Source organism: Canis lupus, chromosome 26, assembly GCF_011100685.1.
Source record: "Canis lupus familiaris isolate Mischka breed German Shepherd chromosome 26, alternate assembly UU_Cfam_GSD_1.0, whole genome shotgun sequence".
In the NCBI taxonomy this organism is placed as follows: Eukaryota; Metazoa; Chordata; class Mammalia; order Carnivora; family Canidae; genus Canis; species Canis lupus.
Window position 1 is genome coordinate 37,833,976 of NC_049247.1, and position 71,843 is coordinate 37,905,818.

Genomic DNA, 71,843 nt, shown 5'->3' on the forward strand with positions numbered 1-71,843 from the left:
GAAAACAGGCATGACAAGAATCCTCTGATAGCCTATGAACAATTATTTCTTCCCTTAGGAAAAAAACACAGATCTAATTGACATCATTACTATAATGATGACTACAACTCTCCCCATAGGTGTGCTCCTGAGTCTGTAAGACTAGCTTTTTATGGTTGTGCTTGGAAGAGTTGCCTTCTTTCTGATTTTCATTTGCATTTCTTGCATAGCTTTCACACTTCACCTTGTCTGACCCAGATCACCATCACCAGATATCTCATCCCGCTCATCTACCTCCTACTCTTCCCTATGTTTCCCATGCTTCATAAACCATGATCATTCTGAGAGACTCAAGGTCAGGTCTGAGGATATGGGATCAGGTGACTCCAGCAAAATCAAGAGAGGCATGACAGGTTTAACCAAAGGGGTTAAATGAAGCTAATAATTACTTATACCAATTAGGAGACTTTCTATGGAAAATAATGAAACACTGCTTCAAACAGTAAAGATGGTTATTACCTTAGGTGACAGGAAGCCCACAGGAGGCACACTCCCAGTTTAATTCATCAGCTCAATGATATCATGAAGGACTCAGGTTCTTTCCACATTTGGCTGTGTCATCTCACTGTGTTGGCTTTGTTTTCATGCTGGCCCCTCACTGGTTGCAAGATGACTGCAGCAGGTCTAGTCATCACATTTGGACATATTAATGTCCAGGGCAGTTGCCTCTTCCTTATATGTATCATTCTCTCTCATTTTAAGAATGAAGTTTTTTTTTTTAAGATTATATTTAAAATTATCAGCATCTCTGTGCTGTCAATCTCTTTCATCTCTACAAACCATCAATCATATCTATTAAAAACAAAATGTTGTGTACAATAAAATTTTTAAAATAAATTTCATGGAATAGATGCCGAGTGAGCTGGGGATTTTTAAGAGTTGGATAAAGAGGTACATAGACTAGAAGGTGAGAATCTAGTGGGGCTTAAACCCTGTAGGAACAGAGGTTTAGAACCAGGAGAAAAAGTTTTCACCTAGGACTTCTTGGCCTCTCCATTTTTTGTTTGTTTATACCTTCTTAATTCTAAAAGAATTGTATTCTATAACTTGCCTTGGCTAAATTTTCTTACTCTTATATTCTAAACTCTCTCATTTAATCAATAACAAGTGCTCTACCATCTTTGAAATATCCATTTTAGGCATTTCATTTACTGAATATCATCTCCTTTCCTTCCAAAATATTTAACTGTGCCAACTGCAATATTTCTTTGCATCATCAGGATCTCTGATCCACTGATCCTATGAAGTTTTGACTGCTTGTTACCCCACCGTTTGTCTTTTTTAGAACCAAAAAACTTTCTCAGAAACTGCTAAGTAGACTTCCCCTTCTATCTCAGTGACTAGAATTGAGTTACATGCTCTTTCCTAAACCAAAACTGGGAAGAAAAATAGAGTTACCAGGATTGTTTTAAACCAGCCTTTTTCTTTAAGTGGGGACAGAATGATCTTCCTAAAAGATGCATGCGTACACCCTGATTCCAAGAAACAAGGGAGAATAAATGTTGAGTGGTTACCTAATATAACTGCTATAGTATCATGTGCAACATTTATTCTTTTAGTCTCATCCACAAATGTCACTTTTTGAGGTCACTGTTCATTTGTCAAGAATAGGGAGGTATCAGGAAAAAAAAATACAAAGATAGCTCGCTTTTCACTAATCATATTCTAGAACTGCTTCTACTAAGTACTTGTTAGAGGAGATGACTTTTGGCAAGGGCATCTAACCTCTCTGTTTTGATTTCCACCTCCACAACGTGATATACATACTGTTCCTCACAGGTCATGGGATACCTGGGAAGGTAAAATAATTACATTGCTTAAATACGAAGCAATATTATTTCCACCTTTTATCTTCCCACACTGTTTGTTCTATTTCATTTATTCATTCATACATACACCCTTTTAACAAATAATTGCTGACAGTCTACTTGATGTAAGGGATGAATATTTGAGTATCAAAAAGTTTTCACCATGGCTCTTATGTCTAAGGTATTAACTAGTGAATGATTTAGCAGCGGCTGCTTTGTCCCTTGGAGTGCAGAATCAGTCGAGGCAGTAGAGGATATAAGACAAGAAAGGTGGGGTAATGCAGATGTTGTTTATGGAATGTGAACTGTCCTGTTTACTAAAGTTGCTGCTCAGTGTGTGAGTCCATAGATGCCAACATTGCTTTTCTAGTTTAGGTATCGTTGGATTTTAATACTTACTGATATATGATATAGGCAAAGCAACTCAACCCAAGAAAAATAGATTCATGTTACAAGAAAATAGTGAACAAAAACTGAAAGATTGGTTCATATGTGGGCTAGTGAGAAAACATGAAATGAACATTAATGTACTAAGTAACAAACACTCTTTCTGATAAAGAACTGATGAATAACTTCTCTGAAAGTTCTCTGTTCTTGGGAATAAGGAAATAATGATGGCTTTAAAGTCAACTAACCACTTGTCTTAAAGGTCTTATCGCTCAAAGAGATTTTCCAATTTTGGAAAACTAACATTTCAGAAAAAAAACAAGATGTTTAAACTACTGTGATTATCCATACTTGTTCTTGAAAAATACAGGGAAGAAGAGAAATTTTTCCCCCAAATTTAGAACATATTATTCATCTTTGTGATGGATAACAATATATTTTGGAGGGGACTTCTGGAGGAAATTTTGCCTCTGAGCAACAGTACTGGCATGTACAGGAAAATCATTACAGAACATGACTAGAAAGTGAATAGCTCCAGTTTCCTCCTATTTTTTTTTAAATTTTTATTTATTTATGATAATCATCACACACACACAGAGAGAGAGGCAGAGACACAGGCAGAGGGAGAAGCAGGCTCCATGCACCGGGAGCCCGACGTGGGATTTGATCCCGGGTCTCCAGGATCGCGCCCTGGGCCCAAAGGCAGGCGCCAAACCGCTGCGCCACCCAGGGATCCCCAGTTTCCTCCTATTAAATGGAAGTAAGAATCCTGCCAATTTAAACATTGTATCTAGGGATCAAAGTCCTAGGCGTGTCAAGACACCACAAGAGAACCTTTTTCACCACAAAATAACCCCCTTAGCAAGGCAGGATAGAGAGTGTAAAAATAGCAAGTCCCCTCCATCACTGTGCGCAGTTCAGCAAAGTTCTACTCATCAACTGAAACACAACTTTAAACAGTTCAGCTTGGCTGGTAGATGCTGGGGAACAATGTAGGGGTTTGCTATCAGTGATTGTTTCTTTTGAGCAAAGGTATCTTATCAGTGGAGTCTGGCGATCTATGCAATCTCCACATTCAAGTGAGGTTGAAGGGACTTCTGTTGAAGCATGGGTCACCCCTGCCCTGTCCACACATGTGGACCCTTCTTCTGTTGGCTGTTTCTACTGCAATAAAAAACAAATAAGCACTAAATCTATAAGTAGGAATGGAAAGATGAAACAGCAGGGCAATAAGATACTAGAGTTAAAACTTTCTTGAAATAGGTACAAGGTTAGTTGCTTAATGTAGTTGTAAGATAACAAGTATCTATGACAAACTAGCCATTGTCTGTTTACTCGGTTAAAGGAAAAGTGTTAACAAGAAACATTTTAATTATGCTCAATAAAACTTACAAAGTGATTTGGGGCCAGAACTATAGAGAGTCTCTATGTAAACTGCCTCCTTTAATCCTATCAACAGCCATATAGCATAGGTATTATCCCCAATTTACAGAAGAAGACAAATTGAGGCAACAGTTTATTTTTTAAAATTTTTAAAAGATTTTATTTATTTATTCATAAGAGACACAGAAAGAGAGGCAGAGACACAGGCAGAGGGAGAAGCAGGCTCCATGCAAGGAGCTCGATGTGGGACTTGATCCTGGGAATCTGGGATCAGGCCCTGAACCAAAGGCAGACACTCAACCGCTGAGCCACCCAGGTGTCCCGAGGCAACAGTTTAACTGGCTCAAAATCTCACATATATTACGTGATGAAGCTGGAATTTGATAACCAGAAAGTCTAACTTCCGAAACCATGTTTTTAATCAGTATTTTCTATGCTCACATGGACAGCCTACCCTTTACCCCAAAGAATTTCGCCTTTTCCTTTATTATTTCCTCACCAGAAAGCCTCTTCTTTAGTAACCATCAGAAAAGTATTATAGATGTCTGTAACTTAAAGTACTGTATTTGACACCATGCAATCTTAAGAGTGGAACAACTATTTTAGAAGTCCTATGAATAAATTATCTGGCAAAAATAGCATATTCTTTAATATAGTGGATTGAATAGAAAAGTTCTACTTAAGACAAATTAGAATAATGTGAAACGATAGAATTCAATTTTTTCCTTTTCCACTCTGAAAGACACAACAGATAATGTCCACTTCTGGATAAAATTGCATAACCATTAGCAATTCAAGTCCTTCCCCAGAGCTGGTCATCCAACTTTTTTCTTTTTTCCTATTACGTTTGGTTGCAAATCCTTTCCCACTACTTTCCCATTTCTCTCAGTTCTAAATCCAAGCCATTTTTACATTCCAATGACCGAAATCCAATTCTCCTATCTCTTCAGACAATCTTGCCTCCTGTCACTGAAGAACCTGAGGCCATCAGGCTTAGATTCCATGAATTCCGTCCTGCTAGACCAACAAATGTATCTACATGTGCATCCACCCTGCCAGTCTTCTCTCAGAAAATAAGGTCTCCTCTGGTTCTGGTCCAGATCAAATTCTCTGTGGTCTTGGTTCCATGCTCTCATCTCTTCAAGGAATCTGAACCATTAATTTTCCATCCTACCTCTCGTGTTATGGTAGATTTGTCGAATACACTGCTATCATGCTCAGAGCCTCACAAGAGGGAACGCAATCTATCCATGGTCTTTACCAAGAGGCAACCATGTCTTATACTACACAGACTCCTGGGTACTAGCTGATTGGACAAGGTGGGCAATTATCTCAAAGGGCACCCAACTTACAGACTGGCCAGAGGATTAAGACATGGCCTGACATGAAAAGATGAGCAGGGCCTGTTGTCTATTTAAAACTTCTCAAAAGTACTCACTGCTTTAAGAATGAGAAACTCAATTTAAGTAGGATGAGTGGATTGTTATTATTAGAAAAACTATGGGATTCCTGGGGAGGGGTGGGGGAGATGGGGCTCAGTTGGTTAAGCATCTGCCTTTGGCTCAGGTCATGATCTCAGGATCCTGGGATCGAGTCCCGTGTTGGGTTCCCTGCTCAGTGGGGAGTCTGCTTCTCCCTTTCCCTCTGCCCTTCTCTGCCACTCGTTCTCTCTCTCACTTGCTCTCTAATAAATAAAATCTTTAAACAAACAAAGTCATGAAATGATCTTTGGTGCATGTCTGGCTTGTGAAAGTCAGTCCTTTGAATGGCCAGTGGAAGTTTATACCTAGTATAGCTGCTAGAGAGCTATGTGTCTAAGCACAGGAATAGCACATAATATTACTGAACTTTATTGATAAAAATACCATTCGTGGTAGCCTGTCCTATGAATTTCAAATGTCATCTGTAATTCTCACAATAATTCCACAATGTCAGTTCTAATATTCCTAATTTTCAAATAAGGAGACTTAGTTGTCTCCGAGAACTTGAGTTACCTCCCAAGGACACTCAGTGAATGATTGGAAGAGGTTGGTGTCAGGATCCAAGGCTTATTTCCTCTTTGCCCTCTTCTAACTAAGTCTGGCTTTTTCCTAATGAAAAACATGAAGAGCCCTGGGTGGCTCAGTGGTTTAGCACCTGCCTTCGGTCCAGCCTATAAAATGTAAGGGTTAGGAAGCTCATGAAGAAAAGGTAGATTTCACCAAACATCGCTTTGAGCAAGGTTCTGTAAAACTATCACGGGCCCCAAATATCCATCCTGCAAGACGGCCTATCGGGAAAAGAGCATGTCGCGGAAAGCTGGCTTCCTGCTACAGAACGTCTTAAAATTCGCGGCGTCCCAGTGGGGGACCCGGTCTCGGTTCTTCACCGTCTTGCTGGGGGGTTCACATACAGAGACGCCTGTCTGAGCCCGAGCCGCCTAAGCAAGGAGGAAAGTGGTCCAGACGGAGACGGGCTGACCCAGAGCGACCGAGTCGGCCTCTGAAGGAGAAGCTCCATCACACAGAACTGGGTCCAAACTCCCCTGAGGCCGGGGCACCAGGGGACTCCTCTCGTCTCTCCTCTTTTCCCAACGAGCCCACAGAACGGTGCTCGACGGGAGACAGGGAGGTATCGTGCGGATTTATGACGGGTCCTTCTTGTCCCTGGGGCCAAGGATTCTGAGCCATGAGCACGAACACACGAGCCCACGGGAGTGCGGAATTGCGCGGGGGCAGTTTCAGCTCGGGGGGCGCTAAGGGCACGAGCGCTCCCTGCAGCAGATCAGCTCGTGCTCCGCCGCGCACGGTGTGCGGCTCCCTGCAGGGCCAGGCGCTCGCCCGTGCTCCAGGGACCGACGGGGCGCGGAACGGGCTTCCCTGGAGGAGGGCAGGGCCCGGCGGATGCGCACTTCCTGCGAGCGGGGCGCGGGCTCGGCCTCTCCGCAAACCGCGAGCGGGGCGCGGGCTCGGCCTCTCCGCAAACCGGGAGCGGGGCGCGGGCTCGGCCTCTCCGCAAACCGGGAGCGGGGCGCGGGCTCGGCCTCTCCGCAAACCGGGAGCGGGGCGCGGGCTCGGCCTCTCCGCAAACCGCGAGCGGGGCGCGGGCTCGGCCTCTCCGCAAACCGCGAGCGGGGCGCGGGCTCGGCCTCTCCGCAAACCGCGAGCGGGGCGCGGGCTCGGCCTCTCCGCAAACCGCGAGCGGGGCGCGGGCTCGGCCTCTCCGCAAACCGGGAGCGGGGCGCGGGCTCGGCCTCTCCGCAAACCGGGAGCGGGGCGCGGGCTCGGCCTCTCCGCAAACCGGGAGCGGGGCGCGGGCTCGGCCTCTCCGCAAACCGGGAGCGGGGCGCGGGCTCGGCCTCTCCGCAAACCGCGAGCGGGGCGCGGGCTCGGCCTCTCCGCAAACCGCGAGCGGGGCGCGGGCTCGGCCTCTCCGCAAACCGCGAGCGGGGCGCGGGCTCGGCCTCTCCGCAAACCGGGAGCGGGGCGCGGGCTCGGCCTCTCCGCAAACCGGGAGCGGGGCGCGGGCTCGGCCTCTCCGCAAACCGGGAGCGGGGCGCGGGCTCGGCCTCTCCGCAAACCGGGAGCGGGGCGCGGGCTCGGCCTCTCCGCAAACCGGGAGCGGGGCGCGGGCTCGGCCTCTCCGCAAACCGCGAGCGGGGCGCGGGCTCGGCCTCTCCGCAAACCGGGAGCGGGGCGCGGGCTCGGCCTCTCCGCAAACCGCGAGCGGGCGCGGGCTCGGCCTCTCCGCAAACCGCGAGCGGGCGCGGGCTCGGCCTTTCCGCAAACTGCGAGCTGGGGTTTGGGGCCCGGCCGCCCACGCCGAGAACGCGGCCTCTGGGGCTCCGCGGGCGGCGGGTTTCATCCCCGCCGGGTGCACGGGGCGGGGCGGGTCCGGGCCCCGGAGCATCCCCAACAGCCGGCGCGGCTTGGCGGAGTCAGCCCCGCGCCCACGCGGGCTGCCGGGGGACGCCAGCGGCCCCTCCGCCTCCGCCGCCCCGAGCGCCCCGAGCGCCCCGAGGCCCGCCCCGCCCCGCCCCGCCAGAGCGCACGCGCGGCGCAGCGCCTCCTGGGGGCGCGCGGAGGCCGGAAGCGCCCTCGGGCCCGCCCCCGCCCGCCGGAGCCGGAAGTCGCGCCCGGGCCGCCCGCCCGTCGCCCTCCGCGGGCCGCGCCGCACCATGCTCCGCGGCCGCCCGCGCCTGCCCTCGGTGTCCGTGGCGCCGGTCGCGGCCCTGGCGGTGGCGCTGCTGTCGTCGCTGTCGCGCTGCTCCCTCCTGGAGCCCGACGACCCCGCGGCCTCGGCGCTCAGCCCCTACTTCGGCACCAAGACGCGCTACGAGGATGCCAACCCCGGGCTGCTGCGGGACCCCGAGGCGCCGCGGAGGGACCCCGAGCTGCTGCAGGACGCCTGCACCCCGGTGCAGCTGGTGGCGCTCATCCGCCACGGCACCCGCTACCCGACGGCCAAGCAGATCCGCAGGCTGCGGCAGCTGCACGGGCTGCTGCAGGCCCGGCGGGGCGCGGGCGGGGGCGCGGGCGGGGGCGCGGGCGGGGGCGCGGGCTCGGCGGGCGGCCGGGACCTGGGCGCCGCGCTGGCCGACTGGCCGCTGTGGTACGCGGACTGGATGGACGGGCAGCTGGTGGACAAGGGCCGGCAGGACATGCGGCGGCTGGCGCTGCGCCTGGCCGCCCTCTTCCCCGCTCTCTTCAGCCGCGAGAACTACGGCCGCCTGCAGCTGGTCACCAGCTCCAAGCACCGCTGCGTGGACAGCGGCGCCGCCTTCCTGCAGGGGCTGTGGCAGCACCTGCACCCCGGCCTGCCGCCGCCCGACGTCGCAGGTGACGCCTGACGCCGGGGCCTCGGCGCCCCCGCCCTGCCCCGAGCCCCCCGGGGGTGCGCGCTCGGCCCTAACCCAGGTGTGCCCCGGGGGTGCGCGCTCTTCCCTGCCCCAGGTGTGCCCCGGGGGTGCGCGCTCTTCCCTGCCCCAGGTGTGCCCCGGGGGTGCGCGCTCTTCCCTGCCCCAGGTGTGCCCGGGGGTGCGCGCTCTTCCCTGCCCCAGGTGTGCCCGGGGGTGCGCGCTCTTCCCTGCCCCAGGTGTGCCCCGGGGGTGCGCGCTCTTCCCTGCCCCAGGTGTGCCCCGGGGGTGCGCGCTCGGCCCTAACCCAGGTGTGCTCTGGGGCAGGATGGGGCGGGAGCCGCCGCGCGGTGGTCGCCTCTCCATCCCAGGCAGGCGCCAGCCCTGCCTTTCCTTCCGCCCTGGCAGCTGCTTCCAGGACTCTTCTTCTGCAGGCTTTGCTTCTCATGCTGTTTGGGTTTTTTTCACTTACCAACATTTTTTTTTTTTTTTTTTAAATAACATGTTGGTTCTGGAGCCACATCCTGTTTTAGGAAGCTGCTCCCAAGCTTTCTCCACTGCTGGGCTGTTTTCCCTCTGTGTTGCTGTTGTGTGTGCTGTGAACTTACCCCCCCCCTTCCCCTCCCCCGTAGCTGTGGCTCACGGTCACACGACTTTAATTTATTCCGTTACTTTTGCAGAATGGGAGAGATCATCTAGTGGGGGGGGGGGGGGGGCTCGTGTGCCACAGGTGGAGAAACAGCCCAAGAGTATACCCTCTTGACTGTCCCTGGTTACTTTGAGGAGCAGAGTCAGCCTGGAATCCATGTCCTCCCCCCACCCCATGGTGCGCCCTCCCCACCGCACAGAAAATGTGTCCTAGCCACGGATCCTAACACTAACAGACACTTAACGCCCGCTATGTGGCTTTGCGCCAGGCATGCCTAACATTTGTTTCCCTAAATCCTTGCCAAAGCCCTCTGACGTTGGTCATGTTTTCTCCCTGCCCAGCAGAGGGGATTGAGCCACAGAAACACTGGATGATCCTCCCAATTTCCTATGGCTTGGGATGGACCCAACCCTTAACTACAGCTTCTGTTCTCCTGTAATTCAGGAATAAGGATAAAAACATGTAACATGTTGGGATCCCTGGGTGGCGCAGCGGTTTGGCGCCTGCCTTTGGCCCAGGGCGCGATCCTGGAGACCCGGGATCGAATCCCACGTCGGGCTCCTGGTGCATGGAGCCTGCTTCTCCCTCTGCCTGTGTCTCTGCCTCTCTCTCTCTCTCTCTCTCTCTCTGTGTGACTATCATAAATAAATTAAAAAAAAAATGTAACATGTTTGTTCCAGAGAGAAGAGCAAGTGTTACTATTTTGTTGCCCATTTCTAAGATCAGAGATGGAGTGAGACATTGTTGAGCCTTAAACCCAAGTGAAGAGTGAATTAGAAGTAGCCTGGGTTGTCCTTTGTCCCGTAGCATCCTCACGTACCCGGTGTAGCTGCTCCAGGAGGCCTTTCTGCTGAATGTGTGTCACGTTCCTGCTACGTGGGTCATTCTCTTGGCTGACTTCTGTTTAGTCACTTGTTGTGCTTTGTAGTGATTAATAGAAGTGAAAATCTCCCGCGAGTTAAGTTACGTGACCGTTCAAAGCAAAATGCATTTCATTATAGTACAGTATGTATAGTGTAGGCCAGAAAGGGGCTACTGGCCCTCCTGGGATGAGGTCATAGAGGTTGAGCCCTTTGCCTGGCTACTTTATTATCTATAAACTGTCGTTTTGCCTCTTGTGCACCCCTGGCTTTCAAGGGAGGCCATTGAATTAGATTTTGTATTCTTCCAGCAACTCAGGACAGTACCTTTGTTTCTGTTTGAAGAGCAGCAGTAATGAGTTCACAGCAAGGATGAAAAATCCAGATCCACCTGGGAAATTGTTTTTTGAGGCCACAGAGAAATGATAAAAGTCCCTTATTTTCCAAGTCAAGGTGTTTTATAAACTATAATCCAGTTGGCAGTGACCGTGGGCAGAGTTCTCCGTTTCAGGAGATCCTGAAATGGAGACACATACGTAAATATAAATGTGTTTTTTCACCCCTACATCCAAAGCAAAATGGTGTAACTGACTTGGTTTTCTCATTTTGTATATAGAAGTAGTGTTCTTGGTGTTCTTTTCGTGGTAAATTATCAGAGAAATGATTGGAACCGATGAGTTTTGAACATGACTGAAGAAACTTAAAAAGGCCCCCTGGTAGTTGAGGCATGATTGCGGATACTTTTATAATACATATATTTGCTGCCAAGTTGGGGAAATAATAGGACTTAGTAATTCTAAATAGAAAGTGTCTGGGAGCTTTAGTTATAAATCAAAAACAGAAGCACCAACCAGCACCAAATACAGGAGACCTGAAGCGTCCATGTGTTTGTGCTGTTGTCAGTAGTTTTTGTCCAAAGCAGAGTCTTTTGTAAAGTAACACAGCATTGGAAAAGTTAAAGAGAAAATAAAACACACTGTGTAGACTTTGCTTAGAGTAGAAAAACATTTGATCTGCTGAATTAGTCTTTCACGGTGTAATGAGGAGCTTTGCTACATGGCAGAAACAGTACTTACAACACATTTCTGCACTTCTTAGGATTTTCATGCTAATTATTTTTGCCTTAAGAAACTATTTCAACCACCTTTTTTTTTTCACTGTGTAGTGTAGCAGTAACATATTATCTCCGATTCTCTGTTTCTTTAGTTTTTTTCTAGGATATAAACCCATGAATTAGTCATTACAAATGGGGAATAGCTTTGCCCTGTCTTTTGTGATCAGCGTGTGCGTATTTCAGACACACCAATAAACAGATTTTGTGTTCCTTTTCACACTTGAAGCAAAATTTTCAGTAATCTGAAATTATCAATTGTATTGATGGTATATATAATATATGTATATATATCTGTTCATATATATGTATATATAAACAAAATATTGTTCTTTTTCAGACATGGAATGTGGACCTCCAAGAATTAATGATAAACTAATGAGGTTCTTTGATCATTGTGAGAAGTTTTTAACTGAAGTGGAAAAGAATGCTACGGCTCTTTATCATGTAGAAGCTTTCAAAACTGGACCAGAAATGCAGAACATTTTAAAAAAGGTTGCTGCTACTTTGCAAGTGCCAGTCCACAGTTTAAATGCAGGTAATGTGTGCATTTGTTTTTCATTTGAACTTTGAGATAATTTAAATGGTTCTTGAACTCTGGAGAAAAAATATGGAAGTATAAAATAATTCTTTTTAAAGGTTCACAGTTGATTTTATGTTAAGAAAAGAGTATGTTCTCAGTTGAGAAAATTGTGTATCTCATGCTTACTGTTTTTAGATTCATATTCTTTGAGCTTTATGTAAATTAAGGTACAAGATTCCTTCTATATATATCATGAAATTTTTTTTGAGGGGAGAGGTATATAAATCTTCAACTCTAAGCATTATTTATATAAAAGACATTTTTTTGAATTATTACCCCATAAAATGATAAAAGTGGGAAATTACATAAAATTCTTTAGCTTTGAAGCTGATCAGAAATGTGAACCTGTTAATGTTTTGAGATGGGGTATTAGAAAGTGAAAAGCAAAGTAGTGTATTACATTTATTTGAGGCTTTTAAGCCTAGAGATACTAAAAAAAATTAGCATTTGTGTCTGTCAAAAGGTATTGCGATGGACGGGCTACCTGTTGCAATTTGTCAATCAACCCCATACACTGGAGAGTGAAAGGGGGCATTGTTAATAATTATGCTGGGATATCAGGTGGAAAAGCCAGGTCATATGCTCACCTACCAATAGGAAATTAAGAAAAAATAATGAGGGCAGCCCTGGTGGTACAGCGGTTTAGCGCCGCCTGCAGCCCAGGGCCCAATCCTGGGTCCCGGGATCAAGTACCATGTCGGGCTCCCTGCATGGAGCCTGCTTCTCCCTCTGCCTGGGTCTCTGCCTCTCTCTCTCTCTTTCTCTGTGTATCTCTCATGAATAAATAAATAAAATCTTAAAAAAAAAAGAGAGAAAGAAAAAATGAGATTTTTCTCTGATTTCTAAGAATTTATAATTTGTACAGCAAATGTTGACAAACATACATACAAATTTTGGATTTCTTATATTGAGAGTAAATTTCCAAAAGTCTAGAAGTAGGAGATGTAGGGAAAACAATAGACTAGAATCATGGATTTTGAATGCTTTATAAACATCAAAAAAGTGAAGATACCTGGACTAGCATCTAAAATTGAGGACGTCTGGGTGGCTCAGCAGTTGAGCATCTGTCTTTGGCTCTGGGTGTGATCCTGGGGTCCCTGGATTCAGTCCCACATCGGGCTCCCTGCATGGAGCCTGCTTCTCCCTCTGCCTATGTCTCTGCCTCTCTCTGTGTGTGTCTCTCATGAATAAATAAATATAAAAATCTTTAAAAAAAAGTAAATAAAATTGAATTTTTTTCTTTCCCCAAAATGGCTAAACATTGTGATCACCTACAGAGCTTTATTTTATTATTTTTATTTTTATTTTATTTTTTACCAATAAAGCTTTAAAAACTGTTTATTTTAGGGTCACCTGGCTGCTCATTTGGTAAGGCCTGTGGTTCTTGATATCAGGGTTGTGAGTCCACATTGGGTGTGGAGATGACTTAAAAATAAAATCTTTTTAAAAAGTTATTTATTTTAATGTGAAGTAATTTAAGCCTGTAGATAATAATAAAAGCTGATAATGAATGTTGATATACCCATAACTCAGTTTTATCAAATTTTCACATGCAGCAGTTAGTTGGTTTAAATGAGTTGAAGTCCCTTGGTCCCTCTCTGGGACTTATTCCTCATCTTTTCTTCCCAGCAAGTAGCCGTTGTCATGAATTGGGCATTTAAGTCATCCCATGCCACCTTTAATATTTATGTTTCTACACATAATTAGGTTATTTTGCAGGTTTTAAAACTTTTATGAAAGATGTCAAACTATGATATCAGTCTGAAATTTGATTTTAATTCAGCTTTTTATTTTTTTATTTAATGTGTGTGATTCTAGTGCTACATTTTAAACTTTATTTACAGAATTCCATTATATAGCTATATTAGTATCTGGCTATTATTTGGTTAGTGACTGGTTAGATGTTGAAAATTTTTTAAGACATAATTTTTAGTCACTGATGGGGTAGCTGAGAGTGGCTTCTTTTTGGAGGCAAAATAAGCATCGTGGTTATAATAATGTTCTGCAATTGGACTGTTTGTGTTTGAATCTTGACACTGTTGTACTACTAACTCTGTGGTCTTTACAAGTTCAGTACTATCCATAGGCCATAGTGTTTTGTTTTTTTCTGTAAAATGGGTATAGGAATAGTACCTTTCTTTTAGGATTATTGCAAGGATTATATGAGATTAATTCATGCAAAGTGTTAGGACAATGCCTGGCGGAGGAATTTCTCAAAACTATTGTAGCTATTTAAGTACTTTTTTTTTTAATGTGGAGGGATGACGATGTATGTATTTTCTATAACTCATTTTTACTCGGTAGTATATCTGTCTTACGTAGCTCTGTCTCGTTCTTTTGAAATCTATGTGATTTCATAGGATATGTGATTCTGTTTCTAAGTCAATGATAGTTAAAAATGTACTGAACCCATCGGATTTTACTGGTAGGGGGGTTGGAGCTAAAACAATGCAAATTTTTTTGTAGCAAATCATTTTCCTACTGAGGTTTTTCTTAGATTTTCACCCTTTCAAATGATGGTTCAGTGAACATTTTTATAGTCTTGATTTTTGATCTCAAGAATTTATAAGGTGAATAACTGTGGATGGAATTATTGGGCTAAGGACAATGAATATTTTACACTTTGACATGTCCTTCCAAATTCTTCTCTGAAAGTGTAGGAATTAATATAAACAATATGTGAGAATGCCTGTTTTCCCCTTCTCTTATCCAACAGTGATTGTTAGTCGTTTTGATTTTTGCCAATTTGATTAATGAAAAATGATATCCAGCTTTTGTTTGCATTTCTTTGGTTACTTGTGAAGATAAGCATGTCTCCCTATGTGTGCTAGCTACTTGCATTCCTTCTTCGGTTTGCCTCCTTCTTATCTTGTCCATTTCTTAGATTATTTTTATGTTTTTCATACTGTTCTTAGGGACTCTTTATGTGTTATATTAATTATATAACCTTTAATTTTGCTTGACAAAGTATAAATCCTTTGCTTATTGTATGTTGCTAACAGTTTTCTCTTAATTTGTTGCTCACTTTTTAAGTCTGTTTATGGTGCTGTTGATTGTACCCGTTGCGTGTTTATATGGCCACGTCTGTCATCATCGTGGCTGTTCAATGCTGTATTCTGCCTAGGAATCCTCTTACCCAAGATTTTTATATTTTCCCATGTCCTCCTTTATTTTATTTTAGTTTTTTTACACTTAAATCTCTGAAATAACTAAAATAACCAGAGGTTCTAAAAAACTGCCCAGAAAGTCAGCATGATCATAATAGACGGGTCAGGGCGGTAACTCCTCATGAGAGACCGTCTGTCCTTCCTATTTTGTAGATGGGAGGATTGAGACCCGAGAGGCTGGAGTCAGTTGCTCAGGATGATTAGTGGCAGAGTTAGGTCTCATCGCCTGTAGTCCTTACGTGTTTTTGGTGAAATTTTTCTGTCAGCTCCCATCCAGTTAAAGAATAGACCATTAGGATTGGCGTTCATAGTTTCAGAACTAGAACTTGGCGTGTGAATGAGTCAGGTTCTTTCGCAAACATACATCCATGGGGCTTGGAAGTCACTATATCCTATTAGGTATTAGGATTATCCACCCTTTTGTTTATACGAACTAAGTTTTTAAATGGCTTTTACTTGTATCCTCAAGTATTCCTGTTGTACTATATACTGCTTAGGGGAGTTCTTTAAACTCAAGCCTGGTTCCTTGGGAACGAGGCAAGACACTGACGTTAAGGAGAAAGCAAAGCACAGGAGGCAGCCCCGCAGCGACCTCGACAGTTCTGTCCGCAGCTTGCCTCTGGCCAGAGAGCGCGGCCGGCCGTGCGCCACTGCCCCGCCAGCTCCCCTAGCCCAGGCTCCTGGGGCCCCGCCCGTCTCTGCAAACCCGCGGTAGCTAAAAGCACTATAATCAGCTCATTCGCAGTGTGAAAATCCCAGGGAACTTCTGAAATCTGCTGCCTGGCTGAGCAACAAGTTTGAAAAACGGATGCTGTTAGCACGTGCTTTCCCCAGTGGGGTTTTTCCCTCTTTGTTTCTCTCCCTCTTGACCCTTGGTTTCTCCGTCTTCCTGTCCCAGCTTGACTCTGCCCCTGCCACCGGCTGCAGTCTTCTCGCGTTCCTGTGTCCCCTCTCTACTCCTTCCGCACAGTTAGAACACGAAGTGCTGTGTGGTTGAGAGAGCTGTTGGTTACTGCTCATTTTCGAGATGGGGACTGAAAGCTTCCCCACCTTTCTCTTCCCTCCTCCAGCCCTCCAAAAGGGAGAAATTCAGGTTGCGTTTAGCGAGTTCTTCGGTTGAACTTTTCGTTGGGTTTGGTAGGCAACCGTGCTCTTAACAAACACATTACTTTTGAAACCAGAACAATGGTAGTTACCAGTTAACTTAGTTTCATTGGACTGAAATCTGTGCCTCCGCATGGTTTCTTCCTGGCCGTCCTAGATCCTCCTGTTCAGGCTGTATACACAGAGTCTTCATTCTTTGGTTAGGAAAAAGCGGAATCATCTTTTCTCGGTGCTCAGCCTGCCTGGGTCCTTGGACTGTGCTGCACGTGGCATTCTGTGGGTATTTAGCCTTTGGAGGATTACAGAGAACAGTGACTCACAAACTTTACCTTTCTCTTTTCCCCCCCAGATTTAATTCAGGTAGCTTTTTTCACCTGTTCATTTGACCTGGCAATTAAAGGTGTTAAATCTCCTTGGTGTGATGTTTTTGACATAGATGACGCAAAGGTAAGTATTACTATTGCAGTTTCTTTGGTGGTTTTTTGTGGGTTTTTTTTTTTTTTTGGCATGATTTTTGTTGTTGTTATTTGAAGCAGTTTTTTAAAAAAATAACCAGAGCAGAGAACATGGACTGTCTTTGACTAACGTGTAACTCTCCTTGCATAGGGGTAAATTGTTGAGATGCGGTCAGATGGGGTGCTTCTAAATAGTTTGGGTTCAGAAAATTCTGGAAAACATTTTTCCATGGCGATTTGATTTCTAGGTCCACCCAGTCAAAACCCTATTTTCCCCATTAGATTGTATTGCTGGAAAGGATTGTAGAGCTCTTAAAATCCAAATTCTTCTTTTTATAGGAAGCCAGAGCTCAGAGAGGATGAATGGTTTCTCAGATACCTAACTTGTTTTTTTTAAATAGTTTTTGTGATAAACTGAGCCCCGTGTTCTATTCCTCTACAGTTTGTCTGCCTGCCTCATATTTCCTTTTTTCCCTCTTCAGTCATATTACTTCTTTTAGAGTCTAGACAGAGAAGGCCAGACCGGCCTCAGATGACCTTAAGGCAGGCAAATTCTGGTCATTTCCGGGATGTGGGGAGCCAGAGAGGTAGGGTCGGGGAGCGTCCATTGTCTTCCTGAGCACCGAGGATAGCAGCATTGAATAGAATCCTGGTGTCTGTAGGGAGCATTCAGGAATGTGGACTTTTGAAACTTCAGTCATCTCTTGCATACGTATGAAACGGTCAGTATTCCACATGAAAATCAATGATTAACTTCAAAACTTAACATCAAGTTCTTAAAAGAAGTGTACTTCCTGTTTGCCAGATACAGTCAGGCTTGCAGGCCGAGGGCTAATGTACTATTTGAGGGTAAACAAGTGCTTTATTTCGTTGCTCAAAGACCAAAGTGACCACAACCAGGTGGTTTGACCAAAGGTGGTTTTGTGTGTTCCTGTGCTCAGGTGGGAATGGGACTCAGCAGGTAAGCTGGAAGAAGAGGACAGGACCCTCAGTGGACAACCGCTCTCAGTCACTGAGCCCCAGGGGTAACGGTGCATGGTATTTCCTCTGTCTGCTGCTCCCCTCTGACTGCCCCAGCCCATCACTTAGAAACCTCCTGACCACAGAATTAGTAATTATGCCAGTATAGGTGTAGACTGAAACTTGGGGTCACCATCCACATGGGTCAAATTACTCACCTCCCTTGTCTCCCCACCCAGATTACTCTAGGGGAAAAAAGTTGGTAGAGTACCTTGCTGATGCGTGCTGGCAAGGGAAATTCACGTCTTAGCAGAACAACAACTTCGTTTGCCCAGGTTCCTGCCGTTGGTGGAATGTCTGGCCCGTGCTCCCCTGACCTCCGCTCTCTGCCCCGCTGTTCGGAGCAGCTCTGGCCAGGTGGTCTCTTGCAAGTACCGACAGCTTCTGATTCAAGCGCAAGCTGCTTTCCTTGTGCTGAGGACTCACCCCTCACATCCAAGCCGACTTCCCTTTGCTCGTCCTCTTTTTTTTAAATCACTCTGACCTCTGCTTCTATGGTTATAGCTCCTACTCTGACCGTCCTTCCTAACTCCTTCTTATAAGGATCTTTTTGGTTACATTAGCACATCTAAGTAACCCAGAATAATTTTTCTCATCTTACTATCCTTTTTTTTTTTTTTTTAATGAACATGTATTACTTTTTTTTTTTTTTTAATTTTTATTTGTTTATGATAGTCACAGAGAGAGAGAGAGAGAGAGAGAGCGAGGCAGAGACATAGGCAGAGGGAGAAGCAGGCTCCATGCACCAGAAGCCTGATGTGGGATTCGATCCCGGGTCTCCAGGATCGCGCCCTGGGCCAAAGGCAGGCGCCAAACCGCTGCGCCACCCAGGGATCCCTCATCTTACTATCCTTAATCACACTGGCAAATTCCCTTTTGTCATGAAAGAGAACATATTCATAGGTTCTAGAGATAAGGATGTAGACATTTGGGGGGCCATTTATTCTGTCTACCTCATGTATGTAATCTTTTTTCTTTGCAGACATGAAAGCACTTCACCCTTGTATCTAAAAAATAACATTCTGCTACATAGATAAAATATAATTATATATATATGTAATAGTACAGTAATTGTCTAGTATATAGCCACTACTGAAGCTTTCACATTTGTCTTATTTAGAGGTTTTTTTTTCCCTTTAAATTCAAGGTCTATTGAAGGATCACTCATTGTATTTACTTGTCACATGTCTTTTTAGTTTCCTTTAATCTAGAAAAGTACCCCAGCCTTTCTTTTCTCTTTTATACATTGCCTTTTGCAGACGTCCAGCACCACTCCCCCTGCCCTTTTTTTCTGCCAGAATGCCTTTGTGTTTGATTTTCAACTTTTGATTAGATTAAGGTTTCAGCATTTTTGATAAGAATGCTCTGTAAGTGATATGTCCTCCAGTGCATGTTTTTTTTGTCACATTATTGATGATGACTTGTGTGATCATTTGATTAAAGGGATACCTGGCAGATTTCTCCATTGTGGAGATACTTTTTTTCCTTTGTAAATAAAGAACTTCTTATGATCTGAAAATTTGAAATACATGTTTATTAAATTAATTGAATAAGAGCTTTCTTTATATATACAGAGAGCAAATAATTTTTATTTAAAAATACGAAGTTCTCTTTTGATTTATTTGTTTTCTGTGATTTTCTTTTTTAAAGATTTGACAGAAAATAAATTATGCGTAGAACTTTACACTGTGAAATAGGTTTATATACTGAAAAATTTACAGATGAAACAAAATGTCTGGGATTTGCTTTAAAATAATCCAGTGGTGATAGTGGAGGATAACTAAAATGGGATTGGCCAAATATTGATTATTATTGAAGTTGGATGATGGGTACACAGGGATTCATTACATTACTGTTCACTATTTTTCACATGTTTGAAATTGCTAATCAGGATATTTTTAAAAAATTGAAAATGAATAGACATTTATGAAATTCTGAGAATCCCAAAGATTATTAGATACCCAAAACCTTGTGAAATGCTGGACCATATGTGCCTTCATTAAGCAAATTTTGTTTGGGGCCTGCTTGGTGCTAGGCACTTGGTTGGAACTAAAGATTCTAACATAACATAGGCATTGTCTTCTAGGGAGTGAAAGACACAGATAACCCGCAGTAAGACAGTGGGATGGCTATAAGAGATATGAATAAGGTATAGGGATACATAAAGGAGAAAGTTGATGGCAGTCAACTTTTAGAAAAGAAATGACACATGAACTAGTACTTTTATGCTGGATAGTATTTTGCAACTTTGTATATATTTTATACTGTAATGAGTATATCTTGATTTTCTGTCTCTTCTGGATTCAGTTTTGGTATTTAATATTTTCTTATAAAAATCATTCAGGTTTGAAGTACCTGGGTGACTCAGTGGGTTAAAAGTCTGACTTGATTTCCACTCAGGTCTTGATCTCAGGATTGTGAGCTCTGAGCTGGATGTGGAGCCTGCTTAAGATTAGATTCTCTTTCTCTCTCCCTCTGCCCCCATCCAGTTGCACGCTGTCTCTCACGCTCACTCTCTTTTTCTCCCTCAAAAAAAAAAAAAAAAAAAAAAAATTTCAGGTTTTCAGATTTACTTATAGAGTTTAGTAGATTTATCTCACCATTTTTTTTTTGAAAGATATATTTATTTTAGAGAGAATGTGTGCACGAGTGGCAGGGGGATGGAGAGGAGGGGGAGGAGAATTGCTAGCTGACTCCATGCCCTGTGTGGGGCCTGACTCTGGGCTGGATCTCAGGACCCTGAGATCAAGACCTATGACCTGAACTGAAGGCAGACTGAGCTACCCAGGGGCTCCTATCTTGCAATTTTTTAAACAAAATATTTTCTCTCTGTATAGGAGATTATTTCCCCATTATTATTACTTGTGTATTTGTATTTTCTTTTTTTTTTTCTTAAAGATTATTTACGAGAGAGAGCATGTGGTAACACAAGTGGGGGTGGGGGCAGAGGAAGAGGGAGAAGCAGGCGCTCCCTCCTGAGCAGAGCAGGATGCAGGGCTCTACCCTAGGACCCTGAGATCATGGCCTGAGCTGAAGGCAGATGCTTAACTGACTGAGCCACCCACATGCCCTTGTATTTGTATTTTCATGGTTTTCTTCATTACACTAATTTAGTGTTTACTGATTTTTAATTTTTTTACAAGTAATGATTTACCTTAACTTTAATGAAATCATGCCTTTTTTTTTTTTTTTTTTTAAGATTTTATTTTTTCATGAGAGACCCAGAGAGAGAGGCAGAGACACAGGCTGCCTGCAGGGAACCTGATGCGGGACTCCATCCCAGGACCCTGGGATCACGCCCTGAGCTGAAGGCAGACAGTCAGACACTGAACCACCCAAGTGTTCCAACACACTTTTTTTTGTACCTAGTTTTCAGCATTACATTTTTTTTTTTTTTTAATATTTATTTATTTGAGAAAGACAAAGGGAGCCCGAGCAGGGTGAGGGGCAGACAGAGAGGGAGAAGCAGGCTCCCTGCTCAGGGACTTAGCTGAGTCACCCAGATGTCTCTCTTCAACATCATGTTTTTAAGATTCACCTATGATGCTGCATGTCACAGTAGTTAATGTATTTTCATTGCTGCATAGCATTCTATTTTATGAATTATCAGGGCTTTTTTTCTTTAGTCCATTATCTTTTTGGTAGACATTTGGGCTGTTTGCAGTTTGGGGGTATTAACCTTATCATGTAGGTCTGTTGGGGCACACACAGACATTTCTGGAGGTCTGTGTCTGTGGTAGAGTTGCTGGATCACAGGTTATGTAGAACTTCAAATTTTACTGTTTTTGATGTTATACCAGCTTATGTTTGTTTGTTTCTTTCTTTCTTTCTTTCTTTCTTTCTTTCTTTCTTTCTTTCTTTCTTTCTTTCTTTCTTTCAAGATTTTATTTATTCATGAGAGACATAGAGAGAGGCAGAGGCAGAGGGAGAAGCAGGCTCCATGCAGGGAGCCCGATGTGGGACTTGATCCCGGGTCTCCAGGATCACACTCTGGGCTGAAGGCAGTGCTAAACCACTGAGCCACCCGGGCTGCCCCGAGCTTATGTTTCTTATATTTTTTCCTTTGCTTTTTGGGATGCTCTGCTAGTCCTCTTTTCTAATTATTACTTATCTTTGGAGTTTAGCTTTTCTTGCTCCCTAGCCAGCCAGTCGGATGAGGTGCTATTCGGGGATGAGTAGCTCCATTTTAGAGCTGCTGTCCTCTGAGATCCTTGCAACATGGAATACCTGTCTGTTGCCTCCTAGTGTATCCCGTACAGTCTGGGGAGGCTCCCCTCTGGCTTCATTCTGAAGGTCTTGGTTTCAAACAAAAAATTATTGATTTTGCTTCTCCAAGTGTACCCTGTGATAGAGTTTTGGAATATAGGTGATGTTTGGTGGGGTGAGGTCTGGAGTTGACGACCAAGAAAGAATTCTTGAGACATCTTTGGTACAAAAAGGTGGTTTTATTAAAGCTCTGGGACAGGACAGGGTTGTGAGGGGTGGCTGATGGTAGACTTGGAAGTTGGGGGAGGTTTTCAGAGAACTTTCATATGTAAAGAGGACCTGCTAGATACCAGAGGCCTTGCCTTTGTCAAGCTCAGGTGGTTTTTCCCTCTAACAAGGCATTACTGCTAAGACATTAATTTGGGAGCTTTCGGGAGGACATTACACTCTCCCCGTCTCAGGTATTCGTCAGTGGGCTGCAGGTTACTAAGGATATTTAATTTTATTTGTATTTCCTTCTGCCTTTGTTTCCTACATCAGTTATCATTACCAATTAAGGAAATTTATTTCTTGCTTACTGAAGCCTTCTATTTATTTAGTGTTTTTAAAATCAGGAATGTGTGTTGAATTTTGTCATCTAGGAAGATGATTGTGGTTTTTCCTTCTTTAATCTTCCAACATAGTAAATTATGATAGTACATTTTCTAGTATTGAATCATGCTTGCATATTTTCTTTCTTAAGATAAATTTTTACAGATTGCTTTTTCTCCTAGTTAGAGCTTACATTTCCTGTTCATGTGTTTCTAGCAATTTTTTATTAACTGCTGGACATTGTGAATATTATGTTGTTGAATGCCTAAATTTTTTTGCATTCCTTTAGTATATATATTTTTAAAGATTTCTCTTTTATTCATTTGTGTGAGAGAGAGAGAGAGAGAGCGCGCACAAGTAGGTGGGAGGAGCAGAGGGAGAGGGAAGCAAACACCCCACTGAGCAGGGAACCCCACATGGGGCCCAATCCAGGACCCTGAGATCAGACCTGAGCTGAAGGCAGACACTTAACCATCTGAGCCACCCAGACACCCCTGTTGCCTTCCTTTAAAGAGTTTTGAATTTTGTTTTATTTTGCAGTTAGTTTACTTTTGTGGGTCAGCTTGATCCTTTTGAGGTTTATTTCTGAGTTTCATAATCCAAATCAGACCCACAAAACCCTAATCCTTTATTCGTAAAAATGCCTTTACTATTCAAGTGTGACCTTTCTGGGGTCTGTATTGAAATTGTGGACGTCTGGGTGTCTACTGAAATTCTCCTACCTCAGTTGCTTGGAACTTGAATATCTCCCAGCTTTGTGATAGGTCTGGGATTCAACTTATTCACAACATTAGCAGCAGAATCAAGAGGACCCCAGGTTTCTGGAGCGGTTTTCCTGTGTAGCTTCCTCCTTCCCGGCACACTGCCCTGCTAATTCCAGCCCCTTAAGACTGCTTTCTGATTCCTCAACTCAGCAAGACTGCAGGATTCTGCACAGCATCCCCTTCCTCCACCCCCCACCCTTACCCTGATCGCCACCCCCTTCCTGTGCCACAGTTTTCCAATTGCCTCCAGGCAGAAACCTGGGGCAGTTGTAGGGTTTGTTTTGTTTCCCTTGTCTGCGTGATCTCAGTTCAGTGCTCATTACTCAGTGACTGAAAACATTTATTGTACATATTTTGTCCTGTTTTCTACTTGTTTATGTCTGGAGGGCATGCCTAATGTCAGTCACTCCATCCTGGCAGATGGTGCATTCTTTCAGTATACTGCTGAATTTTGGGGGGGGGGGGTGGGCAGCGATGTATTTCACATTCAGTAAATCATGTTTACAGTGAGGTTGGCTTAGGGCCCGGGCTCATCTGCGCTGGTACTACTGGCCCCTGACGCTATTCCTTTTCCTGGAAGAGGGGTTAGAAGGTAGGGGGGATGTTTGTGTGAGCCACAGTTGAGAGGACAGGAATCGCAGTGCAGTGGGCTGCAGTTTCGCTCCTCGCGCCTTTCCTTTGTGCTTTCTCTGTTGGGTTTTGGGTACAGGCTTCCATCATCTCCCTAAAGTGAGTTAAGAAGCTCTCCATCCTCTCCTGTGCCCTGGAATGGTTTAAATATTAGGAACTAACTCTTCTTGAAGGTTGGGTAGAACTCCTACTTAAAACTGAGTATGTGTGGTGTCTTTCAGGTAGATCTTTGTCTCTGGTTATTTGGTATAGTCAGATTTTTCTGCATCAGTTTGAGTAATTTTAGATTTTCCTAGAAAAACTTATTTACATTTTCAAATTCTTTTAAGATAAAGTTTCAATAGTGTATGTGTGATTTTTTTTTTTTATTTTTTTATTTATCATAGTCACACAGAGAGAGAGAGAGAGAGAGAGAGGCAGAGACACAGGCAGAGGGAGAAGCAGGCTCCATGCACCGGGAGCCCGACGTGGGATTCTATCCCGGGTCTCCAGGATCGTGCTCTGGGCCAAAGGCAGGCGCCAAACCGCTGCGCCACCCAGAGATCCCCAGCATGTGTGATTTTTAAAAAATCTTCAAGATTTAAAAAAAATTTTTTTTAAATTTTTATTTACTTATTTAATTAATTTATTTGAGAAAGAGCAGAGCGAGGAGGAGAGAACGCGATTTGGTGGGCAGGGGCAGAGGGAGAGAGAGAAGCAGATTCCCCATGGAGTAGGGAACCCAGTGCGGAGCTCAGTCCCAGGATCCTGAGATCACAACCTGAACCCAAAACAGACACTTGGCCACTGAGCCCTTGCTCAGGTGCCCTTGCTCCTGCATTTAAACTTATGGCTTGTGGTTAGTTTCTCTAGGGGCTTCTTCGGGGAAGAATAACTCGTAATTACTGCAGAGCCTTGTACCTATTTTTATGTTTATTTTTATTTTTGTGTAAGCTCTGTACCCAACGTTGGGCTTGAACTCAACAATCCCAAGATCAAGAGTTCTCTTGATCTACCAACTGAGCCAGCCAGGCGCCCGCTTGTACCTCTTTTCATTGGCGTTTTAGTCCTCTAGTTTGGGTGTTTGACCATGTGATACATGAGTATGAAGTTTAACATTCAAAGAAAGTCTACCTTAATCACCAATTCCAATTCAAGACCTCTCCATAGAGATCAGTCCCTGTGATGTGTCTCTTTCAACATTTTTCTGTGCTATTTATAATCTATATCGTTCTTAGAACTATAAACAGTATAGTGTGTGTTGTGGGTATGCGTGTCTTGGTAATAAATGGTTTTATACTGTATTTGTTATTCTTAACCTGCCCTTCTCATGCAGTATGTCTTGGAGATCTTTCCACATTAGTACACGTAGATCTATGATAGAGAAGTTTTAAATAACTACATAGTATTCCATAGTATGTGTATACCATAGTTTAGTCAACCATTGAAACCAAATTTCGATATTTCCAGGAATCTCTTTTCTGCTCTATCTATAAGCGGTGCTGCTGTAAGACATTCTTAGACATTCTCTCGTAGGTTCATCTGTGACTATGACTTCATAAGAAATGGGCCATAGAAATGTGTGTTTTTATGGATCTCGCCAATTTGCCCATTAGAACATCTGTAGCAATATACATTCCTTTTCTATATCCTTGATCTAAATTATTATTGCAAAACTGGTACATGAATCAAAGCAACTTGTTTTCTGTCTAGTTTCTAGCTTTATAAAATTCTTAACAGTTCCCTATCCATTGCTAGTGTCTTTCCACGCTATAGTGAATATTCTTCTATTTGTATCTTTTTTCTGTATATTTTTTTGCTATCACTTCAATATAATTTTGGCAGAAAGAGGAAGTGAGCACATGTCTTTAAACCTCTGACAGTCCTGAACTGTCACGGATGCTGGATTATTGGCCATGAGTACTAACTTGCTCTTGCATGCCAGCCTCTACATTCCCACAGTTCAGATTTGTGTCTTATCCTAAATCTCTCTGTGTCATGGACCTTTGGGGCACTCTTAAAAGCAAATACAAACTTGATGAATGCTAAGATTCTACTGTACTTTGTGTAGAACGATAATTAAACAATGTAAACTTTCCTAGAATCATTATTAAATTAGGAATCTCAACATAAAGAAATGTAATACTAATGATTCTTGAAATCTTTATTTTTAGGTATTAGAATATTTAAATGACTTGAAGCAATATTGGAAAAGAGGCTATGGGTATACTATTAATAGTCGATCCAGCTGCACCCTGTTTCAGGATATCTTCCAGCACTTGGACAAAGCAATTGAACAGAAACAAAGGTAAAAACTTAAAAAATTTGTTTTTGATGTGTATTCTCTTGAGTGCCTAGTTAAGCTTCTGGAAGATGTTTTATAATGGGTGATTTAAAAAAAAATAAGTATTGCTTGTAATTTTTAAAATATTTTAATATAATCACTAAGCTTATGAACGAATTTGATGACATAATGTGAGTTATAAGATGTTTAAATCCTTCGTGCAACCCAGGAACTAGAGCATTACTAATAATTCCTATGTGCAGTGGTTCCTATTCCTGTCTCCTCTTGCCCCCTCTGCTCCTCATCCCATATAATTTGTTCCTCTCAAGTTGGTGGATATCATTGCTTTGCCTCTTTAAAGATTATTTTTATTATAAATGTATGTGTGCAAAAAGTATGTTTAGTTTTGCTCAGAGTCAGATGCTCATTGTCTTCTGGGACTGGATTTTCTTTTTTTCTTCCTTCAGTGTTACAGTTAACATTTTCATCATGCTGTATATACTATAAAGTCAAAAAATAGACATTTTTACTATAATACAATATTCAGTAATGTATGATACTCAGTAAAGAAGTACCACAGTTTATAGCATCTGGTCAGTGGACATTTGGGTAGTTTTTTTTTTTTTTCTCTATTATAAATAACGTAATTATACATGGCTTCTCGTAGGAATTGCAGAATGTTTTTATTTGGAATGAGGGTTTCTCATGGAAAAGCCTTTGTTAACATACTTTTCAAGGTTTAAAATAAAAAAAACTTTTCATAATTTAAACCTGTGATAGAACCTGAGCCCTATATTATTTGACAAATATGCTTCTGTGAAAGTTTATACATTCAAAATTAGAGACAAAAATGCTATAAAGATTAAGAGAGACTGAAGATTGTCTATTTGATTGTGTTTTCAGTATTATGTTTCTCATACATGTAGAGAGAATTTGTGTGTGTGTGTGTGTGTGTGTGTGTGTGTGTGTGTGAGACTCTAGTTTATGGAATTTTGTTGGGTTTGATGGGAGTTAGGAAAGAAAACTAGACTGAGTGTTCAGTTTCTGCTACCAGACACTTTGTGGGTAGAATAGTGAAAGCAGTTTCCATCTTTGAGGTAGGTATTAACTTCTTTCCTATTTAGTTTTATGAGTGGTTTATAACCTGTAGATTTTATAAGGTAACAGATTCTTGCTCTATCTGTTCATTGTTATTTATGCCATTGTTCAATGGCAAACTGAAAACTGTGTTGGAAAGGTTTTTAAATAATTTTTGTAAAAACTTAGTAAACAGTATTACTATTAGTAATATAATTAGTATTTACTATTATAATTTGATACCAGGTTTAAAGTTTAAGTAAGATGTTTATTATTGGTGTTTCAAAATGAGTATTTATGTACACTGGAAGCTATGAAACATTACAGAGAGAAGTTAAAGATGACCCAAATAAATGAAGAGATATACTATCTTTATGAATTGGAAAACAGGTCGATCATCTATAGACTGAATGCAATCCCTATTACAGTCTCAATAGGTCTCTTTATAGAAAATGAGAGGTTTATTCTAAAATTTATACAGAAATGCAAAGTACCTTGAAGAGCTGAAACAATTTTGAAAAAGAACAAAGCAACAAAAACTCATAAATATCTCACTTCAAAAGTTACTATAAAAACTATAGCCATAGAGAAATAAATCAGTGTCAATAACCAAGTCAGTAATAGACTCATATATAGTCAATTTTCGACAAAGATGCCAGGGGGTAATGCATTGGAAAAAAGGATACTCTTCAACAGATGGTGCTGGAACAATTGGATATCTGTATGTTAAAAAATGACACTTAGACGCTTACTTCCTGCTACACACAAAAATTGGTCATAGATTTAAATGTAAAATTGGAAATATTTTGGAAGAAAATGTAGGATCAGTGACCTAAATATAAGAGATAAAACTATGAAACTCCTAGAAGAAAACGGAATAAATCTTAATGATCTTGGATGAGGTCAAGATTTTGTAGCTAAAACACTCAAAAGCTTGATCCATCAAAAAATTTGATAAAATGGACTTCATCAAAACAAAACATTTTGCAGTTCTAAAAACACTATCTGGAAAATGAGAAGATAAGCCGTAGATGTGGAGAAAATATTTGCAAAATATACATATTTGATTAAGGATTTGAATCCAGAATGTATAGAGACATTACATCTCAATAAAGAGACCAACCCAGTTTTTAAGAAGGGCCTGAGATTTTAACAGACAGTTAAGATAACTCTGGCAAATAAGCACGTGAAAAGACACTCCCCATTGTTAGGTATTAATATCACAGTGAAATGCCACCAGTATGCCCCCTAAACTGGGTGTGAAGTAATAGGAAAAATATATATTGATCTCTGCCCCAGATTCTTGACATAGGGCTCCTGAAACCATGTAATTTCCTGGGTGATCCGAATGTCTTTTGTTCTAATGAGGCAGCTTTGGGTGGGACCCTGTGAGAGCTCGTCACTGAGAGAGACCAAGCCATGATAGAAGCTTGGAATTTTCAGACCTGAGTCCCAATTTTTTGAGAAGGGAGGAGGACTGGAAATGGAGCTAATGATCAGTCCTGCCTTTGTGATGAAGATGTCATAAAATTCCAAAAAAGTTTGAGGTTTATGGCATTTCTGGGTTGATGTAGATAAACAAGTAGTGGTGCCAAGAGTGACTTGGCCTGAAGAGGGCGTGGAAGCTCTGTGCCCCGTTCCATGTACCTGGCCCTTCCCATCTCTTCCATGTGGACATTCTTCTGTGTCCTTCATATCCTTTTATAATAAACTGGTAAATGTGTTTCCCTGAGTTTTGTGATCTGCTCTGGCAAGTTAATAAACTGAGGAGGAGGTCGAGGGAACCTTTGATTTGTAGCCAAGTTGAACAGAAGTGCATAGCCTGGGACCTCCTCCTAGAGGAGGGTGAGTGGTGGACAGTCTCCTGGGACTGAGCCCTTCCTGGACTGTGACGCTGTCTACAGGTACACAGTGTCAGAGGTGAGTTAAATGGCCGGATACCTAGCTGGTATCTCAGTGAATTGCTTGGTGCGGGGAAGATGCCCCACGTTTGGTGACCAGAAGTGGTATGAGTGTGGTAGAGTGGGAGAGTACAGCAGAAACACAGGAGGAAAAGGCTGGATGTTCTTCTTATTCACTGGCTAAAATTTAAATTAAAGCAAAAAAAAAAAAAATAGATTGTCCTAATTGTTGGCAAGATGTATAGAAATTGGAAACCTTATATATACATTGCTGGTGGGAATGTAAAATTTATACAGCCATTTATGAAAAGTTTGGCAGCTTCTTAAAAAGTCAAACATCTACCATATGACTTAGCAAATTTAGTTCTAAGTCCCTTACAGAAATGAAATACATGTCTACACAGACTTTTATGTGACTGTTTACTGTAGTATTATTCGTAATAGCTAAAGACTGAAAACAATTCAAATGTCCACCTATAAATGGATAAACACAATGTGGTATGTCCGTATGATAGGATACTACTCACTCGACGATGAAAAAGAATGAACTACTGACAGGTACAACAAAATGAATGACTTCACAAACATTATTCTAACTGAAAGAAGTTGGTTGCACTATACATTGAATGATTGTTTGTTTGAAATTTCTAGAAAAAGCCAAACTTTACAGTTGAAAGTTTTTTAATGGCTGCCTGGATCTGGATGTGGAAGCAGAGATTGACTCCAGATGGGTACCAGGAAGTTTTTAGGGCATAGAAGTGTCCCAAACTGGATTGTGAGGATTGCACACATAGCTGTTTCGAGTCAAACAATATAGGTATTTAGTAAAAGGAAAAAGGGGGTGGTAATGAAATAATCTTTTGGCAAAAGTGGAAGTAATTTTTAAAGAATTTACTAATTCAGAAAAATAGAGTCTTTCATTAGAATTTTTTTTTACAAGATGACTCTAAAATGTTTATGACATGGATTACTAAAAATGTGTTTTAAAATTATTAGTTCACTTCTCTGCCTTAAATACATTGTAAAATAATTGAATATTTTTTTAAAAATTAGGGTTCTTGCAGTTACGTGGAGGTGATCAGGATTCCTATAAACAGGACAACTTCATTTTATTTTTTAAACAGAGTTTATTTTTTAGAGCACTTTCTGGTTCACAGCAAAACTGAGTAGAAGGTACAGAAATTGCCCACATACTCCTTGCCCCCACATGTGCACAGCCTTCCCCACTACCATGGTCTCATGCCAGAGTTCCTTTTTAAAAACAGTTTTGAGAAATAGTTCATACATCATAAAGTTAGTTCACCCTTCTAAACTGTATGATTCTGTGACTTTTTAGTACATTCAGAGTGGTGCAACCATCACCACTATTTTTTGAAGGATTGATTGATTGATTGATTTAGAGCATGTGTGAGCTGGGGTGGGGGGGTGAGAGAGAGACTCTCAAGCAGACTTCCCGCTCAGCGTGGAGCCTGATGTAGGGCTCTGTTGCACCACCCTAAGATCACGCCTTGAGCCAAAAATCAAAGAGTCAGTCGCTTAACTGACTGAACCACCCAGGCTCCCCTCTCTAGGAAGTTTTATTTGTTTTTATCTTAAAGTAAGATTGTAGTTTTTAGCTTTTTTTTTTTTTAAAGATTTTATTTATTTATTTGAGAGAGAGAGAGTGTGTGTGTGCTCAAGCATGAGTGGGGGAGAGGGGTGTAAAAGGAGGGAGAAGCAGACTCCCCTGCTGAGCAGGGAGCTGATGTGGGGCTTGATCCCAGGACCCTGAGATCATGAGCTGAGCTGAAGTCAGATGCTTATCTGACTGAGCCGCCCACTTAGCTTATCTTCTTATAATTTGCTTATCTCACAGATGAAACACAGAGGGGAAAATGCAACTAATTGATTGCTTCATTATATTAGGTAGCAGCTGACTCTCTATTCTTAGAAGCTAATGAAGCTAATTTTTGTGCATGGCTTGTGGAATCAGATGCAGTAATACAGAGGCAGTGTGATGCTGTAGGCAGATAATTGGACTTTAGTTTTGGTCCTGGTTCTGATTTATTGATGCTGCAGATTCCAACCTTGTGAAAGGAGTTGCGTGTCCTGACATACAGGATGGTTGTGATAATGAAATGAGATGATGTCTTTAAAGCACTTATATAATGAGATGCTTTCATCGGTAAGATGAGGAAAGTCTACTCCTTTTGGATGATTTCAACTTTGTGAATTGAAAAGATTCATTCGACAGTATTTTAAAACACCTGCTGATATATGTCAGGCAATGTTATAGGACCTGGAAATGGTGATGAGTAAGACCAGACTCATTGCACTTGTGACCTTTATTATCTAGAGAAAACAGAAATGCATATAAAAGCCCCAGGTAATTGTATAACTGTGTGAGATTGTGAGACCGTGTAAAACGTTAAAGGAAGGATGGTTTGACCTTGTACGACAGGAAGTCATCTTGTTTTCTACTGGTGGAAAGAGAATCCATAATTGTGAAGACAGTAGCAGGTGCTTTTCAGGGACGGGTTATCTCTATACTAAAAGACGGATGAGGTTTTGAAAAAGATTTGTGTAGCTGATTCAAGATTAAATCATCTTAAATAGATAAAGGAAGAAAGCGTTTTTAGAGACTTCTATTAGATTTCTGTCCAAAAACAGATTGATATGGATTTTATGAGCGGTGCTCAATTTAAGAGTACTTCTAAAGAAAACTGACATAGACTCAGCAAAGAGAATATAGTATAATTTTTAAAAATTAATAGACTTTGTTTTTCAAAGCAGTTTTAAGTACACACCAAAATTCTCGAGTTCCCGTGTACCATTCCCTCCTCTACCTACACAGCCTCCCTCAACAGTAATACCACATGCCCGTGTGGTAGAGTAAGATTGTAATAGTCTTTTATCTTTGTACTTTCTCTGATCTGTTCTATCAAAACATTAACCTTTTTTTCCTGTGACTCTTAAAATATTTCTTGTGTTTGGATTTAGAGTCTGTGAGTGTGTTTATATATGAGCAATATTTTGTCATTGCTGTTTGAGTGAAATGTCTTCACCTAATTCCAGAGTCCCCAGGTTACCCTTGCGCTCCCGTCCCTCCTCCACCCCACGCTGATGTGCTACTGTCTGCCTTGTTATATTGATGTTAAAACAGAGATGCTCTTCAGTGTTTCTGAATATTTCTTCAGCATAGTTTTAAGAGCTTGGTTTTACTTTTCACAGAAATGTTAATTGGCAGCATTTTGGCTGAGTGTAACTGTGCTTTGAGTTCAGGGTCCCCGACTCTTATTAGGACCTTGGATTTTATTTTCCTTCTTGAACCATCACTAAAGTGATGGGATTAAAGTTTAAACCAGCGCATCTACTATTTAAGCAGATTTAAGCAGCTTTTGCCATTAGGCAGCTGTGATTAGAAAAGCAGATTGGAGGGCGTCTGGGTGGCTCCTTCAGTGAAGCATCTGCCTTAGGCTCAGGTCATGATCCCAGGATCCTGGGATTGAGTCCCGCATGGGGGCTCCCTGCTCAGCTAGGGGTCTGCTTTTCCTTCTGCCCCTCCCCCTGCTCGTGCTCTCTCACTCAAAGAAATAAATAAAATCTTTTAAGAAAGAAAAGCAGATTGGATTTACAGAAGAGATAAGACCTATCATATTTCATTCTACTCTTCCCTTCCCCATTATCTCTGTTGATGTATTTTTATATTTCTAGATTGGGGGAATTTTTTTTGAATATTTTTTTTATTGGAGTTCTGTATGCCAACATACAGCATAACACCCAGTGCCCATCCCGTCAAGTGCCCCGCTCAGTGCCCGTCACCCAGTCACCCCGTCACCCCGTCCCCCGCCCTCCTCCCCTTCCACTACCCCTTGTTCGTTTCCCAGAGTTAGGAGTCTCTCATGTTCTGGCTCCCTCTCTGATATTTCCCACTCAATTTTCTCTCCTTTCCAGATTGGGGGAATTCAGTAAGGAATTCAATCCGCAGGAAGTGTCCTGCTTTTTTTAAAGTAAGGTTTACATTCTGAACTGAAATTGCTAGCCTCATGAGGGCTTTCATTTCATCATGGGTACTCTCAGACACCAAAACCAACTGCTGTAAATACTTGTTACTGCCATTAAAGTCTCATTAATTTTTTTGTCTTATCTTTTCATTGACTCTCAAATCTTTGATACTTTGAGATCTCATTGTTGAATGAGTATGGTTTTTTGATGTTGTGTAGTTCCACATTTTAACATTAGATGGCAGCATTGAAATACACCTGTGGTGGCAACAAGTGGTTTTTGGTTTTTTAAATAGCTTTTTGGTCAATTACTTAGACCATAGGAATGGGGGCATTCTGTCTTTTAATGTTCTTAGAAATGTGTGCAGATCTCAAGTCCTCAGAACCTGTTTTCTGGTCTTTTTTTCCCTTTCTGACATCAGGGTTCCAAGGAGCCTCAGGAGGTATCCTGGGGAGCTCTGCTGGTGCCGCCTGTCAGAAGAAACGGTCTAAGTAAAGGTTAAAACTGGGGCTACCTGGCTGTGCTCTGAGTCCAGTTTCAAATGTCCAGCTGACTTCTGGAAAGACTTTCTGACTGTCAGGGGACCTCAGGCCTGTGATGCCTGGTACTGTCTTTCAGCGTTCCCTCCTCGGTGCTGAGAACCGGCGCCTGGGGTGCAGTTGGTGGTCGGGAGGCATGAAAGGAACATCTGAACTCCTCCCTGTTCTCCCGTGTCCCTGTGCTCGCCCTCGCTACCATCGTCCTCCCACAAGCTGTATCGTGCTGGACTCTGCGTCCGTCACCTACATCCCCTCACCCCATGTGTTCTGGTTTGCTTTTGCTTCCAGTTTTCTGTCTGGTCCTTCCACTTTTCTTTACCCCCCTCCACCCCCAACTGCAGGGAACAGGATTCAGGCTAATACCTTCGTCCTGGATTGCAGCAACTGCCTCCTGTGTGCTTCCCTGATCTGTGTACTCAGACTCTACTCCAGTGTCTTAGGCAGGCAGTTGAGGGTAAACATTTAATTACTGTCTCAAGGATCCCATGTCCTAATTTGGAGGACATTTATGTGATAGCACTAAAACATGGTTGTTAAAAAAAAAAATACTAAAGGAGAAAATTAATTTGAACTGTGGAGTTTGGTAAAGGCTTGATGGGAGGAATCCTTGAGGTTGGTCACAGAAGACTTTCACTAACCTTAGCATGTCCACTCTTGTTTCAGTTTCTTAAAAGCAGTTTTACTGACGTAGCATTGATGTAAAGTAAATGGCACCATTTCAAGTGTGCAGTTTGCTGAGTCTTTGCGTGTGTATGTATGCACGAAGCTATTGCAAGATAACATACTGTGCATCACGTGTGAAGATTTCTTTGTGGCTCCTGCTCCCCGGAACACAGTCCTGATCTGCTTCCTCTCCCTACAGATGACTCTTCCTGGGCTCTTACAGAATATGGGACCGTATGCTGTGTACAGTTTTTGGTTTGGCTTCTTTCACTCAGCGTAATGGTTATGAGATTGATCCACATTGTTGTGGGTGTCCATAGTCACTCCTTTTTAAAGTCGAATAGTGGGCAGCCCAGGTGGCTCAGCGGTTTAGTGCCGCCTTCAGCCCGGGGCATGATCCTGGAGTCTTGGGATTGAGTCTTACGTCGGGCTCCCTGCGTGGAGCCTGCTTCTCCCTTTGCCTGTGTCTCTGCCACCCCCCCATTAATAAATAAATAATTTTTAAAAAAGATTAAAAAAAAAAAGCCGAATAGTCTTCCACCATACAGAGACACCACAGTTGGTTCATCCATTCTGCTTGCAATAGACATTTAGGTTGGTTGCAGTTTAAGGCTGTTGCACATGAGGCTGCGGTGACTTTTGGTTGTCTTGGTGGGACCTCTGCTTTCGTTTCTCTTGGGTAGCACCTGGAGGTAGGCCAGCTGCGTCATGTGTAGGTGACTGTTCACATTCTTAAGACACATCCACATGCGAGAGTTCAGTTATTCTCCGTCCTGGCCACACTTGGTACGGGAGGGCTTTTTGGCTTGCGCGGTTCTGGTGGGTGTATAGTAGCTCCTCACTGTAGTTTTAGTTTGCACTTCCCTAAACATTCCTGATGTTGGGCAGGTTTCCGTGAGCTCATTTACCGTCCCTGTGTTTCCTCGGGTGAAGGGTCTGTTCCCATCTTTTGCCATTTTGTAATCGGGTTATCATCTTTTATTTTTGGAAGAGTTCTTTGTATATATTTCTAGGTACGAGTCCTTTTCAGGCTTATGCCTTACAAATATATTCTTCTAGTTTGGGTTCACCTTTTTGTTTCTGTGATCGTGTCTTTTGGGGGTCGATTTTGTCCCCCCCCCCCCAATGGAGGTAGTTTCTCCTGAACATCTGTTTGATACCCTGTACAGTTTGAGGTTTTCCTGGTCTGGCTTATGGGATGTAGACTCTTCCTGGCCCTGTGTTAGCTTTGCGAAGTTTTCTCACCTGTCCTCTTCTGGTATTTTCCCTGGATTTGGATAGTTTCTCGCAAGCATGTGTGGATCGGAAGCAGCCGAAAGTCGAGGGGAGTCCCTGCACATCTCTCTTCTCTGGAACTCTGCCCTGTGAACTCCGGCCAGTGTGGCCTCCCTAGGTTCTCAGTCCCTCCTCATCTGCTCAGGAAGGACGTCAGGCTCTGTTCGTCCGGGCTCCCCTCCGCTGTGCTGCTGCCTGGAAGCTGGGTGATGGGCTGCGAGAGTCCTTAGGGTTTACCTTCCCTCCCTCAGAACTGCTGCCTCCTTTGTTCTTTCTGGCTTTAGAGGAATTGAAGGCAGGAAGGTAAACCCAGTCCCTGTGGCTGGAAGAAGTTATTTGTATTGTATTTTTGCTGGAGAAAAAACTTTATGCTTAAGTCATTGTAGTTCTACATTTGTCCTAAGCTGACCAACTGATGCTTCTCCGAATTCCTCATTGGAGCTGATGCTTCAGTCAGATGTGTAAGAAAACTTAAAAAATATATTTTTTTTTCCTGGTAATTTTCTTCCCAGAGCATCTCCTGTCTCTGGCACTTCACATTTATTTGTTACGTTAAGTATGGGAATTGTTTGAGTCATCTAAAGTTTGATTTGATATTCCTGGATCATGTTTAAAAACACACTTTGTGTAATATTAGTTAAATGTGAAACGTGAATTAAGAGCTTAGAAAGATCTAAGCTGAGTACATTTAGAGCAAAAACATGCAATTATTAGTTGTTTTTCTGGGTGAGCTTTTTGAATGACTCTAAGTACCTTCTTAAGATATTTTACCTAAATGGAACACATACATAGTCATCAGTCCTTATTTAACAACATAATTGTAGACTTCAAATTAAATTTTGTTTTTTATTGAAGATTTGATAAAATCTTCTTAACGACTTACATAAGCAAAAGGGGCTATTTGGAGACCTACATTCTTATCCTGCTAGATAGCTTTCAGTAACACACATGTCTTTTTCTAACTTTTAAAATGAGAGGGCTTGACCACATCTCAACCCTCAAACGTTAGGGTCCCAGTTGTGTATTTCTGAAATACATTAGCACAGATTACTCATTTGTGTTCTTATATTTGTATTAATGGTTTACATTTTCCAGATTTTTTTTTTTTAAAGCTAATGTGCCTATCTCTTGCATTGTTTTTTTTTTTTTTAATTTTTATTTATTCATGATAGGCACACAGTGAGAGAGAGAGAGAGGCAGAGACACAGGCAGAGGGAGAAGCAGGCTCCATGCACCGGGAGCCTGACGTGGGATTCGATCCCGGATCTCCAGGATCGCGCCCTGGGCCAAAGGCAGGCGCCAAACCGCTGCGCCACCCAGGGATCCCTAATGTGCCTATCTCTTAAAGTGGTTTTGTCACATTTGGAAAATGTGACATTCCAAGTTTAATGCATTTTATCAGAAGGAGAGAGCAGAGGTAAAAGTGTCCTATTTCATGTCCTTGTATTCCTTGTTCTTTGGGAGACTGTTCTGCTAAGAGTTCTAAAGAAAGAATTGTCCTTACAAGTCTGGGGATATGAGTGAATTTGAGGAATGTGACTGTTAGAAATCTGTGTTTGTTGATGGATCAGAATATACAGTCAGAATGCAGGAAAATAGGTAAGTTCAAAGCAAATTTAAAAACATCTGAATTATTAACTTGAAATTAAGTATGTAAATATTAAACATCTATTTGTTTAGACATTTTTACATTTTTACATTACATTTACATTTTACATTTTTACATTTTACATTGTTTACTCACTGGGGTAAAATTATTAGACTTCCGTGCATGGGATTGATGCAGGAGATACAGATGTGGGACGGAAGTTTCGCCGACTGTCCCCAGGACAGCAGGCTGTGATACGGTCCACAGAGATCCTGGGGATGCTAGAGTCTGAACTCCCACAGCTGTGTTCGTATTTTTATGGGCACGTGCATTTCTCTGGGGAGAAGTCCCATTCCTTTAGGCAGAGTCTCAGGGGTTTTATGTCCCCAAAAGTTAAAAGCTACAGGTGTGGTAGATCTTTTTTTTTTTTTTTTCTTTTAAAGATTTATTCATTCATTCATTCAGAGAGAGCGAAGAGAGAGGCAGAGACACAGGCAGAGAGAGAGGCAGGCTCCATGCAGGGAGCCCGATGTGGGACTCGATCCCGGGTCTCCAGGATCACACCCCAGGCTGCAGGCGGCGCTAAACCGCTGCGCCACAGGGGCTGCCCGGTGTGGTAGGTCTTGAACCTGCTCACCTCTGGTTGTCTTGGCGGCAGCTCCTAAAAAAACGTTTACATCTTTCCGTCAAAAGATTGCATTCTTTTGTTAAAGATAAAAACTTGGTTCTTTCTGTCCTGACATTCCGGACTTCCCGACTTTGTTTATGGAGAGAGCTACAGGGATGGGGTCATAGAGTGGAATGTGGCCATCTTTATGTTTTCAGCAATCTTCTGAAAAAAAAATTATGTGCAGTGATCTTACATTAGGAGTTGAATAAACTGAGGAGTGATTTTTTTTTCCACATTCTTTCTCCTTTTATCCTCCCATACATTGTATTCTCTGTTATTCTGGCCCTCCACGCCAACACACACGCTCCCTTCCTCAGTCAGACACACACACGTTCCTACCTGTGTTCTGTTGCCAGTATTTTGGGCTTAATCATAGAGCAGCTTTGCTTTGAAGAAGCTTGGGAATGAAACCCAGAAACATTCTTACGCCACCCGTAGGACTTAGGTATGTTCAAGGAGAAGCTGATTTGATCGTTTCAAATATCAATTGGGCCTGTACTGACTAGAGTAAATCACTTCCTAGCAGGTGGCCTAGGACACTTGTAAGATTTATTGTTACAAGATAGAGCAAAGGGCAGTGTGTTTTTGAAATAAAACCAGCTTACTTCAGAGAAACTACTGGTTCACTGTATAGAACCTGGCACATACCTTTAACGGCTTCTGATGAAATATGGACCATAAATAAATCCTCTTTATGTATTTGCTTTGACATCTTTAGAGTTAGAAAAACAGACAAAAAACCTTTTTTATGTGTATACACACACACTCCACAACTCCTTAGCCTCCACTAATTGAAGATCTCCAAGTCCCCACTCTTAGCATGCAGATGTGAGGTAGGACAGAAATACAATATGTTTTTCCACTTAATCTAATGCTACTTAACTCCGTCAAAGAAAATTGAAATGTGAGTGAGTCTTAAAAGAGGACAAACAGGTATAAGCTTGAACAGCTGCTTAAGAGGGATTATATTAACTCTTTGGAGGGAGAGTGTACTCTTTCTGGTCACGTATATTCCCATGGCAGCATAGTTTGTTTCTTTGTAATGAACTTTATTTTTTGGAGCAGTGTTAGGTTCACAGCAAAACTGAGCAGAAAGCAGAGTTCCCATAAACTCCCTCTGCTGCCCCAGCACTACCTTTCTTACTGTTGCCACCCCACACCACAGTGGTACCTTTATTATAACTAAAGACCTACACCGACACAGCATCATCACCAGAGTCTGCGCTTGACGTTAGGGTTCACTCTTGGTGTTGCACATTCTCTGGGTTTGGACACATTATACTATCTTCAGAGTTTTGTCTTTCCCAGAATGCCATGTATTGGAATCCTATAATATGTAGCCTTTTCAGATGAGCTTCCTTTACTTAGTAATATGCATTTAAGTTTCCTCCACGTCTTCTGATGGTCTGATAGTTTAGCACTGATACTTCATTGTGTGGATGTGCCATACTTTATTTCCCCATTTTTACCTATTAAAGGGCATCTTGGTTGGTTTCAAGTTCTGACAGTTAGGAATAGAGCTGCTGTTAACATCCATGTTTAGGTTTTGTGTGAACATAAATTTTTTAATTGTTTTTAATTCATTTGCATAAATACCAAGAAGCAGAAATGTTATATGGTAAAAATATGTTTAGTTTTGTAAGAAACTTCCAAACTGACTTCCACAGTGGCTGTATCATTTTGCTTTCCCACCAGCAATGAATGAGAGTTTCTGTTGACAGCATTTGGTATTGTCAATGTTCTGGATTTTTCACTCTTCTAATAGGAGTGTAGTGGTATCTCCTTGTTTTAATTTGCAATACATAATGATGTATGATGTTGAATACCTTTCATGTACTTACTTAACATCCGTTTGTCTTTTTTTGGTGAGGTGTGTGTTCAGGCCTTTTACTCACTTTTTAATTTAGGGTTGGATGTTTCCTTATTGTTGACCCATAAGAGTTTTTGTATATTTTAGATAACAGCCCTTTATAAGATATGTCTTTTGCAAATACTTTTCTCACAGCCTCTGACTTGTCTTTTTATTCTCTAGACATTGTCTTTAGTAGAGCAGAAGTTTTTAATTTTAATGAAGTCCAGCTTGTTAATTTTATCTTTCCTTGGTCATGCCTTTGGTGTTGCATCTAAACAGTCCTTGCCATAGCCGGAGTCAGTCACCAAGGTTTTCCTCCAGATTATCTTCGAGGAGTTTTATATAGTTTAAGGTTTACATTTGGGTCTATGATCCTTTTTTGTGAAGGGTGTAAGGTCTGTGTCTAGATGCTTTTTTTTTTTCCCCCCTGTGGATGTCCCGTGCTCTAGCACCATGTATTGAAAGGATTGTTTTTGCTCTATTGTATCATCTTTGCTTTGTCAGACATTAGTTGACTCTATATATATGGGGGTCTATTCTGGGCTCTCTTTTCTGTTCTGTTGGTCTGCCTATCTGTATTTTCACCAAGACCGCAGTATCTTGATCACTGTAACTTTGCAGTAGGTTTTGAAAAATGGTAGTCCTTCAGCTATGTTCTTCTCTTTCAATATGGTGTTGGCTTATCTGGGTCTCTTGCTTCTCCATATAAACTTTAGAAGTCTATTTGTTGAAATCTGCAGAATCACTTACTGGGATTTTTATTTGGATTGTATTGAATCCATTGATCAAGGTGGGAAGAACTGACCCTTGGACAGTATTGAGCCCTCCTATCCATAAACATGGAATATCTCTCCATTAATTCAGTTCTTTGATTTCTTCCGTAAGAGTTGTGTAGTTTTCTCATATAGATCTTGTACATATTTTGTTATTTTATACCTAAGTATTTAATTTTGGAGGGACTAATAAAAATATGTTTTTAATTTCAGATTTCCAGTTGTTTATTGTTGGTATATAGAAAAGCAATTGACTTTTATATATGAACCTTGTATCCTGCACTTGGCTATACGTACTTATTTGTTCCAGGAGGGGTTTTTTTTGTTGTTGATTATTTGAATTTTCTACATAGACAAACATGTCATCAGCAAAGCCAAAGTTTTATTTCTTCCTTCCCAATAAGTATACCTTTTGGGAGGGGTCTCATTGTGTTACCTAGGACTTCCAGTGGAGAGGAGAGGAGACATCCTTACCTTGTACCTGATCTCAGCAGGGAAGCTTTGCATTTTTTACCACTAAGTATGATGTCGTTAACTATAGCTTTTTTGATTTTTTAAAGCTTTTATTTATTTATTCATGGAGACACAGAGAGAGGCAGAGACACAGGCAGAGGGAGAAGCAGGCTCCCTACGGGGAGCCCGATGCAGGACTCGATCCCAGGACCCCGGGTTCATGCCCTGGGCTGAAGGCAGATGCTCAACCACTGAGCCCCCCGTGTGCCTCAACTATAGCTTTTTGTATATGTCCTTTATCCAGTGGAAGAAGTTCCTCTATTCCTAGTTTGCTGAGAATTTTATCATGAATAAATGTTGAATTTTGTCTGGTGCTTTTTCTGAATCTATTGATAATACGATTTTTCTTAAAGCCTGTTGATGTGGTTGTTTACATTAATTGATGTTTGAATGTTGAGCCAGCCTTGACACCTGAGATAAATCCTACTTGGTTGGGGTGTATAATTCTTTTTATATACTGTTGGATTCCATTTGTTAATATTTTGCCTAGGATTTTTGTGTGCATCTATCTTCATGTATATTGATTGTGTATATATAGTTTTTTAGTAGTGTCTTTGCTTGGCTTTTGTATTAGGATAATATTAGTCTCATAGAATTAGTTAAAAGTATTCCCTTTGCTTCTGTTTTCTGGAAGAGTTTGTAGAAAACTGGTAGAATTTCTTCCTTGGAATTGGTAGAGTTCACTGGTGAATCCTTCTGGGCCAGTGCTATTTTGGAAGGTTATTAATTACTGATTCAATTTCTTAATAGATACAGGCTTATTTAGATCATCTATTCTAGTGTTAGTTTTGGCAATTGTGTCTTTCAAGGAATTGGTCCATTTCATCTAGGTTATCAAACGTGTGGGCACAGAGTTGTTCATAATATTCCTTTATTATCTTTTTAATGTTCATAGAATCTGTGGTGATCTCTTTTCTGATATGAGTAATTTGTGCCTTCTCTCCTTTTTCTTAACCTGGCTAGAGGCTTATTGATTTTATTGATCTTTTCAAAGAACTGGTTTTTGATATTATTGATTTTTCTCTGTTGCTTTTTTGTTTTAAATTTCATGGTTTTCTGCTTTTATTAAATTTATTTTCTTCTGCTTACTTTGGGTTTGATCTGCTATTCTTTTTCTACATTCCTAAAATGGAAGCTTAGATAGTTTTTAGGTCTTTCCTCTTTTCTAACATATACATTAGGTGCTATGAAATTTCCTATAAGCACTGCTTTTACTGCATCCCACAAATTTTTGATAAGTTGTGTTTTCATTTTCATTTAGTTCAAAATGTTTTTCTTTTGAGATTTCTTCTTTGACCCATGTGTTATTTAGAAGTATGTTGCATAATCTCCAAGTATTTGGGGATTTTCCAGTTATCTTTCTGTTACTGATTTCTAGTTTTATCAACTGAGCAGATGTTGCATGATTTCTATTCTTTTAAATTTTTTGAGATGTGATTTATGTCACAGAATGTGGTCTCTTGGTGAATGTTCCATATGAGCTTGAAAAGAATGTGTAATCTGCTATTGTGAAGTCAATAGATGTCAATTATATCCAGTTGGTTGTTGGTCTTGTTGAGTTTAACTGTATCCTTACTGATTTTTTGCCTGCTGGATCTGACCATTTCTGAAAGAGAATATACATTAAGGAGTATTATTTCTACTTGGGGTATTGACCCCTTTATCCCTAATAACTTCCCTTGCTCTGCAGTTGGTCATGTCTGAAATTTATAAGCTACTCCTGCTTTCTTGTGATTAGTGTTAATTAGGATGTTCTTTCTCCGTTACTTTACTTTTAATTGGGGCACATCTTTACGTTGAAAGGGGCTTCTTATAGGCAACATATCATTGCGTCTTAGATTTGATCCACTCTGACAATCTCTATCTTTTAATTGGTATAATTTGTCCATTGACTCTGATAGTGTTTATTGATATAATTGGATTAATATCTGCCATGTTTGTTACTATTATCTATTTGTTGCCCTTGATCTTTGTCCCTATTTTTGTCTTCCACACTTGAAAAACACTTGCATTTTGTGGTTTCACTTGAGCATTTTATATCTTCCCATTTCCTGTCGTTTCTTAGCATATCAGATACATTTCTTTTTTTTTGGTGGTTGCCCTAGAATTTGCAATATGCCTTTACAACTAACCTAAGTCTACTTTCAGATAACACCATAACACTTCATGGGTAGTGCAAGTACCTCATAATAACAAAATATTTCTAATTCTTCCTTCCTGTCCCTTGTTTATCATTGCCGTCATTCATTTTACTTGCACATAAACATACAAATGTGTGTACACACACATGTATATGCATACATAATCAAGTGCATTATTGCTATTATTTTGAAAAAAATTTTATCTGTTAGGTCAGTAAAGAATTAAAAAATGTAAACGGGTTTTTATTTTACCTTTACTTACTCATCTCCACTGTTCTTTATGTAGCTCTGAGTTTCTGACCTACAGCATGTTCCTTCTCTCTGAAAGAACTTCTTTTAACATTTCTTGTGAGGCCTGTCCACTGGCAACAGATTCCCTGTTTCTATTTGTCACTTCTGAGGGATAATTTTGCATGATACAAAATACTAGGTTGGTCAGCTTTTTTCTCTCAACACATAAATATTTCACTTCACCATCTTGCTTGCATGGCCTCTTTCAAGATTTTTTTTCTTTGTCTTTGATTTTATGAAGTTTGAATATGGTATGCCTAAGTATTCTTGTTTTAATTCATTTGCTTGGTGTTTAAGCTTTCTGGATCAGTGGTTTGGGTTCTAATATTAATTTGGGGGAAGGGCTCAGTCATTATTGCTTTAAAGATTGCATTGTTTTCTGTCTCTACCTTCTCCTTCTGGTCTTCCCATTACACATGTCAATCAGACCTTTGGCAGTTGTCCCCAGTTCTTGGATATTCCATTCTGCTTTTTTTGGTCATTCTCTGCTTTTCAGTTTGGGAAGTTTCCATTGTTCTGTGCTCAAGCTCAGAGATTGTTTCCGAGCCGTGTCCAGCTTACAGATGTAGTCCTCACTTCTGTACCATGTTTTTATATCTAGTGCTTTTTTAATTCTTAGAATTTCCACCTTCCAAAAAAAAAAAGAATTTCCACCTTTCTACTTACACTATCCATCTATTTTTGCGTGTTATTTAGCTGTTCTTTTAAAGCCCTTACATACTAATCATATTAAAAAAAAAATTCCTGGCCTGATCATTCCCCCACATCTGCCCTATCTGATCCTGGTTCTGATCCTTTTCAGTGCCCTTTGGTGTGCCGTGTCAGTGTTTTGTCTACAGTAGACGTGATGTACTGGGAGAAAGGAACTATTGCAGACAGGCTTCAGTGATGTGGGCGCTGAGGGGCCCAGACTGGAGTTCCGTGATGAGGCCTCAGCCTCTTGCTGAGCCTGTGGCCCGGGCTGTGAACTGCACCAGTGCTTCTGGATCTTCCAACCTCAGATGGCACAGGATGGCTGGAGATGGCTGGAGCTGGGTGTTGCTCTGCCCTGAGGCAGGTTAGGCTCTAGGAAAACCTAACCTAACCTAACCCCCTGAGGGCCGGCCTTATTAGGAGGGACAGAAAGCTTTGGCTTCTTTCAGAATGGTTTCTCTGGGTAAAACTCACTAAGTGTGGGTACTGCCTGGGGTCCCCCAGAGTGTTTAACCCCGACTTGTCCACACCAAACCTTTAGCAATTTGTCAGTTACAGTTGAGGTTTTCCTGGCCCGCCCTGGCTTCCACGGAAGTGTCTGCTCTTGTACATGGTGATTCTCTCTTTTGTGGGGGAGAGAATGCCTTATGAGGTTCTCTGAAGAAGCTAAGAAGACCTGTGGATTTTTCAGTTTGTTCAGATCTTTGTTACTGTGGAGTGGTAGTTTCTAAGCTCCTCACTGACTGGAAACAGTAAAGTTCTAGTTGGGGTGGTTTTTTTGTTTTGTTTTGTGTTTTTTTTTTTTTTTTTTTTTTTTTACATGTATAGATATCCAGATTTTGATATTTTGGCAGTTGAGTTTCCAACATTAAAGTAAAAATCAGTTTACATATCGTTTAGTCATTATTTATGAGAAAAGCATTCTAATATTCATAGCTGTAAGTGGATCTCTGTGTTGAACTAGAGTGTAAAAAGGCTGAAAAATTATGGGCTAAGTGCTTTTTAATTTTATACTTCGTAATTATGAGTTAGATTTTTTACTTCTACTTTCTTGGGGGGAGCCTTGTAGAAGATTGCTTTATTTGGTTTTAACACCAGAACCATTAAGGATTACTAAGTTGAGTTTGGCTAGGAAAAATGAAATAATAAAGAAAAACAGTTATGTTTGAGACTGAAGGGACTTATATTCTGACCTGTAATTTAATGGAAATACTTGTGAGTTAGTGCAAAAAATACTGAACATTCTTTTAAATCTCTTAACTTATTTAAGAGTGTGCTAAATTCTTTTTTGCCCTTAGCACAACCTAGACATTTAGCATGCCCTGAATTTTCTTTCTGAAATGCAGAAATCAAGAAGAAAGATTTTTAAAACTCTAAAGAATGTGAAAGTGCTTAGTTTTTAAAGACAACTTTAAGGTTTCGATTTTATGGTCATATTGATAGCATATTTTATAAAATACAGTGAGGCATTCTTTTCTATTTTATAAGCTTTTTATGAAATAAAATTTCTCTCAGCAAGATTTTTAATAGTCTGCTTTCTTGACACTTTTGAAAAGCCATAAGCCAAACCATTCAGTGTCTCCTTACTGTATACTCACTAAGATTTGTACACACACATTTATGATTTATTTACATACAGTCCATGAAGTGATCCTTTTTTCGGGTGTGGATGAAGCAAATCAATGAATGGTCATTTTTGTAGTGACTTTAATCAGTAGTTCAGAGCTAGCTAGCTCAGGTAAGTTAACCCCAGTGTTTTCATCTGTGACCAGGAGTTGGGAATGTCCAGATCCTGGAGTAAAGCAGCTGTTACACTTCCCTGAGGCCACAGTGGGCAATGTTTCTGCAGTAAGACTATTCTGGGAATGCATTCGTCACCCAGCTCAGACCCCACCTCCTCAGCAGAGTGCAGCCAGGTCCTCCCCAGACAGAAGGGCTTGCTCTCCTCTCTGGGTTCCCCTAACACTTACACAGGTGCTAGTCTGCAAGAGCCAAGAATAAGTTCTATTTGTTTTCTTTGTTCTTTCACCTTATCACCTTTCTTATTTTTCCTCCCTTCCTTCTAAAAACAAAACAAACCAGCATGGTACCTGGCACATGGGAGGGAATGATTCAACCTGTGGCATCTAAGCAAGAGAACCAAGTGGACTTTGAAAAAGTCTCCTCTTGTTATGTTTTGGAGAATTTGGTATAGCTGTTTTGTGCAGGGCCTTTCTGTGTGAACACAGGCAACACCAGCCCGCTTCTTTCTCTGGAGTTGTAACAGTGCCTGCTCTGTGTGCAAGGCACTCTAAGGCACAGAGGGAAATGTAGACAAAAATGATCACAAGTAAAATTGTGCTCATTTCTCCTTTGTATTTGATATTGTCTCATCAACTTAAAATATTTTTATGTAGTTATTGTAGAAAATCCAACCTACAAATAAGTTCCTTATTTCCTGCAGGCACTTTTGGATTTTTAAGCAAATTAGTGTTTCTAGTTTTTAAGACTGTTTTGGGGAAGACAGATATTAGATTTCACCCTGTAATCTATAGTTTATCCTTGTCTTATTATTATTGGTGAATTTAACCAGACCTTTAGAAATACAATTTTTTTGTGTGTATTGCCAGCTTCTGTAATAAAGATTGATCTGTTATAGGAAGATAGTAGTTACGGCATATATTTAAAAATTGGAATTTTTCCTACTATTTGCCTGGAATTCTAAATTTGAAAATTTTTTATTGAAGTATAATTAACGTGCAGTGTTATATTAGTTTCAGGTGTACAGCATACTAATTCAACATTTCTGTGCATTACTTGGTGCTCACTATGATAAGTGTAGTCACTATCACCAAACCACATTATTACTGTTTCATTGACTATATTCCTTTGTAAATTCCTGTATTTCATTGACTGTATTCCATTGTACTTTTCATCTCTGTGGCTTATTTATTTTGTAACTGGAAGTCTGTACCTCCTAATCTGCTTTATCTATCATACCTATTCCCCCAGTTACCTCCCCCCTGGCAAACACCAGTTCTCTGTATTCAAGAGTCTGGTTTTTTATCTTTTTTTTTTTTTCTGTTTGTTCATTTGTTTCTTAAATTTCACATCTGAGTGAAATCATATGGTCTCTGTCTGATTTATTTCACTGAGCATAATACCTTCTAGGCCCATTCATATTGTCACAAATGGCAAGATCTTGTCCTTTTCTAATGGCTAAATAATATTCCATTTTATGTATACATCATGTGTGTATAACACACTTTTATCCATTCATCTATGGATGGACACTGGGCTGCTTCCATCTCTTGGCTTTTGTAAATAATGCTGTGATAAATGTAAAATAAATTTTTTTAAATGTATCAAATGGCAGAGAGACATTTATTTGTGTTGATACAGCTCTCTATGTGAATCTAATACATAAACTTATTTGATTTCCCATAAAATTCTTATTATGTATTTTTAAAGCACAGTTTTCCTCAACTTCCTTCTTGAAAATAGCTGATTTTAATAGTAAAGTAAGTCAAAAGAGAAAATGAAGTTTATTGCTTTTTATATATAAACCTGAACAATCTTCAGGTTTAAAACTTAAATGTGGATCACAACCTAAACTTTTTTGTTGTTAATTACATTTCTTTTTTAAAAATGTATTTACATTCAGTTTATTAACATAATGTATTATTGGTGTCAGAGGTTGAGGTCAGTGATTTATCAGTCTTACAGAACACCCAATGCTCAATTTAATTTATTCTGTAGCTTGGATGTGATTACTAGAACTTTGGACTCTTATGATTTTACATAGGCCTGTTGATTTCTTCTCTTTTCCAGTGTACATTTTAAAAATATGTATGTTTGTTATTTGTCTTGTATCTTTTTTTCTCTTTTCTTTTTATTTGATTGACTATTGAATCTCAGTATGTACGGCTCTCTGCACCGCTGTGTATCCTGTTCTATCAGCACAGTGGCTACCAGCCACATATGGTTTATTCAGCACTTGAAAATGTGGTTGGTCTAAATGGAGATGTGCTGGAAGTGTAAACACTGCATTTTGAAGACTCGTTAGAAAAAAATGAATGTAAAGTAGTTCATTAATAATTTTGATGTAACTTGTTGAAACTAGAATATTCTGTATTATATATTGTCTTACATCCTGTTCTCAGCTTGTTGGGATTCCTCTGTCCGGAAAAGAGGAGAGTTGCTGACAGTCAGATCTTTCTGTGAGACCATGGGGTGCTGCGCTGTCCTTCCTGACCTCTTGCCCATCCTGGTGGATCTCGTAGACGGAAGTAATTGGCCGAGGGTTGTTCTTGGCTTGACTTAAAATGTAAACCAGTATAGTTGATCCTCGAACAACACAGCTTTTAACTGCGGGTTCACTTACGTGTGCATTTTTTTTAGGGTTGTTTTGGGTTTGTTGTTGTTGTTTTTTTTTGTTTTTTTTTTTTTTTTTTGCTTTAAAAAAAATAAATTCACAGTACTGTGAATGTATTTTCTTTCTCTTAACAATTCTTTTTAAAAGATTTATTTATTTATTCTTAAGAGACACAGAGAAAGAGGCAGAGACCTAGGCAGAGGGAGAAGCAGGCTCCCTTTGGGGAGCCTGATGCAGAACTTAGCCCTAGGACCCCAGGATCATGACCTGAGCCAAAGGCCGAGGCTCAACCACTGAGCCACCCAGGCGCCCCTAACACCAGCATTGTTCAAGGGTCAACTATATTTTACATACTTTCTTGAATTACTATTAAATTCCATTATATTCACATTATGACAACGTTGTCAGCTTTGACTTGCGTGTACTCAATGCATAAAGGCACCAGGCAAGTAATGAATGGATCCGTCCTTGGTTATTTTTTTTTTTCTTTTTTTTTTTTTTTTTTTTTCGTCCTTGGTTAGACAATGTGCAGTGACATATGTCCTGGGCAGTGGGTATATGTCCTCTCCGGAGTGACCCTTATTCCTGTTCAGCTCATTATTCCCTTAAGGGCGTATATGTTGTCAGGTCTTTCAGGTTTTCAAGAGGAGCAAAAAATCTGGATTTTTAAGAATCTGAAATCACCCTATCTTTATATACCGACAAGTAATACGAAATTTAAAAATAGTTTTGCAAGTCAAACCAAATATAATTGTGTTCTGAATGATACTGCTTTGTAACTTTGGCCCATGGGGATGCTTCTTAGAAATAAATACAGGTTTTAGGTACATTAAATGACCTAATCAGAATATATCAGTTAAAAAGAGGAGCTTGTAGTCACCTGTTGATGAATGGCTTTAACATTTCCTTTTTTAGAAAATATTAATCTCAGAATAGCAGATGATTGTGTAACAGTATGTTATAGTTTCTCTGTATTTTTTGAGTATGTATTTCTAGTATTGTATCCTTTTATTTTTTGTAGGGATATTTTTCTGCCCGATATTCTTCTATTTACTTTTCGGTTGCTCATTTTATTTTTTATTTTATTTTTTAAATTTATTTATGATAGTCACACACACACACAGAGAGAGAGAGAGGCAGAGACACAGGCAGAGGGAGAAGCAGGCTCCATGCACCGGGAGCCGATGTGGGATTCGATCCCGGGTCTCCAGGATCGCGCCCTGGGCCAAAGGCAGGCGCCAAACCGCTGCGCCACCCAGGGATCCCCGGTTGCTCATTTTAATGTGACTTTGGTTTCCCTGAACATTTAGAAGAAGGCTCCTGTCAGATTGCTTTTCTAACCTCATGGATCTCCCTTTTCTGGTGTGGTGTGTGTGCTGGTCAGAAACCTGGTGGGTTCCTTTCTGAGCTTTCCTGGCTCTGGTCCTGTCGCCTGACTTTGTCTTTGCTGTCCCCGTCCGCTTAGTCTTCCTCTGCTCCCCGCAGTTTCTAGCATTTGTGGCCTCTGTCTGAAACGGAGCCTTGGAGGGGCGAGATTTCTGCAGCTCCGGAGAGGCCTGTGGTGGTCCTCTCTTGCACTCACCAAATCCTAGGTCTTGGCATGCTCTGTGGCTTCCCTCTGCACGCTCCACACAGACACTGATCATATATTCAGGTCTTGAGGCTATTGGTGATTCCGTGAGAAAACTTTTCCAGATGGTTATTCATAAATGTTTCCCTTGGGTTTTGGACCTGCTCTCTAGTTGCATCTGTTTCCTTGTGGGGAATCTGCTGCAGATTGTGCTGGCCTCCCACAAAACCCAGGTGCATGAAGTTTGTAATCTCATGTGTGGGGTGGCAGCAAGAAATCAGATGCTAACTTGTTTTGAATAGATTTACAAATTATGTGTTAGAACCAGCTCATATTCTTTCTATTAAAGTAGGGAAAAACTAAACAGTCATCTGCTGCTGCTGATTTAAAAAAAAAAAAAAAACAAAAAAACCCTTTACCCTCCCTCCGTAGAGACATAGAAAACTTGCAGTTAAAGGAAGGTGACTTAGCTTACGGTGTTGAAAGCTGTTGTATTTCTGGCTTGTGTAAACTCCACTCCCACTCCACAAACACAGTAAATCAGCTAGAATGGATTGCATCTCTACCCTTTTGTGGCTCTCAGTGCCCAGATCAGGTCTCATAAAACCCTGAAGGATCACATGAATTAGCATTCACTGTTCAGTCTTGATTCTCACCCGGAAATTTACTGAATACTGCTTGTCCTTATTTCCTAGATACAGATAAAACAGCGTTTGAAGTTCAATTAAAAGCCCTCCCTGGAGTAACTGATCCTAAGGGCCAGTTTGCGCAGTTTCATTCATGGAAAGGCAGTACAATTTTGAAATATGTATTGCCCAAGTTCCTTGATCTCCTAATGAAGACTGTCTTCTCTCTGGGAACTGAAAGATTAGCAAGTGTGCACAGTGTTTTAGATGGATCTGCAATACCACAGTGATCCTGAATTTGGACTTAACTTTGAGCGTAAACAGTTCAGTTCTCGGCCACGCAGAATTTTTCGCCATATTGTTGAGTTGTGTATGTAAAGACTAGATAGGATGAGAACATTGTACACTGCTTCTCACTACTGTGGATGTTATCTTACATGACATGAACATATGTACATATTTTTTCTCCATTTGTTCTTTAAGGTCTCAGCCAGTTTCCTCTCCGGTCATCCTTCAGTTTGGTCATGCAGAGACCCTTCTTCCACTGCTCGCTCTCATGGGCTACTTCAAAGACAAGGAGCCCCTCACGGCTTACAATTACAAGGAACAACTGCATCGCAAGTTCCGAAGCGGCCACATCGTGCCCTACGCCTCCAACCTGATATTCGTGCTTTACCACTGTAAAAATGCCAAGACTCCGAAGGAGGAATTCCGAGTGCAGATGCTGTTGAATGAGAAGGTCTTGCCATTGGCTCACTCACAAGAAACCGCCTCCTTATACGAGGATCTAAAGGCCCACTACAAGGACATCCTTCAGAGCTGTCATTCCAGCAAGGAGTGTGAGTTAGCAAAGGTGAACAACACGTCTGATGAGCTATGAGTAGCTGCAGAACACGTTTCATTCATCAGGGAGTGATTCATAGGGAGTGATTACGCGCTTTGGAATAGGTGGGCAATCCGCGGTTACAGAAAGCTTTCACAGTACTTGAGTATTTCTGTCTTTTCACAGAAAAATGTTTAGTTTCTTTTTGAATCTGGACATGGACCTGTGAGCAACTATTCTTCACTGGAGCAGCTCTCTTAAGGGGAAAAGAAATCTATTTAAAGAAATAGCTGGGCCTGCAGACGTTTACAGAAATTAGATTCGTCCTATTTGTATGAGAAATCTCACACTGAGAATATGATTTCACAGTGATACTTAAAAGTGCTGTACTCACAAAATACGTCATTTGGGTGATCTGTAACTTGACGGGACCAAGTGTAGAACCTTGACAGTTGTGACACCCTCCCTTCTCCGTGTCTCCATCACGTGGCACAGTTCTGATGTCATCCTTCTTCAGCAGAGTTATCGGGTGCCCCGGGACTGTTGCTCTGGAGGAAAGCTAACATCTCTCTAGCTAAGAATCTGGAACAGTATTAAGAATCAGTGTGATTTTCAAAGGACACCTTCACTGAAGGAAGACAAAAAGTCTAATAAAGTAGATATTTTTGTTAATACTATTTATAAAGTATTTGAACACTTTTTCAGTAATTCCTTTTAACCTCCTAGAAGTCTTGCAAGGCCTTTCTTTAATTATTTTCCCACCTGTTTTACATTTACAACTATGAGAGGACAAAGAGGACCATTCTCAATGGGGAAGATGAATCAGAGTTTCTTAAATCCATTGCTTTGCGGTGTTTTTCATTCTGTCACTTTGCTTCTATTTTTATATTTTGCTATTATGTGAAGTGTATCTTTTGGTTGTTTATTACTTTTCCATTCTTTCTTTCTTTCTTTATTTTCCCTAAGTAAAAACTTCATCCTGGCTGGGTTAGTTTCATAGCTCTGAAACCATCTCACAGGGATACTTCTGAGTTTTGTCAAATGCCATGAAAGTGTTTGCTATCATAATAAACAGAATTCTTGTGTGACCTCACTACCAGGTCTTTTCTGCTGTGTTGATATACAATCAGTAATTGATGGTAAAAGGTTGGCACTTCAAGCAGCTTTGACTAAATCAGGCAACATAAGGCAATTTTCTTCTAATAGAAATTTCCTCAAGTAAATTTCCACTTCTTTAAGAAAAATGGAAATATATTTTATTTAAAAATCTAAATAAGAAATATCACAACTACATATTGAAATTATAAAAGAAGATGCATAGGTCATCTGTTGATCATTGATCTTCAAATGAATTATGTCCATAAAACGGGATTAGCTGGTGCACATGGCTGGTACACTATATACTGCTGGTTGTTCTGCAATGGGCTGCTGTTACCTTTTTCTTTTTAATTTGTAAGTGGGCAGAGAAGAAGAGAATAATATAATATACATTTATGGCCATCATCCTGTTTCACCAAAATAACATTGTAACTTGTAGCTTAGATCCAAGTAAGAACAACTGAGAGCTTTTTTGTGTTCCCCGCCTAGAGATAACCAACAACAGAAAACTCGGTATTCACCGTTTGTTGCATGCTCAACGCTGGAAACTTACAGTATTGTTGTGGGGATTTTAAAATTTTCTATAAAATACCATTCTTGAATGTCATATTCTTGGATGAGGGTTTTATTTGTAATTGCTGTGTTCTTTTTCAAGACTTTTCTTGATCCAAATTATTTGTCGCAAATTAATATTGTCAGTTCATCAATACTTGTTGAGTACTTTTTATGTACAAACACTAGACTCAGACTATAGGTGAACAAAATTGAATGGACCTAGTTCTTTCAAAGGGGTTATCTCAAAAGACCTGAAATTTACTCGGTGTCTGAACACTAACTAAATAATTTTTGATTCACAAACTTCTAGACTATGAGAGTTTTATAGGAGTTATTTAATTTTATTTTAAGATAGGACCATATAATCATCTTGATAGTATTTCAAGATGGAGGGTAAGTATGGTCCATCTTTTGCTGATACTAGAGATTGTGTTATTATTCTGGTGCTATTATTCTCATTTAGGATATGCCTGAAATAGAAGAATTTCACGAGAAAAATTGAAAGTCTTCTCTGGGATAAAAAAAAATTGAACATCGAAAAACGATCTCTGGCCGACAAGAGCTCATTCGGAACAGATGACCAGATCCCTCGGTTAAGCCAAATTTTAATGGCTGCTGGTTCTGACACTTTCATCAATTCATGAGCAGCCTGTGGACGTTTGCCATTTTTCTGTCTAATCTACAACTTGATGTGTGCGGTGCATTGAACCTACTGTTTTTTACAGTTGTCTCATTTTGGAGGTTCTGTCCTCCAGCACATAATCATTCACCTGATACTATTTTTTGTATATAGTCTTGACCATAATTTTAACGCTGAAAGCAGAGCTCCATTTGTAAAGAAAAAAAGCTGTTTTGTTTTTTTCAGCCATAATCAACTTTTCTATCTTTACTGGATTGCTTTCCTTTTGTGAACCGCAGAACCGATGCATGCCCTTCAATACTTGGGGGTCACGTACAAACAAACCAGAACATGTTTCCCTAGGATGGATATTTCATACGGTGTTCGTTAATGATCCTTGGAATTCGGACTGTCTACAGCCGGATGGAAGCTGAAAATAAACATTTGCATTACCCCACAATTTGCCTGAACTTACTTCCCCGATTACTGTGTTCCCTCCTGGCAATTCCTTGGTCTATCACTCCCTTAGTGTTTCCTTACATGCACCTTGCAGCCCAGTCTGCTCTTAAGCACCTGCATGCCAATCTGTTGAGATTGTTCTTCCAGTTAAAAGACTTGTAGTTGGGGCGCCTTTGGGGGGGCTCAGTCGGTGAAGCATCTACCCTTGCCTCAGGTCAAGGCAGGGTCCTGGGATTGAGAGAGTAGGCTTCTCTCTCTCCCTGCTTGTGCTTTCTCTCTGTCACATATATAAATAAATACAGTCTTTAAAAAAAGACTTGTACGGGACGCCCGGGTGGCTCAGTGGTTGAGCGTCTGTCTGCCTTCAGCTCAAGACGGGATCCTGGGATCCTGGGATCGAGTCCCACATCGGGCTCCCCACAGGGAGCCTGCTTCTCTCTCTGCCTAGGTCTCTGCCTCTGTGTTTCTTATGCATAAATAAATAAAATCTTCAAAAATGATTAGTTTGAGCCTCCTACTTGGAAGCCTGGGAGGAGGCTAACCTCTAGAGCTGTAACGATTTGGGGTGCCTAGCTGGCTCAGTCATTGGAACGTGTGACTCCTGATCCCGGGGTCGTGAGTTCCAGTCCTGTGTTGGGTTTAGAGTTTACCTAAAAACAAAACGAAAAAGCTAGCATCATTGAAGTAGAGCCTTATAGGATAGGATTCTTCATTTTGATTCTAAAACTAGTCTCAATTCCACGTCTTCCGTGTACTATTCCCAGATCTTAAGCCATTATTTAGACCCCAGAGCTTTTGTTTGAGGAACTGGGAGAACAAATATTCATTAAAACAATGGCCTTCTAAATTAAATAATACTCCTATAAGGAGAAAATTTGCCATTAAAATATTATACAGGATTTCTGAAATAGCCACTATGGAAAATTAAACAGATGGAAGTCTGTAGATTCTTTCTGCTTTTTTCATTAGAGTTCATCCTGCCAAACTTGGTTCTGATGGTCTTCGACCAGACATTAACAATGTGGCTACGTTAGGAAACCTTTTCAACAAATCTGTAAAACGGAGAATCTGGTTTTGTTATGAATTATAAATACTGATGAACTGTGTCCTTGGGCGCATCCAGATGGGAAAGTTGTGTTCAGTTGCTAGGAAGCGTCGCTGCGTGGAGGAAGCAAGGACACTAGTTTTGGCCCTGCCTTCCCGGGTCCGTGTGAGCACCAGCCCCCGCGTGGGCTTTCCCTTCCGCCTGCAGCATTGCTCCCCGAAACTTGCCGTCACTCTCCGTGTTGAGATTAGGGGAGCCCGACGTTCCCACTGGACTATCTTAGGGAGTTTGGTGGGCTCCTCGGCCCACCCCAGTTCATCCAGATGGTGGAGGAAGCAATTGGGCTTCACAGCTTTTCTGGCTCCCTGGCTGCTAATGACTGCGGGGCGGGGGGGATCGAGAGCCTTGGGGCAGAGCCTGAGGGGTGAGCGGCCGGGTCCACAGGGGCCGGGGGGCTGCAGGCCTTGCTGCTCTGGGCGATGGGGCTGCGCAGCCCGCACCGGGACCCTCTCGAGCTGGGGCTGCACCTTCTTGCCTCTGTCACCTGCTGGAGGCCCGACACGAAGTAATACTTGATTTTCAAGTCCCGCGGTTCCCAGGGTCGCTCTTGAAAAACTGGACGGCTGACTGGAGATGTCCTTCCAACCCGGGGGCCCCACGGGAGCGTCAGAGAACTGTTGTGCTTTTGTCTCTGTTTTATTAAAACAGGTCTATGGGATCCCTGGGTGGCGCAGCGGTTTGGCACCTGCCTTTGGCCCGGGGCACGATCCTGGAGACCCGGGATCGAATCCCACGTCGGGCTCCTGGTGCATGGAGCCTGCTTCTCCCTCTGCCTGTGTCTCTGCCTCTCTCTGTGTGACTATCATAAATAAATAAATAAAAATTAAAAAAAATAAAAAAATCTTAAAAAAAAACAGGTCTAAAAGCTCTATTGACTATGTTATAAGGCCCCCGTAGATAGGGGTTCCTGCATCTGTTAGGATTCGCCCAAACACGGATTTGTCGCGTCTCGTCGTTGGAGAAAGACCATCCCGTGCTCAGTGTCGTCATCTGACGCATGCCTGCTGCTCCCGTGTACCCGGTGCTAGGTAGGTGCCCTGCACAACCGTGCGGGGAGCGCTGGCTGCCGCGGGCAAGGGGCCCCTGCCTGCTGTGGCAGGTGTTTTACTGTGGCCCCGCTGTGTCTCTGTCACGGCCTGTGAACTGCGTGGCGGGAACCCCATTTTGCAGATGACAAAAGGACAATGAAAGTGCCTTTTTCTCCCCTTTTTAAACGTTTTAAGCTCTGCTGCGATGTGCGTGTCCAGCAGGGCGAGGTGGCCCTTCCACCAGCTGATGGTAGACCACGCCGACCCCGTGGCTCTGCCCCCGGAGCAGCAGAAACGCTGCCGTCCCTTGTCCTTCTCTCCAGCCATTGGCCTAACTGCTGGGGCCCAGAAGTGGCGCGCTCGGCAGGAACGGGAGGGCGACCGGTGTCCCCCGAGGGTCCCACGCCACCCAGCCCGAGACGGCGCTTCCTTGTGTGTGCGCGGGCTCAGCCGACGGCTCCGCGCACCCAGCGGGCGCGCTTCCCGGGGGACCGGGGGGCGGGGGGCTGTTGGGTCACAGACCATCCCCCAGAATCGTCCCTGTCGTAGTTCAAGGCGAAGCCCGGCTCAGGCCGTGTTGCCGACCCGAGGCGGTTCCCGGTGCAGGGGCCGGGGCCGGGGTTCCGCGCGCACAGCAGCGCCCGGAGGTGCCCAGCAGGTGTCGGGGCCAGAGCTCTAAGCGGGGCTGACGGGCGAGACCTGCAGGCTGCGGACTCGCGCCCCGCTCCGGCACCGAGACGTGCCACTTTGGGTCCCCTGGCCGCGACAGCGGGGCTTAGAGCAAGCACCGCCTTAGGCCGGGGACTCCGCTTGCAGGCGGCACTGCCAGCTGGTGCTTCCAGTCTGGGGACCTGAGCACAAGGCTGGGCTCCCGGCTGCCTCGACCTCTCCAAGTGTGGCCCACACACCGGCAGCCTTTGGCGTCGCCTGGGAGCCTGGGCACCGGCAGGTGGGATTTTCCCATAGACCTGCCGCTCACTCATTTTCCTGACCCTGGGTGGGGGCGGCGGGGGTCAGAGGAAGAGGTGGTCGGATGGGCCGTCCCTTGCCCTTGGTCCGCCCTCCGGATCCACTTCCAGGCCCCGTTTTCATCGGGACCTTCTTCCTTCAGCCTTTATGCTCCTGTTCTACTTTGTACGGATTTTTATTCCCAGGAGATTCTCCTGGAAGCAGGCCAGCCCCAGCAGGGAGCGTCAGCAGCAGAGGTCCCAGGGCTCCCAGGGCCCCGCGCAGCACCTTGCAGAGCGGAAGATAACCCGGCCGCAGTCGCTGCTGCTTTCCCGCGAGGGGCCGTGGCCGAGCCCGTCAGCCCCCCCGTTGCTTCCCATACAGGTGATGCTTACGTGGGACGGGCCATGGGTGGCTTGTGCTACTTGCCACTTTGGGGAAGTCTTGGGGATACTTGAGCTTGTGCTGTAGATGTCTGTCTGTGGGATGTCGGTCTTAAAATTTTTGCTGCTCTGTTTTATGGGAGGCGATGGGTCAGGGACAGTTAAAGAATTAGGCCGTCATTTGCCACCTTCCCAGATTCTTTCCAAGTCCCTCAGAGGGTCACCACCATTCCTAGCTCTTCTTTTTTGAAGTACTCATTTGCGTACTTTGCCCAAAGTGGATTGTCTTCCGTTTACGGAGATGTGTAAGGGTCCTTGACACATTCCGGATACAGATTCTTTACCAGATGAATGTTTTGCAAATATTTTCTAGTCTGTGGCTTCTTTCTGTCAACCGTATGTGGTGAGATTCACTGGTGTTTCATGGTGGTTCAGTCACTCTCACTGTCTATTATTTATGAATAAACCATACCTTACCCACTCATCTCTTGATGGACATTAGGGCACCTTCAGGTTTCTGGCTATAGCATGGTGCTGTTATTAGCATTCTCATGCCTTTTTCTTTTTTAAAAAGATTTTATTTATTTATTCATGAGAGACACAGAGAGAGAGAGAGAGAGAGAGAGAGGCAGAGGGAGAAGCAGGCCCCATGCAGGGAGCCCGACGTGAGACTCGATCCCGGGCCTCCAGGGTCACATCCTGGGTCTCCAGGGTCACACCCTGGGCCGAAGGCGGTGCTAAACCGCTGAGCCACCTGGGCTGCCCCATTCTCATGCTTTTGATGAACATACCTGTGCATTTCTAGCAAATCTGTATACAATTCCATTAGGAGCGGAATCGCTGGGCATAGGGTAGGCACACGTTCAGCTTTGCTACTTACTGCTAAACCTTTTCCCAAAAAAATCGTACCAATTCACACTCTCCACGACAGTATATGGAAGTGCTGTCCGGCCGACATTCTACTTGGTTTTATCTTTTTTTTTTTTTTTTTGGTTTTTTTTTGGGGGGGGTTGGGGGGTTGGTTTTATCTTTTATCTTTCTTTTTCACTTTAACCATTTTCATACTGTGTTACCTCATTGTGGTTTTAATTTTGAATTTCTCAGATAATTAGTGAAATTGAGTGCCTTATCGGATGGCTGTCACACAGCTTCTTTCATAACATGCATGTTTGAGTCTTTCTCCCCCTTTTCTATTGGATTGTCTGCCCTTTTCGTGTGTGTGTGTGTGTGTGTGTTGATCTGTAGGCTCTGGCAGAGGATTTAGGATTTTTCTCTTTATCCTTGATATTCTGAAGCATAAGTGTGGAATTGTCTTTGTGTCGTATGACAGGAAAGACTTCAAAACTCATGTCTTTTCCCAGTTCTGGAAACATCTTGATTTTTCTTTCTTTTATTATCTCTCTGCCATTTCTTCTGTTTCCATCTACTGGAGCTCCTGTTAGTTATAGGTGGGATCTTTCCATCTCTTCACCTGTCAGTTGATCCCACAAGCTTCCTCAGTGCTTTCTATGTTTTTTTAACCCTTTATCTCTTAATACGCCTTTTTAAAAATTATTCATTTAATGTTTTAGAGAGGGAAACATGGGAAGGGGCTCAGGGAGAGGGAGAGGGAGAACTTTAAGCAGGCACCACACCCAGCAGAGCTCGATCTCACAACTCTGAGATCATGACCTGAGCTGAAATCAAGAGCCTGATGCTTACCCAACAGCCATCCAGGCGCCCCTCTCAGTGCTGCTTTCTGAGTAATATTCTTACTATTTCAATCCGGGGAGGTGGGTTTCTTTTTTTTCTTTTTTCTTTTTTTAATTCATGTCTACTCTTTAAAGACTTCAGTGATGGGATCCCGGGGTGGCTCAGCAGTTTAGCGCCTGCCTTCCGCCCAGGGTGCAATCCTGGAGTCCCGGGACGAGTCCCACATCGGGCTCCCTGCAGGGAGCCTGCTTCTCCCTCTGCTGTGTCTCTGCCTCTCTCTCTCTCTCTGTCTATCATGAATAAATAAATAAATAAATAAATAAATAAATAAATAAATCTTTAATAAATAAATAAAAATAAAAACTTCAGTGATTACTTAAACATAATTTCCAATACTTTGAATTGGTTCTTTTTCATATCCACCTGTTTGATTTCTGTGGTTTTGTTTTATCTTTTTTGTTTTGTTTTCTTAAAGTGAAGGTTAATCTTCAGTTTATCTCCTTGGTCATTCTGGACATTGATTAAGTCTTTGTCAGCCTATAGTGTAAAATCAGTTTTCCTTTTATCCCGAATGGATTCGTGGTTGCATTGTTGATTTTGTTTATTTTATTTTCCTTGTCCTAGCATCCGATTTTGTGTTGGAAGTGTGTCCGACACCCCTGTTTGACATAGACGTTGTGTGTGTTTATGCCTGCTTTTTCTCCTCCTCCTTCAAGCTTTCTGCCCTCACCTCGGGTTGCTGCAATGGAAATTCCCCGTCCCAGACCACATCTTATGACCATGCTGGGGGGTGCTGTGTCACCGAGCTCTCTTGGTCCTCGGCCTTGTCCTCCTGCTTCCCGAGGGGCATTGCCCCGACCCCGTGTTGCCCGAGCCTACACGTCTCCTGGGAGTGGGTGTGCAGCAGTTTAGTTTATCTTTTCAAACCCCAGACCCTGGTTTCAGGCAGCAAATCATTCATCTCTCATCTCAGTTGGGACCTTTTTAGTTCCCGTTACATTTGGGAAGTTACGGGCCCATCGCCTGGGCCGCTTCCTGGTCCAGCAGCAGCCCCCTCACCGATCACGTGGCTCGTCTGCTCGGGTTCCCGGGCTATGTAGCCAGTGGGTGAGGCCTCCCGGTCCTGGGGTTTTTTACGCCGTATCCTTTGGGCAGAAGGGGTATGTGAAAGTAGGACCTACTCACCGTCCTGACCAGAAATCCTATTACCGTGTAGATTGTTGATCTCGGTGCCTATTTGCAAATGTGGAGAGGACTTGCCAAGGCCTCTGGAGCTCGGGTGGCTCCTCTGCAAGACCAGGCTTCAGGCTGAGGCCCGTACAGTCTCTTCTGCTTCCAGGTCGCCTACTTGGCGCTACCTTGGGCCGCTCGGCAAGGGTGCAGGGGGCCCGGCCTGTGCCCTCGGCTGCCGCTGCCGCTGTCGCAGCCCCAGCGACCAGATCAGCTTCCCGGGCAGGACCTTCCTGATGGGCAGGGTGATTTTCCTGCCAGGAGCCAAGGGTAGCAACTGAGGAAGAGACTTTCCGGGGTGGCTGGGAGGATGTGGGGGGCCCAGGGACAGGTGACCGGGCGTGGCCAGGCCTCAACGCCCGCCGGTCCCCACACCTCAGGGACAGAGCGCCTGGGGCCTGCCACCAGCACCTACCGGACCCCCAGATGGATGGAAAAGCCCCCAAACGTCACACTTCCAGACACTGATGACGTCTTTCAGCCAGTTAGGGAACCGCAGGCTCCGGCTCTGCCACGGCCCACGGCTGCTGGTGGCCACGTCTGGGGACAAGACCGCGCCTGGCCTGAAGCTGAGCCCTGGGGCCCCAGGTGATGCCCGCAGCCCCGAGCAGCCTGAGCCCCACGGCCGCCTCAGCCGCCCACCGTCCTCCGGAGAGGAGGGGCTCAGGGGCTTGGGGGCTCAGGGGACCGCTCCTCAGCCCGGGGCCACGACGGCCCAGCTCGGGGGCCCCTCCCCCGGCCGCTTCGGTCCTTTCTCGGCGGTTCTGGTTTGTGCTCCTTAAGCACAGAGGGGCCCGATCAGCTCAGTTCGTTCATTTCAAAGCCCCGGGTGACAACTCCAAGGAGACGTCCCTAGAAGTGGCTGGGACTTTCCACGACGGTGACGGTGAGCGCGTGGGAATCGAGGCCAAGCTGCAGAGGCCGCGGCGGCTCGAGGCGGGCCTGAGGCTCCAGACGCCGGGCTTGGTGCGGTCGCCCCGGCTTGGGGGGCCCTGGGTCGGCCGCCTCCTGCCACCTCCCCTGGGGCTTAAGCCGCCTCCTGCCCTGCCTCCTCCTCCTCCTGCCTCTCTTTCTCCTCCTCCTCTTCCTTCCCCTCTTCCTTCCCCTCTTCCTCTTCCTCCTCCCCATCCTCCTCCTCCTGCTTCTCTTCCTCCTTCTCCTCCTCCTCCTGCCCCTCTTCCTCCTCCTGCCCCTCTGCTCTGTCACACCGTGTGCTCAGGGAGCCCAGGGTAAAGGGCAAAGCCATAGGCGAGGGGGGAGGGAGGCTCTGAGAGGGGAGGGCAGGTTTGCAGTGCATGAGCATGAGGTCAAGGCCTTGCATGTGCCCTCCGTGTCTCCCCAACCAAATGACTTATAAACGGGGCGGGGAGGGGCTGGGGGGGGCACTTCAGCATCCGCCAAGGTCCCTACCACCTCACAGGGACTCGGTAAAGCACATGTTGAGTGAAGCGAGCGAGTTAGCCTGAGCCGGGAGGTGGTTGCTCTGGACTCTGCCGGCCTTCCTCCTCCTCTCAGGGCATGTGCAGACCGCAGTCCCGGGGGGCCCACACTCACCCCGGAAAGGAGGCAGCCTGGGGCGCCAAGCGCCAGCGGTGGGGGGCACACGTGATGCTTCTGTGCTGGTACCGTGCTCAGGTCCAGGGAACCCCGACTTTGGACTTTGGGAGAGGAAGGGATGCGGAACCTCTGCTCCGAGGCCGCGAGGATGGGATCGCGCCCAGGGCCAGCCCCGCTCACCGCAGCCTCCGGGGGGGGGGGGGGGGGGGGGGGGGGGCCAGCACATGCATTTGCCTGGCCCTGTTTGTTGTGCTTTGGTTTCTGTTTCCCTCCAGAAGCTAAGGTGGGAAGGAGGCCAAGAAGGAAGGGGAAGGAGAGAAGCATCTGAAATCCCGAGTCCCTTCATCTCCCCCTCTGTAAATCTTGCTTGCTCATATGTATGTATGTATTTATTTATAAGATTTTATTTATTTATTCATGAGACACAGAGAGAGGCAGAGACCCAGGCAGAGGGAGAAGCAGGCTCCCCGCGGGGACCCGACGCGGGACTCGATCCCAGGACCCCGGTGTCATGGCCTGGGCCTGGGAGGCAGACGCTCCCCCCTGAGCCCCCCAGGTGCCCCCATCCTGCGCCTCTTAATATGACCTCCATTGTTCATGAGACTGTGTCTGGAGGAAGCTGTGCTGTGAAGCCGACGCGTCGTGCCCCCCAGGCCGGCTTCCCCGGCCCCACTTCCAGGCAAGCGGCGGCGGCGGGCAGGAGCCGGGAGCTGCGGGCCGAGCGTGCGCTGCACGGCCCTGGGCAGTCGCTCACCCGAGTCACCAACCCGCGGGTCACCGCGAGCTGGGCGCCGCTGTCGTCTTACCTTACGGACGAGGACAGTGAGCTCGGGGCGAGGGGCCCGGCCCAAGGTCGGGACAGGGAGCCCGTGCTCTGCCCCCGGTGCCCCCCCCCCTCGGCACAGCGGGGCGCCAGCAGCGGGCGGCCACCAGCAAGGCCTGGCGCCGGGCTCCCAGCACACCGTCCACCCGACAGCCCTCCTGTGGCCTGCAGCTTTGTGCAGGACACGGGTGACACACCACACCGCATCATCGTCTCCCCAGAACGAAAGAATGAATTCGCTGTGTTTCTGAGCGGCTCGTTCATACATTCGTGCTTCTGCCAAAGAAGAGTTGCCACGTAGGTCTATTGTCTTCATAGAAGTCTTCAAAATCTGGGGCGCCCGGGGGCTCGGCTGGCCGAGCATCTGCCTTCGGCTCAGGTCGCGGCCCTGGGGTCCTGGGATCGAGGCCTGCGTCGGGCCCTCTACTCAGCGGGGCGTCTGCTCCTCCCTCGGGCCCTCCCGCCCTGCTCCTGCTCTGTCTCTCAAATAAATAAATAAAATACAATAAAGAGAAACTATCAAAATCTGACTTTGCCGATCATTCCTAAGGCACTGAGTAGTGTAAAAAGCTCCTTTTTGTAGCATTTCCATGCCCTTTTTGGAAAGGACATTGGCCCATAATTATTCTTATCGGGAATATTTGAGCAAAAGAGCTACAGGACCTGGATGTGGTAGGACGACGGAAGGCCAGAGGGAATGGGGTATTTCTGCTCTCAGGGAAATAGTGCTTTTTGGCACTAAAAGTGAAGTCAGTTCAGGATGGCGAGCAGGTCAGCCAAGGGACAAGAGGACCGTATTTCTTTTCACTAATCTAATTGGGTGCCCTCGGAAACCACCAGGCCTGTGCACAGAGGAAGAAAGACATAGAGAAGCCCTGTATTCACGAGAATTACCATCAACTTTTAGATGATTAAAAAAAAAAAAAGGTCTTTGGAATGTATTCAAGGAGCTACCTCAAGGAATAACATCCTTCTATGCCAAGTGCCTGTATCTTTAGCATATAAAATCACTTCATTTTTCACAAAAAATCCACCTTTTTTAAAAATAAATTTATTTTTTATTGGTGTTCAATTTGTCAACATATAGAATAGCACCCAGTGCTCATCCCGTCAAGTGCCACCTCAGTGCCCGTCACCCAGTCACCCCACCCCCCCCACCCACCTCCCCTTCCATCACCCCTAGTTCGTTTCCCAGAGTTAGGAGTCTCTCATGTTCTGTCTCCCTTTCTGATATTTCCCACTCATTTTTCTCCTTTCCCCTTTATTCCCTTTCACTATTTTTTATATTCCCCAAATGAATGAGACCATATGATGTTTGTCCTTCTCTGATTGACCTACTTCACTCAGCATAATACCCTCCAGTTCCATCCACGTCGAAGCAAATGGTGGGTTTTTGTCGTTTCTAATGGCTGAGGAATATTCCATTTTATGTATAGACCACATCTTCTTTATCCATCATCTTTCGATGGACACCGAGGCTCCTTCCACAGTGTGGCTATTATGGACATTGCTGCTAGAAACATCACAGCATGTGTACCCCATGCATCGTATCTGTACCCCAAAGATACAGATGCAATGTAACGCAGGTGTCCCGGCGTTTCACTGTATCTGTATCTTTGGGGTCAATCCCCAGCAGTGCAATTGCTGGGTCATAGGGCAGATCTGTTTTTAACTCTTTGAGGAACCTCCACACAGTTTTCTAAAGTGGCTGCCCCAGTTCACATTCCCACCAACAGTGCAAGAGGGTTCCCCTTTCTCCGCATCCTCTCCAACATTTGTTGCTTCCTGCCTTGTTAATTTTCCCCATTCTCACTGGTGTGAGGTGGGATCTCATTGTGGTTTTGATTTGTATTTCCCTGATGGCAAGGGATGCAGAGCATTTCCTCATGTGCATGTTGGCCATGTCTGTGTTTTCCTCTGTGAGATTTCTGTTCATGTCCTTTGCCCATTTCATGACTGGATTGTTTGTTTCTTTGCTGTTGAGTTTAATAAGTTCTTTATAGATCTTGGAAACTAGCCCTTTATCTGATACGTCATTTGCAAATCTCTTCTCCCATTCCGTAGGTTGTCTTTGAGTTTTGTTGACTGTATCCTTTGCTGTGCAGAAGCTTTTTATCTTGATGAAGTCCCAATAGTTCATTTTTGCTTTTGTTTCTCTTGCAAGAAGTTACTGTGGCCAAGTTCAAAAAGGGTGTTGCCTGTGTTCTCCTCTAGGAAAAAATCCACTTTTTAAAATAACTGGCTTGGACTTTGCCGAGCTAGAAAGGTGAGGCTCACACCTTCTTCTCCCTCCCTCCCTTCCATAGATTTATGGACATTAACTAACGCTGATTCATTCTTCAAGGTAGTTGTGCAGTAACAAGTCACATGAGTGTCAAAGGTCATAGTAAAATGGGATCATGAAAAGAAATTAGTGAGTAGAGTTGTTCCCAAGTTCAGTGGTAAGAGATTATGGCTTTCTTGCCGTAGTTGCCAGTGTCGTTCTCTGATGACGCTTTTCAAGGAGAGCCAGGACACCCACTGATCCCCAGCCGGTAATCCCAGACGTGTTTTAGCAGAGGTCGTCTAAATCGGATGCCCAGCGGTGCCTGGGTGGCTCAGCTGATTGAGCGTCCAACTCTTGGTTTCAACTACAGTCGTGATCTCAAGGGCATGAGATCAAGCCCACATCTGGCCCCATGCTCAACGGGGAGTCTGCTTGAGATTCTCTCTCCGTCTCTCGCTGCCCCTCCTCTCTCTTGCTCTCTCTCTCTCTCTCTCAAATAAATAAATCTTAAAAAAAAAAAAAAGTGATGCCTGGAAGCTATGCTTCATCTTCCAGGCACTTCCTGAGCCTTTCCTGAGGTTCTACCCCCATGCCGGGCACTGGAAAAATGACACAGCCCCTATCTCAAGACCTCCTGGTCTTCTGAGGGAGACAGACTCTGCAGAAGGTCCTTGTTGTACAAGTGCTGAGACGGAGGCACAGAGTGCGCAGCTCTCGCCGGGATGGCCGGAGAAGCTCCCTCAAGGGGGTGACCTCTGCGCTGATCTGTGAGGGCCATTAGCACCCACCTGGGGAGGAGGGGCAGGTGGTGGGGCTCAGCGTGGCGGAGAGCTACGTTTAGGGAACTGAGAGCACATCGCAGTCATAAAACTCTGCTACTCTGGATGTAAGTCTGAACAAAACAGTTGTAGCAATTATTGGCTTTCTCGAGAAGCACGAAGGTGGAACCTTTGGGTTTACGCAGATCTAGCGTCACACCCTGATCCTGCCATGTACCCACTACAATCCAGAGGTTCCTGTATACTGCCTCTGTCTGAGCCTCAGTTTCCTTATTTGTAAGATTAGCATGCTTTGGGAACAGGTTTTTTGGGGGTTACAAGAGATGGCATATGTACAGACCTATGGCGAGTAGGGTTTGGCAGATAAAAATACAGGATGTCCAGTTAAATTAGAGTTTCATAAAACAACAAATAATTGTTGAACATAAGTATATCCCAAATACTGCATAGGATGTACTTATGCTCAACAATTATTTGTTGTTTATCTGAAATTCAGACTTAACTGGGCATCCTGTATTGTTTCATCTAATATGATCTCTGATTATAAATGAGCTATAACTCAGTTAACTTATTGGCATAAGGGATCCCTGGGTGGCTCAGCAGTTTCGTGCCTGCCTTCAGCCCACGGCGTGATCCTGGAGTCCTGGGATCGAGTCCCACGTCGGGCTCCCTGCAGGGAGCCTGCTTCTCCCTCTGCCTGTGTCTCTGCCTCTCTCTCTCTCTCTCTGTCTCTCATGAATATATATAAAATCATTAAAAAAAAAAAGTACTGACCTGGAATAAGCAAGAGTTTTGAAGTGGAAGTATGGACTCTACATAATATGTGGATGTGGATGTACGAAGTACACGGGTGGGAAAACTATTAGTTAATGTAAGGAATTCAAAAGCTTCTCCAGGATTTATGAATATACTAAAAATTCTTTTTCATGTTGGTTAACAACAGCAACAGGGACGCCTGGGTGGCTCAGCAGTGGAGCATCTGCCTTCGGCTCAGGGCGTGACCTGGGATCGAGTCCTGCATCGGGTTCCCCACGTAGAGCCTGCTTCTCCCTCTGCCTGGGTCTCTGTCTCTCTCTCTCTCTGGGTCTCTCGTGAATAAATAAATAAATAAAATCTTTAAGAAGACAAAACAACAACAACAAAATCGACAAGTTCAACAGAACTGTTTAAAGTCTGAAATCCAGTCAAAAGTCCAGTTTAGGGTCTACGTCAACAGGGTTGCCTCCCTGCACTTTGTAACTTAAAACTTCTTCAGAAACTGGAATGCTATCGCTGTTGACCTGTTTTCAAGCCATAAAGATAGCTCTTGGCCTTTACTGAGTCAGACTCTACATCTGCCACCCTCCTCTCCTAATCGCATGGCCGGGTCATGGCATCCTTGGCTAATGAGAGGACGGTGGTCGTCAGGCCAGGGGCAAGATCAGAGTCTAGCACTTTACAGAAGACTTCACTTGTGCCAGGAACTCTAAGAGTTCAAGAAGGGAAAAGGGTTTATGATGATGCTCTTGAGTCTGGAAAAGGAAAGAAAGATCATTGTTAAATTGAGTCACTTGCTGTGACATCGGCGGCGTGCAGACCACGTCGGCCTCAGTATCCTCAGAGCCCAGCCGGCCCGGACAAACTGGAGGCCTCATAACCGTTTGGTGGGTAAATGAGTCGGTGTGGGCCAGACTCACCAAGGACGGTCTTAGGGAATAGTAGTTGAGTCTGAAATGGGCCCCTAGAAGATCTTGCTGAGCCGGGATTGTCTTCGTCACCATCGCTGCAGCTGCCATGTACTGTGCGCCAGGCACTGAGCGAAGTAGTTTATGTAAACTCTGCTCAGACGTTTGCAGTGCCCTTAAAAGCTTAGGTCCATACGGCCCGAAAGTCCATTTTTCTCGTGCAGAGAGACCTTCCCTGACCGTCCTATCAGAAAGCATTCCTTCTTGTTAGTCTCTCTCTCAGCCCCCTCCTTCATAGCTTTTAGGACAACTGAATGTGAATTTATTCATTATTTTTGGTCTGTCCTCTACAATTCACGAGGGCAGGGATATCGCTGCTGTGCTCCCAGCACCCACCAGCCAGCTCATTCCCTGGCACTTAGTAGAGACACTCAGTAAATACTGTCTGCACAGAATCGTCTCCTCAGCCAAAAAAACCAAAATCCCCAACCAAACAAACAAAAACACCTAAAAACAAAAAAAACATAGCTGACAAGGACTCGCCCCAGAGCTCCCGGATCCAAACATCCAGTGGTGAGCCCACACATGTTTTTCTTTCCTTTTTTTTAAAAAAATTCTGTATATGAATCTACTGCATAGCCAAAGATGAGGACGTCATAGAGGGCATGTCCCTATAAGGAATGGAGGTGGACCCGTCGTGCTAAGATCTCCCAGATGAAATCTCCTCTGTGCAGTCTTTCAAGTAAAGCTTTCTAGAACTTTCTCTTCTCTTCTCTAAGAAACACAATGACCAGGGCCTTTGCTCAGTATAAACTTGTTTCTATTGGGTGTTTCTAATCACCCATCATGTTCTCTCCAACTTCATTTTATTTTAATTCCAGTCTAGTTAACATACAGTGTTTTAGGAGGTGCAGGTGCACAGCAGAGTGATTCAGCAATTCCATACCCGACTCAGTGCTCCCCGTGATAAATGTTCTCTTCATCCCCGTCCCGTTTCCCCCGCCTCCACCTCCCGCTGGCGACCATCAGCGTGTTCTCTGTACTTAAGACTGATTCTTGGTTTCCCTCTCTCGCTCCTTTTCCTTTGCTCTTGTTCTTTCCAGCGTTCAAAGTGAGAAAATAGCACCATAAGCAACAGATAGATTTGGATTAAAATGCATTTTCCATGACCTCTAAACACGAAGAGATGCTCAGCCAGTAAGAGACGTTGAAATGGTAACTACTGGTATCACTTCTCATCCGTCAGATGGCAAAAATGCAAAAGTTTGACAGTGCATTTTAGTGGCAAGGCGACAGGGGGGCGGCCCCTCTGATATATTCCTGGTGGGACGCAAACTAACTTAGAGGGCAGCTGTCAGCGTCTGCAGTATTGCGTCTGCACGTACTGTTTGTCCCCGCATGCCAGTTCCAGGAATCTGTCCCAAAGGTCCGCTGGTAAAATATAATGACACACACTTAAGATTTTCATTGCAGCATCATTTATAATAGCAAAGGAGAAGGACTAACCCCAATATCTGGCAGTAGGGGGTTGGTTGTACTCAACGACCATCTATGCAGCCATTAAAAAAAAGTGGGGAAGCCGTCTATGTACTGGTATGCAGCAATCGCCAGGATATTATTTTAAGTGAAAAAAATCACAGTGCAGATCTTTATAGTGTGATATTTTCTGTGTGACAAGGGGAGGGAAATATGACTGTTTGTAGGCATCTGTTCATGTTTTCTAAAATAATGGAAAGATAGAGGCACCTGGGTGGCTCCGTGGGCTAAGCATCTGACTCTGGCTCAGGTCGTGATCTCAGGATCCTGGGATGGTGCCCTACATCTGGCTCCCTGCTCAATGGGGAGTCTACGTCTCTTTCTCTCTGCCCCTCCTCCTCACCTTGTGCGCGGGGAGGGATGAATGAATACATAAAATCTTAAAAAAAAAAAAAAAAAAGAAAGAATGGAAAGATAAACCTAAAACTTATAAAAATAATTAGCTATGAGGAAAGGAAAGTAGCCTTTTCTAAATATACCTCATTTAAAACTTCATTTGTGATGAGGTAAATTAAGTCAAAAAGAAAAATACGTGATCTCTAAAATTTAAAAGCAAACACACAAGAAAACCTAATTGGGTATTAAGGCGGTGACATATTTACACTGAGCAGAATTATTTAGAATACAGTGTTTTGGGGCACCTGGCTGGCTCAGTCTGTGGAGTGTGTGACTCTCGATCTCAGGTCGTGAGTTCAAGCCCCATGTTGAGTATAGAGCTTACATTAAAAAAAAGAGAGAAAGAGAAAAGAACTGAAAAAAATCCCACAATAGCTTAGGAAATATTCTTTTTAAAATTTTTTAAAATTTAAATTCACTTAGCCAACATAAATACATCATTAATTTCAGATGTGGTTTCCAATAATTCATCAGGTGCATATAACACCCAGTGCTCATCGCATCACATGTCTCCTTAATGCACATCACCCAGTCACCCCAGGAAATATTCTAAGGGAAAAAATAACTTTAAAGAAACTTAACACATAGCCAGTAGTCTTATTGTTAATGGTTATGTTGGTTTTTTAAATGTTTGATATTATTATTTATTTATATGATTTATCATGTTGTTAGGAATCAAATCTTATAGCCTAAGAAAGCTGCAGATATATATATAAAATATCCTATATATATATATATATATATATATATATAAGATGTTAAGTAAAATCTTTGCAATCTTAGATTTGAATTGAAATTACTGTGTGACCTTGATCTACTTTTCTCAAAAACACACAAGTTAATAGCTCTGTGTAGTGAGGTGTAAGAACAACGGCCGCGGAGTAGCCAGGACCAGGCTGTGTTCTCCAAGTGCCGCTTCCTCCTGGAAGGAACTGGGACTGGGCACGTCAGAGAAGTGGCTCAGTCCTGGTCTGGGGAGGAACGTGCAAGACCAGCCTGGGATATTTTTTTTGCCTTTCTCTCTCTCTCTCTCTCTCTCTCTCTTTCTTTTTTAAAGATTTTATTTATTATTTATTTGAGAGAGAGCACGCACAGGGGGCAGAGGGCGAGGGAGAAGCAAGTTCCGCACTGAGCAGGGAGCCCGACCTGGGGCTCGATCCCAGGCCCCTGAGATCCTGGCCTGAGCCCAAGGCGGGTGCTTCTCCGACTGGGCCCCCAGGCGCCCCCGGGCAGGTCTCAGGCATCTCAGCCTGACGGGGTCCTGCCAACAGGACCAGAGCCACCTGAAGAAGCGCCTCACTGGCCAGAGAGGAGACCATGGGAGCATCAGACACAACAGCTGCCATCGAGCCAAACATATCAAATATAGAAAACGGAGTGCATCATGACACTTTAAAAAAGAAACCCGAGAGTACGACCCAAACCATTCATCACCGAGCGCAGCCGGCACAGTAACACCTTACTTTGAAAATTGGTCATTAAAAGGAAAGAATTAAAATTTGCCTTGCCTTTACAGACTTCTCTGTGGAGTTGCCACACACACCTGGAACTGCCTGTTTGGGGGATTTCTTTTTTTAAGATGTATTTATTTGAGAGAGTGTGTGAGAGAGATTTATCTTATTTTGTTTTAAGATTTTATTTATTTATTTATGAGACACACACGGGGGGGGGGGGGGGGGGGGCAGAGACCCAGGCCAAGGGAGAAGCATGCTCCATGCAGGGAGCCCGTTGTGGGACTCGATCCCGGGACCCGGGGTCACGCCCTGGGCCAAGGCAGGTGCTCCACCAGCGGGAACCCCAGGCGCCCCCCTTACCTGATGTAATCAGCACTCCTGCAACCCCAGGAGGGTTACGGAGGCTGATTGCCTTCCGTCGTCGAACTGTTGCCAGTTTTGAAGGCATGTCAGCTTTTCGGGTTTAGCCCCCCTCCCCGAGGGACCAGGGAGGGCTCAAGGTGGCCCGAAGCGCCACCCCCGAGGCCCGCTGCTGACGTGTAACCGTGAGCCGCAGGCCCCCCGGTTCTGGTCACAAAGCTGCGGGCTGGATGGCGAAGGGCAGCGCAGGCGGCGGGCTGAGCGGAGGCCCATCGGCTGCCTGCCAGGGCCCAGGGTAGGCCCGACGGCGGGCACCGCAGCGCCCTCCGTCCAGGACGGGCACCCAGAGAGGAAGGCGGGGTGATGTGCTGTGGCGGGGCTCGGCCAGCTTGGCAGGTGGGCAGGGGCCAAGTCCAGGCCTCGGGGTGCCGAGGGAAGGGGACCAGGTCCCCGCCTTGAGCCCCCAGGAGACGGTGCCACTGCACACCTTGCCCGCAGCCCGGTGAGACCCGGTTCAGACTTCGGGCCTCCAGGACTGTAAGATAATAAATCAGACTTGTTACCCGCCCCCAAGTGTGAGCTTACACGTCGTAGCAGCAATAGCAGCCGCATGTGCCCACGTCGGGCCCAGACGGACCCTCCGACGGGCGGGCGGCGGGCGCCCCAGCTAACAGCGGCCCTGGTGAGAGGCCTTGCTCGCAGAG

General features: G+C 43.7%; 1 protein-coding gene across 1 annotated transcript; it reads left to right on the forward strand.

Annotated features, from left to right (window-relative positions):
• Positions 1–7,760: 7,760 nt before the first annotated feature.
• MINPP1 (multiple inositol-polyphosphate phosphatase 1) lies at positions 7,761–53,919 on the forward strand. The gene is made up of 5 exons (XM_038576043.1): positions 7,761–8,434; positions 11,412–11,609; positions 16,275–16,372; positions 25,745–25,878; positions 50,848–53,919. Exons 1-5 carry the CDS (start codon positions 7,774–7,776, stop codon positions 51,242–51,244), a joined length of 1,488 nt encoding a protein of 495 aa, XP_038431971.1. The 5' UTR covers positions 7,761–7,773; the 3' UTR covers positions 51,245–53,919.
• The last annotated feature ends 17,924 nt before the right edge of the window (positions 53,920–71,843 follow it).

Coding starts and splice junctions, on each gene's coding strand:
- MINPP1 (XM_038576043.1), top strand. CDS start 7,774: ATGCTCCGCGGCCGCCCGCGCCTGCCCTCGGTGTCCGTGGCGCCGGTC. Junction 8,435..11,411: donor GCCGCCGCCCGACGTCGCAG/GTGACGCCTGAC, acceptor GTTCTTTTTCAG/ACATGGAATGTGGACCTCCA. Junction 25,879..50,847: donor GCAATTGAACAGAAACAAAG/GTAAAAACTTAA, acceptor TTGTTCTTTAAG/GTCTCAGCCAGTTTCCTCTC.